Raw genomic sequence first — 72,089 nt, 5'->3', positions numbered from 1 at the left:
CTTCCTGTACCAAAAAGGGTCCACAGCTTGGCCACAGTCCCACCTTCATTGGGAAGAATTAAGAGCCTCTCTGCTCCTGAGTTAGAGTAAGCTCACTGTACATTTAGCTCATTTTTTCCTTATTTTGGCAGTTCTAATGAGGGGAAAAAATAGCGAGCATAGATAATGAAAACGGTGTTTTGTGTGGAGAGTTAGTTCAGTATTAGTTTGACTGAGGGATGAAATAGCAGACTGTTGATGGCAGAGTTTTCTGCTTCATCATGTTTTTTTTAAGATTGCAAACAGCTAGCAAAGTGCTCATTAATGGGTAGTGACATGTAGTTTCCTGTGGTCTTAAAACAAACCATCAATTGCAGAAAGTGTTTTCAGTTCTCAAGGCTAAAAAACATTCAGTACCATTCAACTGGTTGCATGTTTTTCAAATGATGAGAAATCCAAGTGAAAAACATCCGCAAAAGAGAAGAGAGAAACTGTTGTATTTTCTCCAGACCAGAATGTTTCAAAATAGCTTTCAGGTGAGGACAGGATACACAGTGTCCCTGCAAAACAAACGGCTCTCTGAAAAGCTACAACCTGATCTTCATTTGACAAGATCATCTTTGTTCATGATTCAGCAAGTGCTCAGGCCCTATAAAGACTACATATGTATTATATACATATATATATGTATGTGTGTGTGTATAAAATATGTGGGTTTTTTGTTTGTTTGTTTGTTTTTGCATAAAAATTAAAATGCAGTGGGTAAAGGAAAAAACTGTATTTTTAATAGCTATTACCAAAAAGGTTGTTTCTTGTTACTTTTTCTGTCCATTTTAGCCCTCATGGACGGGCAGGCCAAGAAGGAGCAGATTTCAAACCAGTTACAAAACATTCACTTATGAATGGCAGGAACAACTTTTGCCTCTAGAGCGTCAGGGAACCCCATGCTCCTAAACCAACTCATTTTTTGTCCATTTGTGTCTAGCTTGAAATGATTCCTAGTGAGAAAACACAAACCACATTGGCAAATCACACAGATCACACAGAAAAGGAAAACAGTTGCACCTCTAGAAACAAGAAATAGCAGCAAACTAAAGCTGTATGGAACGAAACAGAGCATTGGACTTTATGGGCTATTTATACCATCTAAAACAAAATTATCTTAGATCTCCTTGCTGGAAATGTATCAGAAAAAAAATGTATATAGCTTCTGTATAGAAAGTGGTGACAAAAATATGCTTCTGAGCTGTTGACAGAAACTGCCCAGATGATTAAATAAGCCTCTACACCTTCTTACGCAATAGACATGATTGTTTGGAAAAACTGGCTCAAAAAGGCACTAAATGTACCCAAGCAAGGAGTGAAACTACAAGCACCATAGAAAACAAGATCCTAGTTTTCTCTCTTCAACAGTTTGCAGTATGTTATACAGCTGGTCTGAGAGCCTTCTGCATTAGGGAGTTTTACCATTCAGATAAAAAAAAAGTAATAGCATGAGTATTCCTGTGTATACAACCTGTAGCCGAGTGTTAGAGTTGTCCATTAGCCATGAGCCAATATGAGACTCAGATTTTTTCAAAGTACCCTCTCATCCTCTCATCCTGTAGAGCTATATCAGGGACTTATTTAGTCTTTGCATGCATATGTGTGTGGAATCTACAGAAAAAGTAGAAACATCTGTAATGTATGGCTTTCTGCAAAAGGAGAGCTCTCTCCAGACATTCAGGTTCTCATGACTGAGGTGATTCCTTGTGCTATTTTGCACCCACTGCATGCTAAAATGATCCCTCTCGATCCTACTTGCGTGCTTACGCCATGAGCAATAAAGGAAGGCCTGTCAAGCCGTTTCAGATTCAGATCGTTCTCATTATTCATCCCAGCGGATATTGTTTCAGTCAGATAGGCCAGTGGTTTCACAGGAACTGCATGGGTATCTTGCTATAATATAACCACAGCTCTAACCACAAAGAAAATACTTCCACCCATATTTAATACAAGCAATATCTTCATGTAGAAGAAAGGATAGCGGGGATCCCTTTGTGAGTATCCTGAAGCAGGCTAACTACAACAGTACCAACTCACTTCATTAGAGATTGTTCATACTTGTCATTCCTCAGAGTTGAGACTTACCTGTACAAATTTTATAGCCTTACTCAGGGATGGTTTACCAAAGTCAGAGAAGAAATACAAGGACCCCCATTAGCATGACCTAGCTACATCTTGGGTCAGATATGAGGAAATTTTTTTTCCCTTGTATCTATTTTTTTTTCCACCTGTCTTCCCTTTTCAGCCATAAATTATGTACTTAATTATCCAAATGTCAGGCTGTGCTTGCAAATAACTTGGAAGGTCAGATCAGAGTAAGTTAGGCCTTTAAAAGCCAGTTGCAGGGACCAGCCTTTTCCACAGCAGACACACAAGTACGTTATGGTTAGAACTCATTGACACTTTTCAAGTTTCTTCTAGAATAGTTGAAACAAGGAATGAACGGCTCTTCCCCGGTTAGGGAGTCTGTGATGGCAGGTACCATGCTATGCATTTGCAGGAAGAGAAGTTTTCAGTTCCAAGATTTCCCTGTGGGAAAGTTTAAATATATTAAGTCATCGATGTCAGATTCTATAATTATAGAGAAGCATTCAGACTCCATAGGACAAACCATTTACACATAAGACAATCTCTACCCACAATAAACTCAACAGTATGAGATGAAGGACACAAACGGGCCCAGTTTTATTCCTGTGAACCATTAGCCATAGTAAGATATTACTGCAAGAAAGTCACATTGGAATGCAAAGGCTTCATGGAGGGACTGTGGGCCAAACGATCGTTGCTGTAAGCAGAGATGCTCTGAATGGGCCTGGAGCATCTCCTATATGAGGAAAGGTTGAGTAACTTGGGTCTGTTCAGCCTGGGGAAAAGAAGACTGAGAAAGGGATCTGATAAATGCTAAGAAATATCTAAAGAGAGGTGGGGGGCAAATAGATGAGGCCAGGCTCTTCTCGGTGGTGCACAGTGATAGGACAAGGAGTAATGGCATGAAACTTGAACGTAGGAATTTCCATACTAATATGTGGAAGAACATCTTTACTTTATAGGGGACAGAGCAATGGAACAAGCTGCCCAGAGAGGCTGTTGAGTCTCCTTCTATGGAGATATTCAAGACCTGTCTGAATGCCTACCTGTGTGACCTATTACAGGGTATCTGCTTTGGCAGGGGGATTGGACCTGATGACGTCTTGAGGTGTTTTATAAAAGACGTTAACCAACAACAGGCAACAAACAGGTATCCTAGCTTCTTATCCTGTTTGCACAATGGGCATGGAAGCAATTCAGAGGGAAACTACTGGCCAAATGCACTGGTTTTGGCAGTGAGCAGTCAGCTTTGAAGTAAGCCTGGGGAAATCAGGACTGCTCTGTACCTACCGCCCCAGCACAGCTGAGCTGGGGTAAAGATCAGGGCTTGTCCCCAGGTCTTCCACACACAAAGGATACACATTTGTTTGCCAGTCATATCAGACTTAAACAAACACCCAAAGCCCATCATATAATAACACACAGGCTAAAATAAGCTTTCAAACCCAGCTGCCTCAGCCCAAACGCTGTCTGATCTAGCATCTCTGTGCTCCTCAAGTAAGCATTCAGCTCCATATGCCATCACACAAAGCTGTATGGTTTTGGCATCCTACTCAGGAACCATGTTGAGGCCAACTTCCCTCCAGTATCAGCTCCTCTGACCCCACCAAGAAAGTGGAAATGTTGTGAGGTCTCAGCAAGTCTAAGTCAAACATCCAATTTCCAAGAAGGTTTAAAGGACCATATGATTGACTGAAGGGATTTCCTTCTGACTAAAGGTAAGAATGGAATGTTTCCACTGAGGAATAGGCACAACTTTCTAGCATTTCATGTGTAAATACAACATAGTTGCTTCCTTTGACTCTACCAACCCTCAAAGCTCACTACAGCCTAAATAGTAGCCCATGAGAAAAACCTCAGACTCCAAAAGATGGCGTAGAAACATTACAGCTCTAATCCTTTATAGCATTAGTTTGTTTAAACTTGAGGAGATGGAAGAGAAAACAAAGGATACACATCAAAAGATACCTGGTTACGTCACCTCAGCAGTTCCGTGAGTGTGTTTCCTTGTACTTTTTTCTTCCACATTTTTTTAACATGTCTAGGGATCTCAAACGAGCCAGTGTCCTTTACTCTCTCACGCACAAAAGAAGCTGCAAAACATGTCACATAAGTTACATCTTTGAAGAGCCAGACATGAAAAAAGATTCTGCTGCTGCATTAAACATAAATTACACAGCATAAACACTGAGCTTTCCCTAGAGCTGGAACCTTGTTTTCCTTTATCCAAACATGCAAGCATTACTTGGATTGGTTTTGTACACCCTGTCATTCATCTTCTGGGTCAAAAAAAATTTAAAAAGAAACACTGGGAGAAAGTATTCATTTAACAAATGAATAACAAGGAGAAGGAACCTAGCAAGAAACATCTCTGTCAGATATGGGAAAATGAGAAACCAAAAAAGGAAGTATTGTGCACAGTGCTTGGAGCAGTTAGGAGCAGCAAAGGAAGGTTGTGCAAGGCAGCTCAAAAAGCAGGAAGAAACATGTAGTCTTTACATGTGCATTAAGAGGAAAGGAAACAGATGACTGCAAAAGACATATGCAAAATTGTGTCAAGAAAAGACCTGAACTACAGATTATTTTTTTCTTTTTTTGTCACTTCTCACTTTCCTCCCCTCCACAACTCCTGTTTGTGTTTGACTAGGTCACACAGATCAGAAAAGCATCACATCTCTGTGCAAGTGACCTCCTTCTCACAGAGAGTGAATACAACTTTTCCCAAACGTAGGCAGAGATGAAGATGTTCACTGTCTGTAAAAACATTGCTTTTCCACAGTTATACTGAATGTAGGTGCTCATTTTTGGAAACTTTACCAAAGGGCCTTCATTTCACCTCCCAGCCTTGCCAATAAAATGGATACAAAGAAAAGTTGATTCAGGAAAGAGTGTAACAGTGAGGGGGAAATAAAAGCTGAATTTATCACATCCTTCTTCGCTTTTTAATTAGGGGAAATATTGAAGAAAGACACAGGAAGCAAAATCAATTTGCTGCCCTTCATTTGGGTTCTTGTTCAGTGACAATTTGACTCCTAAGACCAAATTCTCTCTAGGGAAATAATTCCACTCACTTCCAAGCAATTGCTCCAATAGGTTAGTTGCTTAACTTTCTCAGGTCTGTGTGCTTCTCTGTGTTGTTCTCTGCACCTGAAAATACCTTAAATTTCAAGGCATTTACGCATCAGCTCTCAAAGTGAAATACATTTTCTCTATACGACTCAGCCTTTCTTCATATCTACAAGTCTTCAAGCAGACTAGAAATTATTTTAACTGTGAAATACCAAAGGGAAGAAATTTTGGAATATTCATCATTGTGATTAGAAGAAAAAGCACATGAAACACTCTGATGGACATAAAGTCTACATGGTAGGGGAAAAAAAGACCTTTTATTAGTCCCATATCTAATAAATGCAGGTTCTCCACTTCCCATCTGGAAGAAAGACATATTGCTGGATATATTGTGCATCAGCACAATTATTTAATCACTTTAAATTCAAATTCTGCTATAAAAATTGTCATTTACTTCTGCTACCTTTTCTTTTCCAGTGCTTTAACTTTATTTGGGACTTATAATCAAAATAAATGTTGAGGAACCTGACTGTGAGTTTAGTTGAATCTAAGCCCCTTGGAATTTATGTTCTACTTCTCATTTCCAGCCCTCATATTTCTTTGTAAGATATCCCACTGGGAAGTAACCAGAAAATCATTTCCTTTTTTTTTTCTGAGGATCTTAAAAGTCACATAAGAAAGATGAAATGACCATCAATACTTCCCAGGGGAAAGACTGGAAATAGAGGAGATTCATGAGTAGTTCTTAATGCATTAGTGTCTCCCACACATTCTAAACCCACATGAAAATCAGAACCCACACGGTAAAAGCCCTTATGATCTTCTGCACCACTTAAAAATTTAAACAGTTCTCTAATGGAAAAAGATAACCTATTAAAGGCAGCAGTGCCCATCCACCAACATAATGTTCACGCTGCTCAGACTGCAGGGGCTCTCTATTTTACTGCTAAGTTTCTTCCTGCTTTTTTCCTTTTGTGTGTAGCACCAACCAAGATGGAAATCTAACAAAGGTGCTGTTTCACGGGAGGCATATCCACTTCATTTTCCTGTGTGGATTTGTTTCTTTGCTTGCTTGTACTGAGGGAATTCAGAGACACCTGGATATAACAGCTAGGCAATGGGGATGAAATGCTGATAGCAGGGCAAGATTACTGTGATCTTATCCACTAGTGCTACCTTTCACATCTGTGCAGACCTCTACCATTTGAATTAGTAAATGCAGCCTTCCTCTTTCATTGTAGGTAGTTCTTTTCATGTTTTCTCTAAATATTGTTACCTCAAAGCTAAGCATGAAGCAATCATTATCAAAAATCTCAAAGTCTGGGAGACAGACAAAATGATTTTTTTCTGAACGATAGCTTGAGGGATAAATGCACATTCCTGTTTTCATGCAGAAATCCCCCGAAGGCATACTCCCATCCACACCAAGCAGATACACCACTGCAAGAGAGCAATTACTGTTAGAGCATCCCTCATCCTGGTGAAATACAGCTTAAGAGACAGCAAGACCATTTGTCTTGGCCGAGCCTTCAGTAAAGTGTTTCTATGCGAGCACACCTACTTTTCTGAGAGTTCACATGTGGTGAGTTACTATGGCTCAAGTGATGGGTGACTCAGCCCCAATGGAGAAACAGCATGGGTCAGCTGAGTCCATCCAACATCTCACTGCCACTGCTGTATCCTACACCCCCTGTACCACTCTTGCACATGTGCTCTTGCTTACACTGCACCAGCTCCACTGCTTGTTGGGAGCTTCTCAGAATTGATACAAACCAGTAATTCAGCAGCAGATTATCTCTGAAAGTGAAACTGAATTTTCTGCCAGGATAGAACCAAAGTTCATGCAGTAAAAAGTTTTACAAGCCACAGAGCCAGCACAAGACTGCCCAGCTGAGAGCAAAGGAAGGGGTAGGGAGGACAAGCTGCAGGGGAATCACTCTCCTTTGGCACCTGTAATACTCAGATACAATGCACAACTTCACCTTTGGAATCATGGATATGGTGCCTCTTGTCACTACAAAGGCATCAAGTGGAGTGGCGAGGCAGGAAGGGTGAAAATTCATAGGAGTAAACCCTGGGAGAAATGAGAAGAACGTGGATGAAATTGTCCAAAAACATTTTTCTGGAGGAAAATTGCAGTATGAGTACTTCAGTAGAGAAGATACTTTACTCTTTTTAACAGTTCATTAACATCAATCATTAACAAACATTCAGCATGAAGGATATCTATGTTAATGAGTTAGTGCCTTGGTTCTCCTACTGAAAGGCTAAGCACTTAAATCCAACATTTAGAAGCTGGATAGCAAGACATTAAACAATAACTGGGAAAACTCAAAGCCCTTCTAGGAAAGAATGAAAAGGAGAAAGGAAAAGAGGGGAGGTAAAGGGGAAGGAACAGAAAATTATAAAACACAAACACAGTACACAGTTTTCATTTCATTCTTTGCAAGTTACTTTTGAAGTAAGTACATTACATTTTAAAAGCCTTTAACAACAATGCTTTGCACTTTTAATAAAGAGTTTTTAAAACCATTAACTTTCACACAGTCTACAGTCTTCCTGAATGGGAGAGACATGGAATGGCTGTTCTGGCAGCAATCATTGCTCTCACAGCCAGCCATCCCTCCTGTAAGCACACATAGCTGGGTGCTTACCACAGAGCAATGTCCTCACCATAGGACTGTTCCTTTTGCCAGGGAGATCAGTGAGGCATTGACAAACAACAGCTACTACCACCACATCAGCAAAGCCCTCAAGTAAGCCCCTAAGCTGGGAAGCAGACCCGTAAGGGTAGAAATTGAGTTGTCCAAGAGTGAACACCTACATGTAATCACAAAATAGCCAGCATGGTAGCAGCTCAGAGTTAGAGAAACAGGTAGCCAGCAGTTTCCCTATGAAAAAAAAAAAAAAACCAACCTAACAGCCTACCTCATAGGCTTATATCATTAAAGGGCCTCCTTCCCTCATGGACCAAAGATGTGTTCTGCAACACTGCATCAAACGCCCAGACTGGCCTGTAGGTATCTATTATTTACTGCAATCTCAGGAGGTCCATGCTAAAAGCAACACAGGGAAGCGTGCTATGTTTTATCCACCACATGACCTAGTTTTCGGTAGCTCTGTCGAGCACTTCTGTCACTACTGACAGGGCTGAATAATGTTCAGTGAAGTAGGTGAAGAGTTACGTGAAACTAGCTTCCAGAGGAAATTAATTTCCGCAGAGAGGCTCTGGCTACTTGGACTATGTTTTAAAAAGCTGTGTTTTATTGCAGTCTAAGTTAATGAAGAAAGGTAACTGACAGGCTGCTGTGCCATCTGTGTTATCCTTCAGCCACCTCTCTTCCAGTAGCAGCAGCAGAATAGGAGCAATTCACTGAGCTTCTATTTGCATTCATCTTATTTTTCCTTACCACTCTATTGACACAATAAATAATGAAACCTACTTTTAATATAATGCTGTACGTACGGCATCTCTACCATGACCATTCTCGAGCAGAACTGATTGCAAGTGCTGCACACTCAAGTCCTTTGTCTAGGAACCCCTGGTGGAACAATATCTGTTTAGCTCCCCACCTCACGCCTTAGGAGCATCTGATTTAAAAAAAAAATAAAAAATAAAAAAATTCTGTTCTTATTCTGTCAGACTTACCACAGTGGAGATCCCTCCAGGGTCTCTATATCTTATCAGCATTGTGCTTGATTTAGTCTTTGTATGTTGGCAGATTCTTGGGGCCCTCAGCCAACATCCTGTTCCAAATAGTAGGAAAATGGGAGTATTAAGTCCATCAGTCAGAAGAATGAATTTTCCACAAATTGCTTAGTACAGTGTGTCTACACTACAAAATTTACTCTAAAATTAAGGATAAACTTGTCTGTGTAACTTGTAATATACAGTACATACCCCATTGACACCCCAGTACTTACTGCTTCAAACAACACTTATCACGAACATCTCAGTACAGTATCTGTCGGGACTCAATTTTTTCAGAAGCATGGCTTTCTTCATTTCAAAGAAATGTAGGAAAACGTGGGAAAAATGCAAAAGAGACTTTTATTGTGAAAAGGCTGATACTCCACACTGTTAATCTTAGCACAAAAATCAGGCACGTTTCTTTCTGTGCAGAATTTTTTGCATGAATATTGCTGGAAAACACACTTTGATGTGATCAGATGCTTCGTAGTAGTTCTTCACCAACTATATCAGGAAACAGCAAATGGGTTGAAGTAAAGACTTCACACGATGGAATTTCCTTGTGGTTTTTTCTACTGCTATTTTGAAGAAAAATGATGAAAAATAAGGAAAACTTGAAGAAGTTTTAGCTTACATGTGTTTGAGGCTCCATGTGCTTGCAAGGTATAAAGTAAAAGCATGTGCAAACTATAAAAAGAATTTTAAAAAGCAGTGCTCAAAGACAGCAGAAACTGATCTGTATAAGTACATGCCTTGGACTAAACACAGTCACAGGCAAGGAGATGTCTCATGATTTAGCTGCCCTTAGAAATGTAGGTACAAGACTAACTCCTTCTCCATCTTTACCTCTGTTGCATAGTATTTTACAACTTTGTTTAAACATTATGAGGATGCCCCACATTCTTTGCTAGCTGAAGAGCTTCTCAGTGGCCTAAAAGCAGCATTTCCTACAATAAAACCCAAATCCACAGCAGTTTTCCTTAGCATCTCTAAATGTATTCTGATAGTATTAAACATCTACATCATATACAAATATATACATAAAAATATAGGTATAATATATGTCAAATAAGTATGCAAGTATATAAATATCATTTGATCTCTATTAAACTCAGCCATGTCTGATTCATTGCAGTGTACACCCAGCTTTTCAACAGTATTTGCCAGCCATTAGCATTCAAAATTAATGAATCATTTCCTTGTCAGACTGCTTTAGAAATAAAACTGTTTGTTTTCTTTTTTCTTTTTTTTAAACAATTATGAATTCCAAGGAAATTTGTCTTCAATTTTTTTTTATGTTAATGAGTTTTAGTTCTCAAATACTTCTTTGTAGCCACCAGCATTAGAATGTTGCTTTTTAAAAACAGATGTGTGACATGAAACAGTGTGACTCCAGAAATCAAAGATCAATCAGTCAAAATAAATGTATGAAGTTTAATGGCCTTGTTTATTATGTCTATATATTTGTTTATATTCACAAATTTTGTGGCCAATATAGAGCAAAATGTCAGGACCAGATGTGGGAAGTCCTTGGCTTTTGGAATGACATGAAGCACCAGTGGGGTGCAGGATCCCTACCTTCAGGGGATGGGAAAGCAACATGTAATGATGGAACCAAGGCTCTTCACATGAGCACCTCACAGAGGAGCAGGGGACAGCCTGCAATTCTTGAGGCTATGGCTTGAAGTCAATAAGCAATATGATGCCTAAACTTCAGTCACAATAGAATCACAGAATGGCCCAGGTTGGAAGAGACCTCAAGGATCATGAATCTCCAACCCCCCTGCAACACGCAGGGCCACCAACCTCCACATTTAATACTAGACCAGGTTGCCCAGGGCCCCATCCAATCTGGCCTTGAACACCTCCAGGGACAGGAGGATCTTCTTCTTTTCTAATTCAGAATTATTTATTTTTACAAATTAACCTGGGTCCCAGCAATTTTGCACAATCATTTTTTGTTGTTCTGTGCAGATGCAGCACCACATGAATAATTGCATCTACTAAACAAGCTCAGAAATGCCTGTTCAGACCCGAGCACAGCTGCTGGTTCAACTGCTGTAGCTAGAAGTATTTCTCTAAATGATAGCCAAGATTTCCACGGAGTCATAGAATGGCTTGAGTTGGAAGGGACCTTAAGGACCATCAAGTTCCAAATTCCCTGTTGCCACCCGCTAAATTAGGCTGCCCAGGTCCCCATCCAATCTGGCCTGTGGAGCTTCCAGTTTTGATTGTTCCCTTTAAGCTGGTACTAGAATCACATGGGCCTAAACCTTGATATCCCACAAAATATTCTAAACGTACAAGTAATAAAATTCTACTACGTACAATTTATCTTCAGATCTTAGAAAACCTCAGAACACTGTTCTTCTAAGAATATACCCACACCAAATAATTTGAGAGGATGTGCCATTCTACAGCTGCAATGGGAACCAGGCTGAACTCCTGCTGCTTGCCTTGTAATCTACAGAATGGTGGCAAGACAGCTTGCAAGATGCAAAGCAATCACCACCAGGGAGTGTAATCAGGTGGGTGCCAAGACAAAAATATTGAAGTAGTAGCCCAAAGCAGAGGAGTGAATGAAAACCCTGCTGCTACAATGGATAGGGGTTGTGCCTGTCACAAGGAGCTGAAAGCCCGCTGTCAGCAGGCATGTGTAATAGTCAGCAGAAATCAGCATACGTCCTGAAAAATAAATTTCCTCTTGTAACTAAACCTAAGGAAAGTGCTTGCATGTGTCTGTATGCTGATTTGCATCATCTCACCTGCATTTCTGTACCACACATTGAGTCTGATCTGCACAGCAGGGACAGGTCACACAAACAAAATCCCTGACATCTTTCCTCTCCTTACAGAAGTCAGTATGCCGTGCAGAGGCGTGACAGCTGCTGGGCCCCTGTACCAGCCTGGTGCAAAGGGACCTCAGTGGGGAGTGGAGAGAGAGCTGAATGCGCAGTTGGTGCCTTTTTGGCTTCTCTGCGGCAAGGTGCCAAGTTCAATTAATTTTATGCAGGGTCTCCTCAGCAGGCAGGGTCTCCCCACTCCTTTATGTCAACAGCTGGTAAGAAGGCACCATGAATTTGTATGAACAATCAGAAAGTTAAAAGGCAGATTGTCCTCTCCCTATGCAAGTAGAAGAGACCTGTGTTTGATCTGGATGCTCTCCAGCTAGCAGCTGCAGCCTGTCCCCTCCCATTCAGGCTGCTCAGAGCCCTTCCCAGGGCTCAGACATTTTATTTGCATTTTCCTTCCTTACCACATGTAATGGAACATACTGCTGAACACAGTCAACAAGGCTATGCATGACATGCCACTTCAGTGACCTCCCTTTTTGCAGCTCACTCCTCCAATAATAAAAATACTGTGAAAATCTGTAGTAGTACAGGTCATCTTTCAAGTCATAGTTCTTGCTAAACAACAAGAAACATGCAAGGCCTCGTGTTAAACCCTGTACAGCCCTGACTGCAAGGTGGAAGCTTCCTTAGCACAGTAATTAGTAATGCTCAAGGCTTTTAGAAAGTGTTTAAACTGCAGTGTAAGCAAAACAGATCCTCTGACAGAGTTATAATTCATTTTTAAAATAGAGTATACATCGCAGAACTGGACTGTACCACCATTTTCCCACCGTCCCTCTTTGAAAAGCGAGTGAAGAAAAGGGCAACCTTCCTGCTCCAGCAAGTCAGCTGCACAGCAAAATCTCCATGTATTACACACCAGCCTCTGACTGCTCATTGCCTTCCCCACTCAGGACCTCATCCCCAAATACCTCTGGGTTACAGAATCACAGAATATCCTGAGTTGGAAGGGACTCACAACGATCACCCAGTACAACTCCTGGCTCCACATAGAACTATCCAAAATCCAAACTCTATGTCTGACAGTATTGCCAAGTGCTTCTTGAACTCTGGTAGCTTGGGGCCATGACCACTGACCTGGGGTGTGTGTTCCAGGGGCCTGATGCACTCCAGGATATGTTTGGCCATTTGGGCTGCCAGGGTCACATCCAACTTGCTGTCAGCCAGAACCCTCAGATTCCTTCTGTAGGGCTGTTTTCAGCCTCTCATCCCCTAGCCTATACATATAGCCAGAGTTGCTCTGTCCCAGCGCAAAATCCAGTGCGTGCTCTTGTTCACCTTCATGCCGTTGGCGATTATCTCACATTCCGTTTGTGTATTCAAGGCCTCTGTAAACTCAAAGGAGTCAACAGCTTCTCCAAATTTAGTATCATATGCAAGCTTCTAGTTTTGTACTCCAAATCATTTATGAAAACATTAAAGAGAACTGGCCAGAAAATGGAGCCCTGCAGAACTCCACTAGTGACTAGCTGCCAGCCTGACATAACCCCAATTAATATAGGCCTTTGAGCCCAGCTCATCAGCCAACTGTTCACCCACTGCATCGTGGATGTTCCCAAACCTCCATGCACCTGCAGGCATGGAGAACCCCAGCCCTGTTTTCACCTGGGGGACTTCCATTCCCTCCAAAAGCAGGCAGATGAGCCATACTTTGCTCCCACACACAGAAGAAAGCTCCTGTACTATGCAGAACAGCTGTACTTCAGTGCCTTACCATCTCCAGGAAACCCAGAAACAGCTTCATGACCGCCTCAGCATCAGATGCAATAAAAAAAATTATGGGTCATGGCCCCTCCTTCTTTGCTCATGCACATCTTCATCAATTATATTGACAGCACCCACCAGGGGGGATGCAATACTGGACCTGTTGCTCACCAATGCAAATGAATTGATTGGTGACATTAGCATTAGAGGCTGCCTGGGCTGTCGTGACCATGCTATGGTTGAGTTCAGGCAAAGAGTAAAATTAGGTTGGTGCTAAATTTCAGGAAAGCTAAATTCCAGCTCTTCAGGGAGTTAGTCAACAAAATACTCTGGGAAACTACCCTCAGGGCAAGAGTGCAGAGTTGAGCTGGCAGATTTCAGGTGTAGCAAGTTAGAAAAGGAAGGCAAGAGACTGATGTGGCTAAACTGGGACCTGCTGGTCAAACTGATGAGCAAGAAGAAAATGTATAGGCAGTGAAAACTGGAGCAGGTACTGTGGAAAGACTATAAGGAAGCTGCTAGGCTGTGTAGGGATGGGGTCAGGAAAGTCAAGGCTCAGCCTGAATTGAACTTGGCTAGGGATGCCAAGAAGAACAAGAAAGGCTTCTACGGGTACCTCAACCAGAAAAGGAAAGTCTGGAGAGAGCGTACCCCACCTAATGAGTGACACAGGCAGGCTGGTAAAAACAGACAAGGAGAAGGCTGAGATACTTAACAACCTTTTTTGCCTCGGTCTCAACAAGAGTACTGTGTCCAGATGTGGAGTCCTCAGCACAGGAGAGATGCTGTTGAAATGTATCTAGATACATTTCTGTTGAAATATATCTAGAAGAGAGCCACAAAAATGATCTAAGGGATGGAACACCTCTCCTATCAGGACAGGTTGAGAGAGCTGGGGCTGTCCAGCCTGAAGAAGAGAAGGTGAACTGCTAGTGTCCTTTCAATATCTGAGGAGGAGCTACAGGAAAGAAGGGGACAGACTCTTCAGCAGGGTCTTTGGTGATAGAACAAGGGGAAACGGCTTCAAGATTAAAGAGGGCAGATTTAGGTTGGATATAAGAAAAAAGTCTTTTATACCTTTTATAGTGAGGGTGGTGAGACTCTGGAACAGGTTGATTAGAGATGTGGTTGATGCCCCGTACCTGGAGATCTTCAAGGCAAAGCTGGATCAAGCCCTGGGCATCCTGATCTAGCAGTACGTGTCCCTGTTCATTCAGGGGAGTTGGACTAGACAACCTTTAAAGGTCCCTTCCTTTACTCTAAGGATTCTATGATTCTATGACAGTGGGATTAAGTGCGCTGCCTCATATAGGCCTAGACAGGCTCAAGCTGTGAACCCAGGAGAACCTCATGGGGTTCAACAAATCCAAGTGCAAGGTCCTGCAACTGGGTTGTAGCAACTCCCACTATCAGTGCAGGCTGGAGGATGAAAGGATAGAGCACAGACCTGCTGAAAAGGACTTGTGGGTACTGATAGATGGCAAGCTGGACATGAGCCAGAAATGTACTCTCACAACCCAGAAAGTGAACTGTATCCTGGGCTGCATCAAAATAAGTGTGGCCAGCAGGTCAAGGGAGGTGATCCTGCCCCCTCTGCTCTATGATAGTGAGGACTCACCTGGAGTACTGCATCCACATGTGGTATCCTCAGTACAGGAGAGATGTGGACCTGTCAGAAGACATCAAGAGGAGAGCCACAGAAATCATCTGAGGGATAGAACACCTCCCCTGAGAGGACAGGCTGAGAGAGCTGGGGCTGTTCAGCCCAGAGAAGAGAAGTCTCTAGGGAGACTTTTCAAGGAGGGCTACAAGAATGAAGGGGACAGAATCTTTAGCAGAGTCTGTTGTGATAGCACAAGGGGAAATAGTTTCAAACTAAAAAAGGGGAGATTTAAATTGGAATAAGGAAGAAAGGTGGTCAGGCACTAGAACAGGCTACCCAAGTATGTGGTGGAAACCCCATCCTCGGAGACATTCAAGGTCAGGCTGGATGGGGCTCTGAGCAACCTGATGTAGCTGTAGGTGTCCCTGTTCATAGCTGAACTAGATAGCCATTAAGGGCCCCTTACAACTCATACAATTCTATGATTCTACGATCTCTTGATTTCCCTGCAACTCAGAAATCATCCCATCATTTTGCAACCTAATGGAGAAACTGTGTGAGAGCACAAATGTCATTTATCTCATACCATCTGCTAGTTAGAAAAGAATCAGAGTAAATGAGATCTCCTGGGCCCAGGAACCTGAGTTTGGTGAACAAACCAAGAAAGGTGCTTCCCAAAGGGCCCTCTGCTTGTAACATGTAAAGGATGTGTTAGAAAATCAGCATAAGCAAAATAAACTTTTTTTTTTTTTTTTCCAGAATAGTTCTTCACAAATTAAGATACACTTTCAGAAGTACTATTGTGGCTTAATCTTGCTAAATATAATTTTGCTGGAGGCCAGGCATCCTGTTTTTTTAAAGAGATTTTATGGACAGTTTGTCTTAATATAATCTCCACAAACTTTTATAGGAGCATTTTATTTAAAGCAGTCTGTGATCTGTATAAACATTACCATGGTATTAGGCTAACCAAGCTCTGAGTTGAACTCGAAGTCGTGTGGGAGCTTTATTTGGGATATTAAAGTAGCACAGTTCAATATATGATTTTATTTGCAGTAGACTGCTGGGAATTAGAGATTAGTCATATGGGGATTTTAACAGTCGTGAAGTTACGAGAGGCTGACTCAATGGTTTTCATCTTGTAAAATGTCAGCCAACTGTCTAGTTACTTCAGATTATGAGATTAAGAAGTTAAAGACTAAAATTCCCAGAGAAAGGCTGGAATTTGCGGGTGGGAGGGTGGAAGAAAAGCACAGAAGAAGGAGGATAGAGGTAAAGAGGTACCTGCCAGCACTCCACAGTTCTCACAAGTGACTAGAAAAATGGCACCAGTTCCTCCAAATTTAATTTTCTCTCCATGACCCCGTGTCAGATTCATTCAGTTTAAAGCCGATTTCATATTATTAATTGTCAGCCTTGAAAACTCCACTTGGGATCAACAAATCAAGCTGTGTATCTTTGTGCCTCCTAAATCACCAGTAATGAAGATGCTGCCCTTTGTAATTTACCTGTCAGTGCTTTGGAGGTCCAAACCCAAATCCATGTCGTTCAGCTCTGCAGTGCCTGCACATGCGCACTCTGGATCATTTCTGAAGAGTTGTTGTTTTAGTGTAGAGGAGGCTACACACACACTCCCCAGGCCTCCTCACTTTTTTATTCCCTCTACAAGCACACTTAGTTTGTTGTACACATACTGCTGGAATGCTCAGAGGATCTCTGAAAGATGAATCTCAAGATAATGGGAAAAAAATTCTCTAAGTGAAGGATCAGTAGGATTACCCTGCTCTGCCCTGCTCTGTATGTCGCCCATCTCAGAAGCAGGACAGGCAGAGGATGAACTCAGACAAGGATGGGGACAACCTGCCTTTCATAAAGCAAGGAGTTTCAATATACCCTTCCTTCACTAGGTTTTATTTTGCACGCACGCTGGAATCCAGGCTTATCTGACATCTAAATTCTTGGCCTTTTGCTACTAATATCAATAATTATCATTTGTTATACTAGAGAACACTTGTCCTATTAGAAGTCCATCCTTCTTCACATTCTAGACTTGCTATTGGTTTCATTTACACAATCATACAGTCTATTTAAGCTTGTACTTTTAGGAAAGTGATAGTACTTTACATTAGGAAGTGTCACTTGCTAGATTCACATATGGCAATTGCATGGTGAGTTGAAAAAGAAGCAATCAAGGGCTGTGTGTGGGTGTTTCTGATTTGTGTCTGAGAGTTACTGCCTCGCTGCCAGGTATAAAGACAGAGCTAGAACAAACTCTTCTAGCAAAAATAACACTATTCTTGACTGTTCGCACATAACTAAGATCAGGGATCAGATTTATTATGTCAGTCATCTTTTTAGCCAACTACAAGCCCTGTGTATTGCAATAGCCCATCTAATTTTCACTGTCTGCAGTCCAATTCCCGATAATTGTTCTGTCCCAGAATGACCATTCAGATGAGCAGAAGTTATTTGATCCCAGAACCTTTGTATCTACTCTCCCAAATATGCATCAACTCCAAAACCCATATATCAATCATAAGCTTAAAACTTCATCTCACACCACTTCACTGGGAAATGCTGACTACACAGGATTTTTGCTCAACGCATTCATCAAATTCTTGGGATGGTGCAGCCAGGAAGAAAAAATTCACCACATAACCATCAAATGTCACAGCAAACTACCTGTAAAGAAAAGGCAGCTACATATGACTTCAACAGGCACTGAGTGTAGTCCATTTTGTACTGAACTCAGAACCTCCTTGCAAAAACACCTTCTCCTTAGCAAGTGGCTCGAACAAGAACTTTATGCAGGATGTTTAAACAGCTGCGGAACTGAAGCCTTAAATTCATTCCTATGATCTTCGCTGTCTGTCATTTTTTCCCTGCCCTTACAAAGGTCTAAAATAACAACTGTAGTACATTAGACAAAGCAACCCTGACGTAACTTTCTTCTCAGGAGTTTCCTGAGCACCTGACAGTGGGATGCAGGGGAGGGATGTCAGGATAGGGATCAGTCTCTGACACACTGTAGTAGTTCACATTTTCCTACAGGCTTCCCAAAATTGGAACAGTTATGTTCCTCTTCCTCTGGGAGACTGAGAGAATACAGCTCTGACAGTCATGTTTTACATCTTTCTCCCTTGCTCTTCAACATTTTAACTTAAGAATCTACGCTGCATAAAATACTACATTTGCCATCACAGCTAGAGTCATTTTAGTACATAGAATGGCAAAGGGGAATGATTTATTTTCACTTTGAGGACAAGGCGGCATCCTTGCCCTCCTGTCTTTCACCCGCTAAACTCCTTAATCATTGCTGAACTACCGCCAAGGCAATTTTCTTAATCCATGCCATCTAATTTCATTCTGATACCTTTTAAGTATTTGGTCTTACCCACATGCTGCAATAATTTTCACTCGTTATCAATCACTGCAAGGAAGGTTCTTCCTTGAAGACCTGTAAATTTGCTTCCCAGTGAACTTCATTGGATATTCCTGGATTGTGGCGGCCCATAGCAGTTCTTTACTTACTTTCTCCATGCAGTTCACACCAGACCTTTATGGTACCTCTCAAGTGTCCCTCCAGTTACTTTTCTTCCCCCAAAACTGAAGAATGCTACTTATTCTCCTGCCATAAAAACTACAGCATCTAACATATTTCTTGCCATTTTTTCTGAGCATTTTCCAGTCCTACTACTTTCTGGATTAGATGGTGTAATCAGAATTGCATAGATTTATATAGAGACAATGTTTGATCTCCATTTCTTCCCCGACTGTGTCTACTCTTTCATCATGAGGGAACTGAAACAATTTATATAAATCTAGAGGTGCATTTTCTATGCCCCAGTGGAAACAGTTCGGTTACCAAGGTTCCAGGCTCAGATGAATGGGAAGATACCTCCAATAAAAAAAAGTAGAATGAAATAATCTGAGGCAGTCAGCATCGTATTTATTTGAAAAGAGAAGATAGTGAGATAATATAAAAGAAAAATGTATGCAAGCTTTTCTAGCACAGTGTTATGGAGGAGCAAAAAAAAAAAAAAATTCATAGTTTTGTTGTCAAGCTGTGGTTTGAAAAAGTGTCACTGAGGAAACCACGCTAGAAATTTAAGGTATGTCTATGCTGCACAATGCTAATTTACCCAGCTGAGCTGTGTGCTAATGCAGCTACATTGCTTATAATACTCACAGCTAAGTAGTTTACACCTCTCTCTGAAATCTCTTCAACAAATTGCACTATGCAGTAGAGAAATACATAATTTTTTTTTTCAGTCTTCAGCAGTGCAGAACACCTTGAAAAGGCAAGTAACACCAATATCTCCCTTATACCATTGGAACAGCAGCTGTGGTGTTGTTACAGGCACAGTGTGTTGAACAAACTTTGCAGAAAGCCCCAGCCGGGGGACCAACCTATGCAACCTGATTCTGTATAGCTGAAGATGCCTACTGATTTCAAGTAGGACTAATCGCAACAAAAGTACTCCCAGGCACAAAATTAAACCTGGTCATATGGGTCCTCTGCAGCAGTAAGGCCTAAAATTGGTAACCCCCCCAATGCATATAAAGCTATCTCTGTGATAAGCCCATGCAAGACATTACCCTATGAGGGTGGCAGAGCTAGACACATAGGGGCATCGTATCAACGACTTGAGAGCATTGACTGCATCTTAGAAAATAAATATAGTTGGAAATGGGAGAGGCCTTAATGAGTTAACTCTGGTCTACACAGAAAGGTTATTTCACCCATAACACCCATAACACCAGTTTGTGCACAGAAGGTGGGTGATGAGGTCCCAAATCTTTCTCCAGAAAGGAGTCCCACACAGCTACAGCATCCTTTCTGCTCTTACCTGAAGCTCTTAGCTCCAAGCAAGCCCCACGTGTCTTGAACAGGCAGGCTGATGTGTCCCCATATTCACAAGGAACAGATCAACCCTACGTTGCTGAGCACCCTCTGAGAGTGTGCAGGGATGCTCAGAGCTGAGGGGTGCTTTGAGTGCTTTTAAGGAGCTCGTCACTGAAACAGGTACAGAGTAATCACACCTCCCGGACACCAGCATGGCTATCTCCACAGGCCAGCCTGGGAAAAACATGGTATTAAATTAACAGCCACCCATGACACCCAGAGCTGACATGATGGCTGATATATTTTTGGCCTGATTTCCTGTCTGTCAGCTCCCTTTAGTGAAATTTCTCTCTAGCTAATTTTAACCAATTTTGAAAGAAGGGCTGAAGTCTCACAGATAATTATATTTTTATAAGTTTCAGGGATCTGGCAGCTGGAGAGAGAAGAAAGACCAAAATTAGAGCTTTCCATTAAGGAAAAGGCAGGCAAAACTCAGCTGCTATATATACGCCAGTGAGCCTGAGACAGTCAACGAACCCGTACACATACAGCTGCAGATTGGCATCACAACTGTTCTTTCCTGTCCAATAGAGCTGTTAAGAAGGACACAGAGATGAACCAGCAGTTTTGCACTGGTGTATAGGTTGAGACACATACTCACAGATGCCCAGGCTTAATAAGTTCTGTTGTTCCCATAACAGTTTTGATGAGGTAGTAGTAGTAGAGCATCTACTCCAATTAGGATGATTTGTGAAGGTACAGTAAAAAATATCTATTCTATTATAGAAAGAAGCAATGATGGCATCTCAATGATGACTTTTATTCTTGAGCATTCTGTTTTTCAACACTGAATCCTACAATTATTAGAAAGAAAAGTTGGACAGTGAATTTGGTAATCATTAAACAGGAATTCAAAGAATCTCAGGCCAATTTTCTGTTATGTGTCAAAATGAGGGAAAATGTGTTTTGCCTTTAAATTAAGAGAAAAATAATGCTTTAGAAATAAAAATGTCATTGCTCAAGGAAGAGTAACAAAGCACGAATACTTCTCCTTCAGCAGACTGTCTTACAGATGAGCAAGAAAACTGAAGTCAATAAATTACTATTACCCAAACTTCATAAATTCTCAGTGGTTGGGTTTTGCCAAGCAGTTTATATTGAAAGACCTCAGAAGAGGCTAAGAAAGATTCATTTGATGAGTATATAGGCAGAAGCGAGATCTACAAACTTTTTCAGCTTTTGCTTGCAGTATCAGTGTAGAAAAAAATGCCACTTCCAGAAAGAAGCAGTTCTAGAAGACAGTTCTCTGGAAGTGAACTCATAAATTAAGGCGTATGGTTACTAAGCAGAATGTGTAAGTTTTATCTGCTCATTATCGAGTACAACCTTGTTAACAGGTTATCTGGAATAGGTAATTAAAAAATAAAATTGAACAGTATCCAATATCCCTGAAACTTGGAGCACATTTTAGAAAGTAAAAAGTAGATCAGATGGTGATAAAACAAGTGACACAATATGACAATGTATGCACTAGGTTGCATGAATTTTACAGGGAGTTACCCAAGGAAAAGTGACAGGGTCTACAGAGGAGTTCCTTTCATAATGATTTGACCCCTAGCTGGAATAACATCCAGAACCATAAAGAATATATAACATCGCAGTTCGAAAGTTTTTCTTGAAAAACAGTAAAAATAAATGGAAAGTCTAGTTTACAATAAGAAGTTAAACTGCTGCTGAAAAGGGCTTTGTGCTTCGTGGAAGGCAAGTCCAATCCTGATTGCACTGTCCTATGAAAAGAGTGTGGGAGAAAGATCTACACTTGAGTACTACATCCCAAAAAAGTCTGGGAGCTGAAGCAACGTTAACATGTCAGTGAAATCTGGGCTTCTAGGTAGCCCAGTTACCTTAAATTTGGAGCCTGCATCATATATATGCTTCAGATGATTTTTACTTCTGAGTAAAACTGTGAATTCAGCAGGCTGGGGACTGTCTTACATTTTTATTTCCTTAAGTGATCCCAAAATACAAATAGTAGCTCACCATCCATTTCTAAAAGAACAAAAAGACAGATATCTATAGCAATAGACAAATGAGACAAAACCACCATGTCTGAGCTCAGAGTCCGACCGGAGGTGACTGGGGCTGTAGGAAAACTGTTAATTAAACTTTGCCTCTACTATTAATAGGCTGATGGAGGGTAACATTATCAGAAGGAAACATGTGCTTCAGTTAGAAAGTTGCTTATTTTACTCACTTGGTTAACAGAGAATCCATCTGAGTACATCAGATTAAAATTACTATTATATGCTGTCATGAGGTGTCCTTGAAAGTAACCTACGAGCTTAACAACATACAGTATATGATAGCATTCAGAGCACAGCTTTTACTGTTCCCATGACTTGGAATAGCACCTGGTGACCTTGAATATTCTGAACAGGGACAGAGGAGGGCTGTATTAAGAAGGAATTATTAAATATTGATTTCTTTTCTCTCCTGGCATTGAGCATCAAGATAAATGCCAGAAATTCATCTATCCTGTTGAAGCTCACCCGGAAAAGGTGCTCCATCATGTTCTAGTGAATAGAAAAGGAGACAGGGACAAAGAAGCAAAAAACTTCCAATGTCTCAATAAAATAAAATAAAATAAAATAAAATAAAATAAAAATAATAAAAACAAACAAATTCAAAGCCAACCAAGTCTTTGTCAGAGATCAGAGCAGATGCTTCAAAAATCTTTCTGCAACCAGCAATAGGTCAGTTACCACACAACTTTCCTGTTACATCACAGATTTGTTCATTTATTTGTGAACGCGGTCCTAACATTGAGACCACAAAAATTTTGACTCACAAAAGGAACTTTACAAGTGCTTTGTGCAGTGCTTGGGAGCTTTGCTGACCCTGGCAGCTATCATGCTTGTTGCTGAGCACAGGCCGTGAACCTTTGACCAGGGTCTCCTGGGTCAAAGAATAAAACTCGTAGCACCTTGATGCTAAGATGGCATATTTTGTAGTTCTTACAATTAATTTTACAATTAGCACATCTTTTCAACAGTTGTCAAGCAGAAATCTTGAACTTTCAGATTTTACTGACTGCTAACCAGAGAGTGCCCTTCAATTATTCTATTATTCACTCCAAATTACCAAACAAACAATGCACTGCCTCAGTGTTCAGCTGTGGATTTTAACACCAGCATGACTTTGTCCATAACTGGATGAGTTCCAGGGCTGAAGGAAAGGAGAGAGCCAGAACTTGTGACTGCATTGGAGCTGAGCTGCAATTTGAACTAGGGTACAGTCTTTCTGGCACCTTCAAGGCTACTGGATCCACATTGCAAAGGGAAAGCTGCAGGACATTTTAATGATTTATTCAAACCATAATCAGGTTGCACACAGTTCTCTGCTGACAATGCAACATGTTCCTTTGAACCAGGGCTTCATCTTACTGACATTTTTCTAGAAAAATGGGAACAAATGACCTCTTTGGAATAGTCACAGCCCAAAGAGATTGCACAGTTTTCATCCCTGAGAGCTCTAAGAACCCAACTGGACGAAGTTCTGAACAATGTGGTCTAAAATCATTGCTTGCCCTACTCTAAGCAAGAAGTGGGGTTAGAGATGTCCCAAGCTCACTTCCAAACTGACAGATACTACGACCATCCAAAAATATAGAAGAGTTGCAGAAATCTAAAGTACTCTAGTTTTTTCCTATTATGGGATAAGAGATTAGATCTTTTTCAAAAATGAAATTCAAGAAAAAATTGTCTTTATATACTATTCAGATAAGCTGGTATGGACTAAATGGCATTTGGTTGATCCCAAAGCATGGATGCTCATTTCAGCCTCTTGAGACCCAAGTCAAGTTCTCTGTTTCATTTTAAATGTTGACATAGTGGTTATTACTTAACCACTGCTTAAGCCTAGGAGGTTCTGTGGGGGAGAAAAGCAAAAAAAAGAAAAGCAGGGAGTTAATCAATAACATCTGCTGATGAAGAGAGAAGAACCCTCCCTCAAGTCCCCCAGTGAGGCTTGGCCAGAGCTTTCCATTAGAATTTGTCAAGGACCACAGGCAGACACCTGGAAAGCCCTGGGCTGATGTATGCTTGATCTCCAAGTGTGGTTTGTACTGTTCCAGGCTCTTTATTAAAGCAGATGTTTTCAGCTAGAGACAGATCTAATGGCCATTGTCACACATCAAAAAATAGCAGGCAAAGGCAAAGCTGAGAGTGCATGAGGTGGGGAGTGCCAGTTTGAAAATTTTGGGCAGTTTTTCATCATATAAAGTCCTAAGGGAGTTTTGTTTCTGAAAGTAACGGAAGTCTCTTGTCTGGAAGTCATTCTGGGGCATTATGAAGGCAGCACAGATTACTTAAAACACTCCTCAAACTCTCACACAATACCATGGAACTATGAACTGATATAAGTACAAAGGGACCTCTAGTCCAACTTTCAAAGCTGAATACCTCCAACCATGGAGATCCACAGCCTTTCTGGGAAACCCCTTCCAATGCTCGACTGCCATACCTGCAAAGATCCTCATGACATCTGAGTGGACATTTTCATGCTGCAACTTGTGGGTGCTGTCTCTCATCCCTGTGCTGTGGACATTTGGCTGCTCCTCTTCAATAATTTCCTGTTATTCAGTTGCAGGCATCATTAAAGCCTTCATTCCACAACTACTCTGGGATGAACAAAATACCACCTCCTGCTTCTGCTTGTATGTCATATGACCCACACACCTACCTGTATAGAGGACTCCTTCCAATTAGCCAATATGCTTTCTTTCTGTGCTAGGGACTCAGAACTGGGCACAACGTAGCAGATAAAGCCTAATAGAAGTGCAATACAGAGGGGAAAAAAACACTGCACGGCCAACGACCTGCTAACAACTTGGTCTGCAGCTGGACTTCAGTATTACCAAGTGCAGGGTTGCCAGACACAGAAGTAATCAAGTACCTCCATGTGGAACCACCAAGTGCTTCCAATAGGAAGAGAAAGAGGGATTTTTTTCCCCTTTCTCTACTTGTTTCTCTGGGCTTCCTATCAGCATCCCTGCCTGCCCAGCAAAAGCCCTGGAAACAACTGTGAAAAACTGGAGAGCTCAAAATAGTTTACACCAAGGCCCAAAATATATTTTATGACTCTCACAGTCCCAGCTTACTTAAGAGCTGGGCAAGCAAAGACATCAGCCAACAGATGGGCTGACATAGCATGCAGCATCCATGTCTGGTGAGAACTGTGACTAATGGAGTACAGTAAGAAAATAAATGTTGCTGTATTTACTCTTCTGTGCAGTATCTGAACTTGCTTAATTCATGGCTGGAGTGCTGTAAAGTTGTAGTGTGAAAAACTTGGAAATGTCAGCTACGCAGTTTAGAAAACCTACGCTGAATCAAAATGTGGACACTGCTTCAAATAGCAATTTTCATCGAAACTGTGCAGCCTTCACCAAGTTTCTCTAGACTGGTAATAATCTTTCTTTCTTCTCAGAGAGTGTAATGCATTTGTTCACTCACTCTTTTCTTTGAAAACTAACCAAGTGTTATCAAAAATTACTACTTTTGTTCCTTCTTCAGGTGCAGTTTCTATCACCTATATTCATAGAAAGTCACGTTCTGCCCTATGACTAGCCTCGTTTATTTCTGGTTTGACAAAAGTGGCAAATTTTGGCCCATAATATCTGCATGTATCAGAAGGAGTGAAAGAAGGACAGCAAGAAGTGGTTAGATTGCCATGTATTCTCAGTAGCCACCCACATATGCCTGCACCCCCACAGAAGTCTCATTGTACACAAAGTTATTAATTATATTTTAAAGATCTAGAGATTTACTGAGCTGTTTTGGAAGACCTAGTTATAGAATCAGTTTGATTCTCTCACTGGAACTGGTTAAATAAAAATTGAATTATATATATTTTAAAAAAAAAGAAAGATATACTAAGAAGCCAAACAAAGACTATGATGGTGTCTAAAGTGCCTTTACATTTTCTTCCACACTGCTTGCTTTTACTAATTTTCATATATATTGGCATAAAGTTCCCAGTGACCTAACTTCCAGGCTGTTAGTATCCTCCTTTTGCAAGATAACCTATCCCTTAGTATTTTTCAATTTGCACTTTGCATCACAGGACAGCAGTCCAAAAAGCTCTGAAGACATTATTTGAATTAAAAAAGTGAGCAAACAAAACCCCCTCCAAACTTACAAAAGTAGAGAGAAAGCACACAGGTGATAAAACAAGTCAGAAAGGTTAGATTTCCAAAAGAAATATGTAGAAATCCCACAGAGCATACGGATTACAGCTCCTTCAAAGCAGTTGTGTGCTGAGGGTCAGTTCTGGTACCACAAGTACAAGACCAGATCCTTTTCACCAGGGATGAGTAGACAACATCACCAGCATAAAACTCTTGTTCAGTGCTAACAGAGCTAGTAGGTTGGGGAACTAGATCTAGTTCCATATCTGCCCATTTTCCAGATCCAGTTTGTTCTACACAGTGCACAGCACGAGTTCACCATAAATAGGTTGCCAATTGGGTGTGCCGACTTGGGACATTATCTATCAGGGCAGCATGCGTAGCCTTTTGTGTAACAGCAAGTTGTGCCAGACAAACTGCAATACTGAGAGCTGCAATCTGTATAGCATACACCAAGCTACAATAAAAAAAGCCTACCAACCTTTTTTTCTGTACTCAGTTAAGACCTGTAACTCTTCTGCCTTTGAAACTACCAAGCTTTCTCCTCTGATTTGATAAGATGACCCCCTGCTTCCCACAAAACTACCAAATTCAGTACATTCACAGCTTCCCTTTCTCTAGCTCTGAAGCACCAGATGACCAGCTAGCAGCAAAAAGCCAGCACATTTTGCAGACTATTCCTCCAATCTGGACAGCAGAAGAAGCTTCTGAACATACAGGGAACTAGGAGCCTTCCAGGTACACATGGCTTCATCTCCCTCTCCTGTCCTTGAGTCTTCATTCACATTTACGCTAACCTTTGTTACTGGCAGATCCCAATCGCTCAACTTCAGCAGCGCCAAGGAGAGAGCTGGAGAAGCTCAGACAACTACAGAAGCTGTTTGGCTGGATTATTTTTATTTTATTTTATTTTATTTTTTGCTGGCAAAACACAGTGTGTCCTATTGCTCCCCATAGCACTAGTTATCAGAGTGAGACATCTCTCATCATGAAATCCATGCATGCCAGAAAATCCAGAAGAACATTTTATAGTGGCATGCAACACAGTAACATGAAAACACCTTCATCTGCTTTCCCTGCCAGTATGTGAGGCACAGCCATCAGCACATCTGCACAAACCCATTGTGACTTTCTGCTGCCATTTCTCTGTCATGGGACAACATCATCTTCCTTTAGAAAACTACCTTTAAAGCCCCTGCTTTCAACCTCAGTACTCTATATAAGTCTATTTTCTTCAGCTGGCTCAGCAATAAAATACCTAATGATGTTGATGCCTGAATCATCACTGGACTCAGATAAATGGTCTGGATCTTCCTCTGCAGAACTATTGCTCGAGGCTCTTTGCAATCTCAAGCAGGCATTAGAACCAGCACGTGTTCCCTGCACACAGTGCCCCGCTTCCTCTAAGATGTTTTGCAGTAAGATAAATTAGTCTCCCCACCTACTCCGCTGCAAGTATTCACTCTTCCTGGCACTTAAGAGGAGCTCTCTGAGTGCAGCAGAGCCTCTCTCCTGGAGGTGTGGCACTGTGGGAAGGAAACCAGCCTGGTATTGCTCTTAGAGCAAATAGGAAGGGATGTCTGCTCCTGATTCTCATTAGAAGAGTCTCTTTCTCAAGCAGCACTGATTCCATCGATATTTAAGGAGAATCAAGAGGCAATCAAGAGTATTATTATATTAATATATATTCCTACTCCCATCTTTTTTCCCTCTTCAACATCAGCAGTTAGCACGTCTGATGAAAGATGCAGCAAGGAAACAATTTCAGGTTAAGCACATCACGTACTGAGTCATTGCCACGAAGCTCCAGCCTTCGACAGAATTCCTGGTGAACAGCGATGAAATATTCATCAGCTCATATTTGTAAATGGCCCAGCAACACACTGAGTAAATGACCTCCGATTAAGCACCTCACATTAAAATGGAACAGCAGCCAGCTGAAGCGAGGGAGCTACAAACTACGCATGTTTTGTCAGCACAGACGAGCAGCAAACACAAACAGAAAGAAATCTAGTTGGGCTCATCATCCTGACAGGGAGAAACAAATGAGGAGCCAGCCTGTTTGCTTCAGAGAGACTCACTGGCAGTGCTTCTCATAGAATCATAAAGGCTGAAAGATCACTAAGATCACATAGTCCAGCCACAGCAACCCATGCCTGTGACTGCTCTAAACCGCATCCCTCAGTGCCACATTTGTCCTTTTTGCGAACACCTCCAGGAATGGTGACTCTGCCACCTCCCTGAGCAGCCTGCTCCAGTAACGTGCTTGCTGAGGCAGGAGGCACACTAGGGCCACCTAGGCTGAACATTACCCCCCGTGCATTGGTCTCAGCTGGCCATCAGCCATCTCATTTCATGGCACCTGCACCACGCTGCCAGTCTTTGGCCAAGGGATGCAAGCCCTTGCCCTCAGAGCACACGGGGTGCCCAGCGCTGGGCAGAAGCCCCACAGTTTGCATTTCCCACCTTGCATTCTGACATCCCCCTATGGATAGAGGACAGAGCAGGGGATGGGGCCGTACCTATGGCTGCTCTCAGTCTGTAGGTACGGCACAGCTATGCTTTTGGGAGCACAGCGGTGGATTTTCTGCCCTGCTTTCCGCTCCCATCGTTATTCAGGCTGCGTGACTTCTAGGGAGGTTGCCAGCGTTGCACTGCACCGCTTGTGGTGGTTAATCCTCGTACGGGAAAGCTCCACAATGGAAGTTGTGACGAGAATGCTAAATAAATTAGGAAAACCTAGCACGCTGCCATCATCTTCTGCAAAACGCGGAGGCACCCGGGGTTCGCCTCCTCCACACCTTTTCCAGAGCGCTTTCTTGAAATCGAATGAAACCCCCTCATGCGTTGCCCCGGGGCCTCGCAGCAAGGTGCTCTTCCACCGCCAGAGCCGGGCGAGAGCTGCGGCCCCGCCCGCGGCATTTAGTTATTAATTAACCGCGCTGCGCTGAGGCAGCGCTCCCTCAGCAGAGTCCTGCGGGCACAGGAGGCCGCAACTCGGGTGAACAGCGCCACCCGGCGGCCATCTGGGGAGCGACGGGAGCGGAGCGCCCCGCCCTCCTCTCGGCCACTCTGCGCTTTAACCGCGATGTCTCACTAACGCGGCCACAGCCTGCTCGAACGCTCGCCTCCACCCTTCCCCTCAGCCTACTGAAACGTTGAGGACGCTGGCTAATCAATGGTTTCACCTTGAGAAGTATCCCCGGGGGTGCATCCACCTCCCCCTGCCTCAGGAGGGCACGGAAGTCGAGGGCGTGCAGCATTACAGACAGATTCATTATGGTTGAAAAAGATCTCCAGGATCATGTCGTCCCACCACCAGACCATCACCACCATGCTCACTAACCGTGTCATTCATTGCCACATCTACATGTTTTTCCTACTATCCAACTGGAATCTCCTTGACACAAAGCAACTCCCTCTAGTCCTATCACTGTTATCTGGGAGAGGAGGCTGACCCCCACCTCGCCACAGCCTTCTCTCAGGGAGCTGTAAAGAGCAATAAAAATCCACTGCTGTGCTCCCAAAAGCATAGCTGTGCCGTACCTACAGACTGAGAGCAGCCATAGGTACAGCCTGAGCCTCCGGACTAAACAATCCCAGTTCCCTCAATTGCTCCCCATAAGACTTGTGCTCCAGACCCCCCACCAGCTTTGCTGCCTTTCTTGAAACATACTCCAGGGCCTCAATGTCTTTCTTGTCGTGGGGGGCCTAAAAGTGAGCACAGCACTCAATATATGGCCTCACCAGTGTCAAGTACAGGGGGACAGTCACCTCCCTGCTCCTGCTGACCACACTATTTCTGATACAAGCCAGGATGCCATTGGCCTTCTTGACCACCTGGGCTCGTGTTCTGCCAGCTATCAACTGATACCCCCAAATCCTTTTCCTCCATGCAGCTTTCCAGCCACTCTACCCCATGTCTGTAGCAGTGCATAGGGTTGCTGTGACCAAAGTAAAGGACCTGGCACTTGATCTTGTTCAAGCTCATAGAATTGGCTTCAGCCCCATCGATACATCCTATCCAGATCCCTCTGTAGTGTCTTCCTACCCTCACACAAATCAACACTTCCTCTTAACTTGGTCTCATCGGCAAACTTACTGAGGGAACACTCAATCCCCTTGTCTATATAATTAATAGAGATATTAAACAAGGCCAGCCCCAACACTGACTCCTGGGAAACGCAACTCATGACCATTTGCCAGTCAGATTTAAGTCACCACTCTCTGGGCCTGGCCATCCAGCCAGTTCTTTACACAGCAAAGACTGTATATGTCCAAGTTACTGGCCTTCAGCTTTACTGTGGGAGACAAAAGTCAAAGGCTTTACTAAAGTCTGAGTAGATTACATCCACAGATAGGTTACCTATTCCCAAAATGACATGAGAGAACTGTGTGAAAGAACCCAGGAAAAAACAACAAACAAACAAACAAACAATCAAAAAACACTGATTTGCCCACTCTTGTGTAGTGACCATGTCCATATCTGCATTGTTTGCATCACTACCAAGGGACGAACCCATCCATTCTCAGATTTTAGAAGATCTTTCTTCTAAAGAGATATCTTATTTAGAAATATGCATAAATAAATATACATATTTACTGAAGAATTTTGTTGTTGAAGTTGGAAGGCTTCTTTAAAGATCACCTAGTCCAACTCCCCCGCACTGAACAGGGACACCTGCAGCTATATCAGGTTGCTCAGAGCACCGTCCAGCCTGACCTTGGGTGTCTCCAGGGCATCCACCACCTCTCTGGGCAACCTGCTCCAGTGCTTCACTACTCTCATACTATATACTTGATATATTTGTTTACACATGCGTATATTTTTATAACATAAATATTAGGTTCTACATTCATATAAGTTATATAAATAAATATACAAATAAACACACCAACAGTCACATACACACATTTAAAGGAAAACTATTCAGATGTGTGGTTACTCAGTTCCTGCAGGAAACACCACAATTCAGATTTGAACCCTGAGTGCACACAGATCTTACACCAGCAGCCCTGAAAATCAGGGCTTTTCATAGTTACATTTGTGCTGATGCACACAGAAGGGTTGTTTTACATATCTAATTTCAGGCCTCTAATTTTTAAAACTTTGCAGTCTGAACAGGAACTGTTCCCAGTTGAGTGCCCCAAGGGGCACTTCTGTAAGAAATGCATCATCCAGTCACCTTGAAGGGATACTAAAGCACTGAAAGCTGTTGACAGCACAGGTAAAAAACTGCCTTTAGTAATAGAAACCTCCCAATTCCCAGATATGCTCATGCTACAAAATTTCTGAAAATCTCACATGAAGATGATAACAGAGCACCTAATAGAAAAGATGAATGAAAAAAAAAAAAAAGAAAAAAGGAAATGAGATTTTATTTCCCATCTGCATTAAGCTTAATAGCAGCTTATTTCTACTATAATTGTGCCAGAGTCATTTTGAATTTCGTTTTCTTTATGCACCTTTCTCTAAAGCTGATATACTTGGGGAAAAAGAATGCACAAAACAGCACTTAAATGCATATGGCAACGTCTCACTAGTTGCTGCTAATGATGTCAGAGGAGGTCAGGTGGGCACAGAAGTATGAATTATCCCTACATCTGTACATTTTTTGTATGACTAGACAATACCTAGGAGAACTGTAGCCTTCCTAGGACATTAGGGACACAGAAAGTTAAGGAGGAAGAATGCCTTTTTTTATTCCCACCTTAATTCTCTTTGCTTGGAAGCCCCTCCTCAGCCCTTGCCTTTGATGTTTCTGTAAAAAGAGAATGTGGCACTAAGGAAAGTCAGCTTGCAGCAGCATTGGTTCATGGGAAAGCCTGCAGAAGCCACCTCCAGGCACTTCTGCAGTACATTTCTATGCTGGGCTGTCAGTTGTGCTGCTCTATTCTGAGCACAGAGACATAGAGCAAGATGCTTGGGGTGGATTTGCTGGCAGATCAGTAGGGACTCATAATATTCCTGCCAAATTCATTTTCTCATGTGACCTGATCTTGACTTGGAGCATGGATTTCCTACAGAGACAAGTTTGAGCAGTGCCAGGAATTTGAAGGCCAGGTGGTCTGCAAAGCTTCTCCCCAGGCTCTGCGATCCTGTTTCCTCACGTCATTCTTTCCAGCCAGCACAGAGCTTGGGCTGAGGTGCTCCCATCAAACTGAGTCCTAAAAACCAATGCAAATGTTTCTTCTCACCACCACCTATCCTCTGGAAGAGATTGCAACAGAAGTGGGTGGAAAGACAAGCACGTTTCTGCTAGGAAACGGATTCAAACAGGCTTTGACCAAGACTGCTAGTGAAACTTTTCTCTGCCAGAGGAAACTAAAGAAATCCCACTTTTCCATCTCAGCAACATCCAAATTTGGCTTAGCTAGTGCAAACTGTCATGTCCTTGCTAACTCAAAGGCTGTATTTACCTCTTACCCAGGAAGGAAAGCCACCAGGATTTTCTAAAGAAAGCTATCCACAGCTACACTCATCTCTTGGGACAAGAAGATCCATGTATTAATTTTAGATCTCTGGCAATCCATACACTGGAAATAACTTGTGGCTCTGATCCACAGTGACTTCTATAAAGGAAAGAAGCTAAAATGAGCTGGAAGCTCTCCCAGGTGATGCTCTCAATATCCATTGAGAAAAAAGCAATCTACCCTAATACACTACTCTTTTGCATCCCTAAGAAATTCATATTAAAGACAGAAAGTTTAGCTTCCTGAATAGGCCCAGTGACATTGCCAGCACTGTAAGGTAGTATTAGGTGAGGATCTGGACCAGAGATAGCTGCTTTTCTCACTTTTTTTTTTTTTTCCTCAGCAGCAACCGGGGGTAATGTACAGATTCTTAATCTTCTTGTACTTCTAAAGAAAGATCCCAGTAGTCCAACCCGTAACACAGAGCAGGGACTAGCTTTCTCATCCTAAAATGGCTTCTGTCATTCCCTCTGGAAACGTTAGAGAAGTGGAAATGGCCCTTCACATGTATAATCCCATATCTATAATTGCTGCCTTGTTGGCAAAGCCCTGTCACAGATTGCACTCAGCTCTATCCCACCCTCACATCAGATGCAATCCACACCAACCTGTGCCTGTCAGAGTGCCTGCCTGAGGTAGTTGGGTGGAGAAGAGCTCACTGCACTTGCACACCCAAGAGACTGAGCAGAGAAAAGATCTCAGCAAGCCTGTAAAATTCCCCTTGACTGAAGCCATCTCTGCACCAATTCTTTGCCATGCTCGCCTGAGAAGGGGATGCAGTACATCCTTCCCCACAGCTAGGAGCAAGAAGATGATACTAGGCTGTGCTCCCTCCTGTCAGATCTAGATTTGGCTGCAGCAGCTGAGCTCCCCCTGCACAATTACAGCAATGTTTGATACGGAGGGAGGTTTATCTTCCACTGAAGTAGTATTTGAAACAGCACAAGCCACCAAGAAACTGACCTCCACACATTCTCTATAATTGGCATCAGCTGAAGACAAGTTTCAAAACCCCCATGTTTCTACAGTCTGAGAATGGTTGAATTAACTCAGGAATAGTACTGTGGGGAGCATCTGCAAACTCCCTTCCAGACAACGCTTCGGCTGGAAGAACGTAGCTGGAAGAACGTCAGCAGCAGCTATCAAATTCATTTGCATCAAAACCGCAGCTTTTTGGCAGTAGGCTGACCAATCTGAAATTCAGTCTCAAAATCCATTAGAATCCGGTTTAAACTTAATCTTCCTTCAGCTCTCATTCCTTTGCCCTTGTTTTCCATGCATTCAAACAAATCCCATCTCATTATCCGTCAATCAGATCAGGAGCACTTGAGTATCAAAATGGAGACTCTGAAAGCAGCAAAGTAGGTTGATGAAATCCAGAATTCTTGCCTAATTTAAGTCATCGTTTCTTGCCTGAAAGAGTTGAGATGGTTGTTCTCAATATCTCTTGCTGGCAAGAGACCTCTACCTTTCAGTTGCTCCCTTTTGCACACACTTCTTTCCATATCTACCAGCATTTGATTGCAGGAACATTTTTTAAGGCTTCATGTCAGGCCTGAATGGAAGTTCAATTTGATCTTTTTAGGAGAGAGAGGTTGTCCATGAGAGGTGACCCAGAAGAACAAAGGCTGCTTGCTTGTTCATTCTTCCCTGCTTGTGGACCATTATACAAGCCAAAAGCAAGCTGAGTTTCCAAGTTCCCTAATACAGGTCTTGTGTGTCTACAAAATTTCATATTCTTCTACTGTATGCATTTTTTCTATAGGTGTATATGGTATCTAGGGATATAACTTTCCTGTGCCTGTATTTCACAGAATCACCTACAAACAGAATTTGTCTGTAAATCCAGAAACCCAAACTTCAACTATTAACCAGTGCTCTGCCGAGTCTGCTTTGTCAGAAGTCCCTAGGTTGTACTGCTGAACATTTCCCAGGCACTGAACAGAGCTTATTCCACAGAGCCACTTCGCCGTGAACACAGAGGAAACTCTATTAGCCAACATGGAAAAATGCTCATTTCCAGCAGACTTACGACAGCCAGCACCACACCCCAGTCCATCTGTCCCAGGCACGGGTAGCTGCTCTTCCTTATTGCCTAACCAGCACCAATCTGCATCGATCCAAAGTAGTACATTGGCACTGCAGTGCTGGCTATCAAACTCGCTCCATCCAGGAGGCTGCAGGGCTTTAGTACAGAGCATTGATCCACTGTGATCCTGATTGCAACACCAGTGTAAACACATTGCCTGGCTGAAGAGCTGCTCACAAGTGCAGCTGTGAAGCAGAACAGAAGAGTGACTCCTGACCCAAGCTCACGCTAAACCATAGGCTGTTTTCTCAGTTAAATAAGGTTGCCCATCAAAGCAGTTCCTCATCACATTACTGTTGCTGCCATGCACCGAGAGGCAGTCCACAGAGTTTACAGCACAGTAGCACAAAACACCCTCTTTCATTCCTTTGAAATCTGATGTTTCAAAGCTTCTCCCATTCTGGACTTCATCTGAACAAATGGTAGTTCAGAGTCTGCTAGCGCAGGTGAATCATAGAATCGCTGAGGTTGAAAATGATCTCTGAGATCTTCTCATCTAGTCCAACCATCAAACTCCCCATCATGCCTAATAAACCATGTTCATCAGTGCCACGTTTATACACTTCTTGAACACCTCCAGGGATGGTGACTCTACCACTCCCCTGGGCAGCCTGTTCCAAAGCATTACCGCTCTTTCTGCGAAGAAATTTTTCCTAAATAACCAACCTGAATCTCCCCTGGAGCAACTTAAGGCCATTATCTCCTGGATATCAGTCCCTGCTTTGAACTCTAGCCTCACAAAATGTAAAAAAGTTCATCAATTAGAAATGCTATACTGGAAGGGAAGTTTTTCCCCAACCGCAGTGGTTTTTCCTGTTGCTGGAAAAATTCTCCTTCTAGCATGCACATTGCCAAACTGTACTAGCATTTTCACCAGACTCAGTAAAGCGGTATTTTTTGAACAGAAAAACATTCACTATGAAATCCCCACCCATCACAAAACCTGTCTGCCACAGTAACAACTCCAGGCAGCCCCTAATAGGGGTTGGTGGAATTGAGGAGGGGAGATGCAGAAGCAGATGAATGCTTTTCTCTTTGCATCAAAGCTGTTTTCGTTGCTTCCACCCCTGCTACATTTCGTGAGACCACATGACTCAAAGGCCAGAATTTCTTTTTAGTCTTAGGCTCATATGCGTTTGCATCAGAAAAATGCAAAGCAAACCACCAGTAAATGTATAGATGTACCACTGCTTCTGCTCTGAGTGCTAATAAGTTTTTTCTCTCCTTCCTGTTCCTTTTTTCCAAAGCATGCCCAGCAGCACTCATCCAAGATTCATTCTCAGGCACTAACTCTACATTTGGATATGCGTCACCATAGCCAAATGACAAGTATAGCTCTCCAGAGAGCACCAGAATGAGTTTGTCTTACGTTTCCTTCCTGAATGCAAACAAAAGGATAACATACAAGTACCACCTTCCTGCCCCAATTCTACCACGACCAAGTGTTTTTTACTTTTCACATACTCCTACCTCTGGAAGGAAAGTAACAACGAGAAGGGTCCATGCAGGAGACAACTTAGCTCTTTCCTTGGGGCTGAGCACAAAGTTTTCACCACTAGAGAAAGGACACTGCTACAGCAGCACAAAAACAAGGGCAATAAAAGAATATAATGATATATGAAAGCTGAAAACCAGACAACTGCTCACAACTAAGTACCACCCATTGGCTTCATACCTAATTTTCAAATGCCTCTTGTACTGCCAGAAGTCTATAAGCTGGAAAAACCCCAAATTTATTCATCTTCCAGCATTATAAAAAAGGGGTTAAATAGAGGTTTAGCAAATATTCTGTGTTCTTATATGAAGACACTGAATAATCACAACACCAAAATTGCATGCATCTTTGATATACTGGACACTGTAAATATAGCGATTAAAATATCCAAAAATCCAAAAGCATTCAGCATGCTTGCTTCATGATACCAGATACATTTTGCCCTTTCTTCATGACTGGCTAACAATTTCCCCCTGGAAAAGCTTAAGTTTTAACCAGAAGGAAGCTGTGTAAGGCTTTGCTTTTGCACATATCCATTACAGATGCATGGCTTTTAGTGTAGGTTGATGCAAATACACACCTTCTCACTTTGTAGCAGACAAACCTGGAAACCTTAATGTATCTCACAGAGACTCTGGGTGGACCCTGAAAAGTCACAAGAATGTACAGACTTAAACATTTTTCCTGAACTTTTAATATAAACGACAAAAAAAGTATGTTCTTTCCTTTTCTCCACACCACTAAGCATTCCCTTTTCCTGAAAGCTCGAATCAAATAAATAAATAAATAAATAAATAAAAATTTAAAAAAGAGCAACTAAAGTTAGCAAGGTGCCTGACATAGTAGTTCACTACTCTTTAAAAGTATATCAAAATAACTGAAACCCGACTGGTACAAAACCATATGGGCTCACATCATACACCAACAGTGTTGAACAAGGAGCAGATACTGCTGAGAAGCAGCTCAATCCCAAACAACTGCAAAGGGCCTGTACTGAGAGCCTGCCAGGGCTGGGCAAGGCTCAGCTTTATGATACCCAGAGAAAGCACAGAACAGCAGCCCCACCTGCAAGCTGACTTCTACAAAGAGGGAATTTATCTCCTCTGAAAAATTTAATCTCTCTTTCTGTCTTTCACTAACAGGAGACTTTCTTTTGTTCAGAGGGAATCACAAGAAAAAAGAAAAGAGTGAAGCTTTTAGTGCAAAGTTTTCTCTGTGGAAATGTTTCACTGCAAAATTCAGAAGTATACGAAGATGCAAAAGCAAGAAATATTTTGGTTTGAAAAATCTAACTGAAACTTTGTTTCAGACTCAACTTACACTGAAGTTGCATAATACAGGAAAAATTATAAAATAATTTCCCACTGATTGGAAAAAGGGGAAACATAACCCCCATCCTCAAGAAGGGAAGAAAACATCTGGGGAACTACAGGCCAGTCACTCTCACTTCCGCGTCTGGTGGAGCAGATCCTCCTGAAGGTCCTACTAAGGCACATGGAAAATAGAGATGAGGTGATTGGTGGTAACCAATATGGCTTCACCAAGGGCAAGCCATGCCTGACAAATTTGGTGGCCATTTATGATGAAGTTACAGGGCCAGTGGATAAAGGAAGAGAAACTGACATCATCTACCTGGACTCATGCAAAGCACTGTCTCACATGACATCCCGGTTGCAAAATTGGAGAAAAATGGATTTGATGGATGGACCACTCGCTGGTTAAGGAATTGGCTGGAATTTGCACTGAGAGAGTTACAGTCAGTGGTTCAGTGTCCAAGTGGAGACCAATGACAAGTGGTGTTCCTCAGGGATCAGTGCTGGAACAAGTGCTATTTAACATCTTTGTAGGTGACATGGACAGTGGGATCAAGTGCACTCTCAGCAAGTTTGCAAATGACACCAAGCTGAATGCTGCAGTTGACACACTAGAGGGAAAGGGTGCTATCCAGAGGGAGCTGGACAGGCTTGAGAAATGAGTCCATGACAACCTCATGAATTTCAACAAGACCAAGTGCAAGGTCCTGCATCTGGATTGGGGCAATCCCAAGCACAGATACAGGTTGGGCAGAGAATGTCTTGAGAGCAGCTCTGAGGAGGAAGAGTTGGGGATATCAATTGATAAAAGACTCAACATGAGCTGGCAATGTGTACTTGTAGCCCAAAAGGTCAATCGTATCCCAAGTTGCATCAAGAGAAGTGTGACAGCAGGTCAAGGCCCCTCTACTCTGCTCTTGTGAGACCCCAGCTGGAGTACTGCATACAGTTCTGGGCCCCCAGCATAAGAAAAACATCAAGCTGTTGAAGCGAGTCCAGAGGAGGGTCATGAAGATGATCAGAGGGCTGGAGAACGTCCCCTGTGAGGACAGGCTGAGAGAGCTGGAGCTCTTCAGCTTAGAGAAGAAAAGGTTACAGGGGGGACCTTATAGCAGCCTTTCTGAATCTGAAGGGGGCCTACAGGAAAGTTGGGGAGAGTCTTTTTATACATGCATGTAGCGACAGGACAAGAGAAAATGGTTTTTAAGGGGAAGAGGGTAGGTTTAGACTAGATATTAGAAATAAATTCTTTACTGTGAGGGTGTTGAGACACTGGAACAGGTTGCCTAGAGAGGTTGTAGATGCCCCTTCCCTGCAGGCAGTCAAGGCCAGGCTGGAGGAGGCTCTCTCTGAGCAACCTGGTCCAGTGGGAGGTGGCTCTGCCTGTAGCAAGGGAGATCAAAACAGATGATCTTAAAGGTCCCTTCCAACCCAAACCATTCTATGATTCTATGAAAGAAACTCAAGAGAAAATCCTATTGCAAAAATGAGGTGAAGTGCTGTACAGGTCTACATTGGAAAAGTTTTGCAAATGCAACTACTTGGCCAGAAGCATAGAAAAAACCATACCCATAAACATTTTGGCAAAAGTCACAGCTGTATGAATGCCAGTAAGAAGCCCCACCAGTCTCATGACTAGCTAAAGCCTCTGCAGGGAGCCCAGAGAGTAATTAGAACAATTTGAGGGAAGGATGCTGTATAACACAGAACATGAAAAATATGTAGCTTTGTTGCTCTGGTATGCAGGCTGTGCTTCAGATATGAAACTACTTGCACTAATTGGAGGCAAGTAGAGGAATCAAGGTTAGCATTGCCAGTATTAATCAGGTAATCATAGGGGAGTTTAGGGATGCAGTCTTAGGATCTTAGGAGACTACTTTTACGTTGCAGATGGTGAAATGATCACAGAGTAGCTGGGTGCAATTTATGAGATTTGAGAATGATAATTAGTGGTTTTGTAGTTCTAACTGTACAAAATAATACAATTATAAACGAATGGTAGCAGTTTCTCTATTAATAGTATCTATCATTAGGCTACTTAATAGTATGTTGATTAATCAGTAAACATTGATGTCTGTTTAAACAGTTATGACTTGCAATTTAAAAGGGAAGAGATGGGCCCTGAAGTAAGAAGGAATAAACCAAACCCTCTTTATTGCTATGCTTCCTCCATGGAGCTGGTACTGACTGCTGTTAAGAAAAGCTACAGAGAGGAGAGGCTGGTGGTATAAGCTAGTGGTTGGGGAGGATTTGCTCATATAGATACATTAGCAGTCTTGTATTGGCAAATCCAAAAAGAAGTTACAGATGTTGATGGAGCATTTATCTGCTTACTAGTTTATATCTTTTACTCTTGCCATGCATATTACAAATATAATAATCTTGATAAGTAGAAAATGGCATTTTCACCCTTTAATACAAAAGAAGCATCAAAACAAGGTGAAGAGTGATATAGATACATGAAGCCACTTCTCCAAGTAAAGAACTTTCTTTGCAGGCATTTTGAGCTGATTATCTCCATGGTCAGAGCCTTCAATCCGATAAAGAAACATGCTTGTTGGCCAGCTAAGCAACTTGCTAAGCAGAATTCCCACTGCCAGCACTGATACCACTTCGTTTAAATGCAGTTTCTCATCCCACAGGCTTCGGCTGTTTGAAGGGAAAGCAGTTCTCAGAACAGATGGAGTTGGTAATAACGCACTTTCTAGGAGATACAAGGATTATACAAGGAATAAAATGGCGAAACAGCGTCTGGAGTACACGTTGTAAACTTAAACCTTCTGAATTTCCTTCCCACTGAGAACAACATGGTGGGGCAAACTGGAACTTCACAGCTTTCCAAAACATTAACCATCATGGCTGTTTCTCCTCAGAACACTGGCTACTGAAACTATTGAGACACGTTCCAATCTCGCACCCACAAAGAAATCTTGTGACTTGTCATTTTGAGTCAGTGTCAGGAGCACTGCCAAAAAAAGAATGAAGTAGCTGTCTCAAAAGAGCAAGAGAGAGTCTATGCAACAGACAGGGAAATGGTGCAGGCACTTGCCTATGTATAACAGTGCTTCTGAGCTCAGCTACAAAATCACACTGGATTTCTGCTAGGACATCTACACCAGCCATCATCCTGCTTCCAGTTAAGTAGGAAGGCCCATATTCAGACAGCCCAGTGTTGTTCTACTTTCAGGCTTCTACTTTTTCCCCCCTCTACTCAGCTCTTGTGAGGCCCCATCTGGAGTGCTGCATCCATGTCTGGAATCCCCATACAGGAAGGATGTGGAGCTCCTGGAGCAGGTCCAGAGGAGGGCCACTAAGGTGATCAGAGGGCTGGAGCACCTCTCCTGTGAGGAAAGGTTGAGGGAACTGGGCTTGTTTAGCCTGGAGAAGAGAAGGCTCCAGGGAGACCTCATTGTGGCCTTCCAGTACTTGAAGGGAACGTATAAACAGGAGGGGGAACGGCTGTTTACGAGGGTGGGCAGTGACAGGACAAGGGGGAATGGTTTTGAACTGAGACAGGGAAGGATTAGGTTAGATATTAAGAAGAAGTTTTTCACACGGAGGGTGGTGAAGCACTGGAACAGGTTGCCCAAGGAGGCTGTGGATGCCCCATTCCTGGAGGCATTCAAGGCCTGGTTGGATGTGGCTCTGGGCAGCCTGGTCTGGTGGTTGGCGACCCTGCATGCAGCAGGGGAGTTGAAACTAGGTGATTGTTACAGTCCTTTTCAACCCAGGCCATTCTATGATTCTGTGATTTCCCAGGCTGCTTATACTTAGACTGAATTCTCTGCAAGATATGGCCCAGGCTTCTGGATATCCAGAGAGCAGCTACCACAGGGCTTCTGTGAAGATGAAAGGCTGCTTTGCTCAAGTACTTCAAGCAGTCACTGTCATGGAAAATAGTGCCAACTGGATAAGGTGGAGAGAGGCAAGGTGGGATAAAAAGAAGACCAGTGTCCAGGTAAACCACTCCTATCCAGACTTGGGCTCCATTTTACCCAGTAACCTGCCTCAGCATTATCTATGAACAGGCAGGAAGAGAAGAGTAAGAACAGGGTAAATATACAATACTATTCACATGTATTTTCCCAGCTTACAATTATTTTCATCTCTAGACTGGTCCTGAGCATAATTTAGCTTATTAGTCATACCCTCAGTTCCACTGGATATCTTTCAAACATTTGCCCTGTATTTTGTTTTGCTTCGTTCACTGAGCATTAAACTGACATTTTAAAGAAAGCATCATTGTATCATTGCTTAAGGAAAAAATAAAATGTGAAGGTTATGTTCTCACAGCTCTGACCCACAGTACTGTGCATTTTGTAAGAAATCATATCCAGTTTTGATCCCCTTCACAGACTTCAGGGGGAAGGGACTTTTACTTTGCACCATTCAAGTTTAAGTTCATTACAGATATCCCAGACATGGCCTCTGTTTAATTTTCTCTATGCAGTTGCATTGTTCTCATCAGCTGTCAGCTGGGTATCACCAGAAGTCTAGTCAAGTCAGAAAGATCCTAACCCAAATCCCTTTATGTGACTATTCACATGCGCTGTGCCTAGGGACAGTTGCCTGAATTCTCACCCTGGCCCTGGACATGCAATTTACCGTTATCCAAATATACCAGTATCCAAAACATGAAATAGGCCTGAATTTCATTATTTAAAGCATGGTCTCTTGGATTGTAGTGAATTAGCTTTCAGATGTACTATATCATGGCTGAAATCTTGGCCTCATCTCAAATCTATGGGATTACTTTTATTGTCTTTATTCAGGTCAGGAGTTTGCCTCAGGAACAACTCTACTGTTTAGCATTATTTTATAATTATCCTGTTAGATGCCTTCCTGCTTGCTAAAGTACATTGGCTTTTTCTTCTCCAACTTCACTCAGTGATGGAGCAAATGATACTTGCCGCTTTCAGAGCAAGAAAGACTGAGATGACCAAAGAAATCTTTTATCCAACTCAGTCACTTTACAGAGCCAATTTCTGCTCTCTGCAGCTCGGAGAAGAACACTACTGCATACATTGGCTTTAGGGTTGAGTTTAGCCTGTAAGTTTTTTCCATTTAATACTTTGTCCAGAAAAGTCCTTTTTGGCAACTGCCTTTTGAAATCCTATTCCAAACCCTGGATCTTAAAGTAAATAAGAGAATTTTAGTGGGGATGAGGCAGTCCTCCCTATTTTCCTTACCGATCATTCTTTGCCATCTGCATCAGCCACCAATTGGTGCATGAAGCACTGCTTTAAAAAAAAAAAAAAGCATGAGTGACAAATGCAGTGTCACTACTGGGCAGTTGAATAACCAGGAAAACAGAAGGAAAAAAAGGTTTACTTGACTGGGTTTACTTGACTGGGTTACTTAGGAATTGTACATTCCTAAAAACCACTGACCAAAATGAATGAAAATGCAGCCTCTAGCAGAGTCAAGCAGAAGGGATTCATTCCTGAAAGTTTTGAGAGGTGGTTTTCCAGTGTGCCAGCTTTTTTCAGACAAATCTCCCTTTCCTACAGCACACAGATTTTTCACCAAGAAAAACAAAGAAACCAAATTGGCCATCTTGCAACATTTGGTCCAACTTTGCATGATTAAAATGGGATGATTTGGATTGCATTTTGCAGCCAGCAGGGCTTCATAAGCCTGTCTGAAGTCCTGACCCAAATGCTTTGACTTCAAGAGAAAAAACTGGCAGTGAGAGAAAAAATAAACAGTTTGCTGTATCGTTCCAGCAGGCACCAAGACAGGGCTATGCAGCGTGGCGAGTAGGTGTTATTATCTCATTTGTCATTAGTTTAAACTAACACGAAGCAGAAAGCAGAAGTCTGAGCACACGGAAACAGCACCCTCCAATTCTGATTAGCCTCTTGTTTACACCACGTTGTGGCAATCTGGAGGCTGCATTGGCTCACTTAACCATTCTTCAGGCATGAGTGTAGTAACTCCTGTTTCTCTCTTGGAGGAAGGAAGGAGCAGCTAACGCACAGAAGAGTAGCAAAAGACAGAAGGATCAATTCTGCAAACTGCCACTGCAACCATGAAGACATTGAATGTTCTTGCCCTCATCTTAGTCCTGCTTTGCACCAATGCCAGCACAGAATGGCCTACACACACAGTCTGCAAGGAGGAAAACTTGGAGATATATTACAAAAGCTGTGGTGAGACTCTTAAAATTTCCATTTTCCGTTTCCTTTTAGCTAGGCATCAGAATTGTTCTTATCCAGCAAGAGGTGCTTTTATAAACCAAGCAATGAATGGACGGGTTACATTCCCAAGCTGGCACTGGGTTTTGCAGCTAGAATGTTTTGTCTTTCACATATAGCTGGTTTGGTTGACATGCACGCATCCAAATGTATTTAGATGGAATATAATAGAGAGGAAATAATGTAACCTAATTCAGATTATTAAACAGCTGTCAAAAATCTGTTCAGTATAAGAGATGTTTAGGATTTTTATCTCGAAACTCAGTTATTAAAAAAAGAACAACAAAAAAAAACACAGCAGAAAGAGCTTCAATCTTTCTCCTGCTTGCCTCTTGGACAACAGACTCTTCAATGCCCTGATCTACTGGTTTCCTTCTGCACAGTTGGGCTTTGGTGATGTGCTTTCTGTCCTCCCACTTGGAGTGACAAGGGACCCGGCATGACAGCAGGAAGGAATCGTGTTCTCAGCTGCTGCTGCCATGCTCAGCGAGGCTTCAGCAGCAGCACTTAACAGAGGCATTTCCCAGGAACCATAGGGTTTGTTTGTTCTTTAAATCTGTAGAGAAGAAAAGGAGCAAACAGCACTGGGATGACTGAAAATGAATTCACTGAATGGTGCCTGCTTTCCACCTCTTGCTTTGCTGGCCTTGTGCCTCTCCTATTGTGCTGATCTGCTTTACAACTGGGACAAAGGGAATTAGATTCACAGACGCTTCATTCATTTTCTGCACGTGATGTGAAAAGCGATTCGTGGCAAATGAGCACCCTAGAGTTTGTTTTTCCAATTCATCCAGATACAAAGGCTTTCCCGGGGGGCTTTTTCTCCCTTGTAGCTTTCATGCAGTTTTGCACACCCATTAAAATAAAGCCAGTGAGGGACAAGAGAGGTAAATAAATATTTGCAATGCAATTCTTTCCAGGCCTGCTCCAAGGAGAACAAAGTCAGGCTTTACATATTATAAATGGGTATACCACTTTAGGAAAATATTTAATTAGCTATTGAGTGTGACCTTTGGTATTACCTTTATTTTAGTAAGAATTTATTGTATAAACCAATTCCGTTCCCTCTACAGGTCTCAGCATGAGATGCCTTAACATAGGGGCATAGGCTACAATTTGTGTCATTTCAAATGATGATGAAATTTGTCTTCAGGGCATGTGTCAGTCAAGCATTGCTTCTTACTATGCTAACAAAATGCATTTGTTTAGAGCTTACACATCACTCATTTGGTTTGCCATGCACACCAAGCTAACAGATTCAGGAGGGGATCACAGCTTGAGAAGCACAAGTCAGAGATCTTAAGACAGGTCCCAACACAAGAGTGATTTCTTTTCTCTTAGTTACAGGTATGGGAGATGAGAGGATTACAGAGACACGGAAACAATGCCCAAATTAAATCAGATTCCTTGTTTGAAGCCTGATTCCTCTTCCCCTTGCAGCTCTGGCAGATATAGTTGAAGGAACACTCAGAGCTGCTATTATGGTGTTCTGCCCTGCCTTTTCCTGAGGTTACCTGTAGCTTCAGAAAAGGAAGCACCATCTGCATCTCAGCTGATCCAGCTCATAGTGTTTTAGCTTGCATAAAACAAAAAATATATAAGGCTTTGTGAAGAGGCTGGGCCCAAAGTGCCTCCTAGATGGGGGAATACACAGAGCTCACTGGCCAGTTCACAATTGTGACAAAGACACTGATCACGCTTTCAAGGGGAGTTTCTCCCCTCATTTCATTCTCAACCATAATTAGATGTGAAGAATATAGCCTTTTTTTTCTTTAGCTATGTCCCATTGGCTACTCTTACCCAGGAGGGAAAAATCATAGGCCTAGTTTTGACAAGACTCTTTCCTAACAAACCTCATGAAAACTCTGCAATAGCAGCAAGCACAACATAAATGCTGGGCAGGTGCCCACACACTTCAGATATTCCAAAGGGAAGACTGTCTCAAAAACACGTTGTTGCTCATTCTTCAAGGTGTTGGTATGGAATTAAAAAAAGCTGGAGCACCTTCCTGGCTCACAGACCAGAGGTGAGGAAAAGGGACTGTGATAACAAATCCCAGCAGCCCCAGACATCATCCTGACAAACTACTGAAGAACAATAATGCTAAGCTGCAAAACTAAACCTCACTGAATGCAACCAATCCCAAAATAAATGACATTCTGTCTCGGTGAAACTATTCAACCTGCATACCCTTGGGGATAAAATATCTACAATGAGGTTGCCAGTACAAAAAAAAAAAAAGGTAAAAAATTCCCCGATGGCCTAAAGAAGATCAGAATTTCACCCTTATTGTTGTTACTATAAATTCTTGGTGTTATCAGTGCACCAGGGTTGAATCAAGTAAAATGTAAGAAGGTTGGGGGAATCTTAGCCAAGTACTTCACAACTTTATTTCTGGAACTGGACGCCCTCTATCAGCAGATTAATAACAGAGTTTGGTCTAAGTATTTAAAATGGAGCTGTGTGTTCATTTTTGCTTAGCAGTTTATCAGATTCTCTTCTATAAGGCAGTAAAAATCTGACTGAAGCTAAAAATATGAGTTAATATAACTGTGATAAATGTAGCAGAGAGGCCTAGATGAATAAATGACAATAGATACAGAAAGAATAGCACTCTTCTGTTCTCAAAAGCAAGTCCCAGTTCCTGTTGAAAGCTCTTGCTCTAGCTGCAACCTGCCTCTATAATGGGGTATGTTACAGGCATGCATTAAGCACTTAGGCTCACTCCAAATTCTGGATCCTATGGAAAGGGTCCTCAGTATTACCCAGGCATATCAGACCAAGCCTTCAAGGACCAGGCCCTTAAGGCATGCATCAAAAAAGAGCTGGACAAGACCACAGCGATCAAAGTCACACACTTTGGGAGGAAGGGAAGGGAGGGGATGGGAATGTAATCTAAAAGAAAACAGATGAAAATTCTCAGCAGCAAGTCCATAGCAAGAAATATAGGCTAGGAGATGGATGGTCTGTAAGTAAATAGACACTATGCTGCCTCCTCTACATAACCACAGGAGACATAACACCGAGACAGTCTATAAATAGCAAGACATTTCCCATCAGTGCCATTCTTCCTCCCAGGAACAAGTGACAAAAACGAAGGAAGACCTCAGATGGTCAGAAATCACTTTAGAAACCTGAACAGGGATCCTAAGATAAAAGCAATGCATGTTAACATCTCTGACTGAGAAAAGAGAACTGTAATTGGCAAGTCTATGTGGAGACATGGAAAGAATCTACTACACAAATGGCTTATTGCTATCCTTTTTAATTTCACCTTGATTTTAACAATAAAAATACTTTTGACCTTTCCTGCTACATTTTAAAAGGCAATTCTGTGGGAAGGGAAAGATAGGAAGGCAACGACAGCAAGTGCCCTGAGCAGATTCTAATGGTTTCTGATTGTCAGGCTTCCACCTGAAATTGCAAGGTGCAGTGCAGTCAGAGACTACAAAATGTAACTCCTCAGTGCAGCTGCTGGCACCTGCCTCTGGACCATTCATCTGAGCTTGCATTAATTCACCATGAAAACATTCCTTCAGGGTAGTGTTCAAATGGGGCCCTCTTCATTGCATAAATAAAGCAGGTGATTGCTGCTACAGGTGCATCAAAATGTTTTACAAGTGTTTTTACAGCTCTATCTTACAATTTTAGCTAGGTCAGGATATCTGTTTGTGTTTCAGGCAGGATAAACTGACCAGTACTCTTAGCGAATAATAAAGCTCTATGCTCAGATTAGGACCTCAAGGGTTTCAGAGCTGCCTGCTGCCTGAAAAAGGAGATTTCTTGACAAAACAGAAAAGACCACTGGTCAGGTATAAGGTTCTTAGGAAGAGTCTGGAGAGCATCCACCATTAAGGACTTTGCGTTCTATGCTTCAGGACCTTCAAAGTTAAATCTTGAAGTATATTCTTCAGGCTTTATAGAGTATGTTCAGGCTTTAGAAAATGTGTTCAGGGCACATGGGATTTTTGACTATCAGGCAGAGACAAGCAGATTTCCCAAATAACATTTGACCTTGGGCTTTTTTTTTCTATTCGAAGCTCAGCTAACAGCCACTAGCTGAAATTTCAGGAAGAGGAAGAATCAATCAGCATTCATTTCATACTGCAGAACCTTCACAGGAAACCAACTGTACTCTTCTTTACAATTTTATCTACCAACAGGTTTAAAACCAAACAAATAACAACATTTAGTGATATGGGTAACTATTTGCTTTAATTAATGTCTTCTGCTAGACACAGCAGCAGGCCCCTCTGCACCCGAGAGAATTATTTTTCTCCTATAGAGAACAAAGTTAGACTGCATATGTTCACTAAGAAGATTTTCCCTACCCTACAAGTAGGAGAGAGCAGCACCGTCCACTTCCGTATGATCTTGCACTGGATTGCATTTACTAACAGAGAGAATCTAATTTTCATTGCTTTTTATACTCGAGCTCAGATCTGGACCTTGGACCAAAAAAAAAAAACCAAAAACAAACAAACAAACAAAAAAAAAACCTTGAATTGAACAGGGTTATTCTGGTTTATAATCTGCTCTGTCTGGATAGCACAATGTAGCTGTTAACCTTCCTGTTAAGCTCCACATTGAGGAAACTTCTCAGTGCTTAAAAATGAAAAAGTGGAGACTGATAGACTTGTTAGTACTGTTTCCTGACTGTTTGTCTGTCCCTGCTGAATAGTTTCAGTCTTACTGTTGTTCCCCTCACACATTCAGCCCATCACATCCTTTCTCCTATACACCAAGAGGCCAAATGCACTATTTCTCTTAAAACCCTTTTCCTTTTTTTTTTTGTTTGTTTTAAATAGACATGTCGCCCCCATCCCTGATAAATCAGGGATAGCAACTTGCTAACAGTCCTGCTAATTTGTCATTGTTGCAGCAGTAATTTCACAGCACATCTCTTTCTGCTTTCTTCATCAACCGAAGTTGCTGGTCTCTTTTCTTTGCTAGCCACATACATGCATATCCTCTAGATGAAGGACACAAGTAATCTGATAGCTTCAGCTGGCACAGAAAAGTGCAAAAAATTCTCAGCTCACGCATCTTCAGGGCAAATGTTCTGCTAGACACTTCATAAAAGAAGGTTATTTTTCTATTATTCTTCGTTTTTTTGGCAGACAGATTGAGCCAGATGCTTCTCTCTGATTTATTTATTTATTTCCCTCAAGCAGTCTCCAGCAACTGCTTCTACTTCTAAATTATTTAAAGCCACATGACACCAGCTCCCCTCTGATCTTTTGTTGCATAAATTGCTAATGGGCAAACAATCAAAGAACTTAGAATTTGACTTGAAAACATTTTTTATTTGCTCTGTCCAAGCAATCTTAGTGTCATAGCCTGGCTGCTGTACTCATCTGGTGTAGCTTACTTACTCCAGGGGGAAGGCCAGATGTTGACAGATACACTTCTAGCTCCAGCTCCTAATAAAGTGAAGCTATCATCAGAACCAAGGTAGCATGGATGTGAGTGCATATGTAAATTCGCTTTAATTCTGCACATGTAAAACTTGTAAAAAGTTTGGTCCCTTCATGAACTAAAATTCATGAATCTGTTTCACTCTCCACTCCATGAGAGTGGGCTAAAACTTTCTTCCTCTGTGTGAACTCTTAGGTTGTTCTTGCTTAGTTTTGCCTCATTTCAGAGAGTGGAGAGTATTTAGTAAAACGTAAATGGCGAGGAAGAACACAAGACAATTTCACACCTCTATGGTACTTTAGCAAAAAACATTATGTTCCGCATCTAGACTTTGAACCACTTAGAAAAAAATCAATATTAATGCTTTCAGTGAAGTTGTGGAGAGAATTAACCTCAGCTGAACTTCTGACTCCTTGCTTATTCATATGTGATATCACTAGGTTTTCCTAATCATCTCACCTAGAGCTGTAATGAAGGTCCCCAAAAAACTTCTGGACCCTACAATGCTTACAGCTTACCAGAGAAAATGGGAGGTAGGTGATTGGGTTCTTTCAGCAATTTAACATCCAGCAAATACAATCCAAGAAAAATGAAAACACAGCCCACAAATACCAAAATGACTTCTGCTATATGATTGCAGCAACATCAAGAAGGTGACCTAAAACTTGAGAATAGCAGTAGCCACCGAGGAGGAGATGTCCAAATACTTTGCAGAGAGCCACTACATGCTGAACCCCAAATCTCTGTTCCATCCCAGATGCTGATTTTAGACTCAGGAGAGCTGCTGTTTGCCAAGAACTAAGATCTTGAAAGCTATCAGAAAATAATTCAATGCACCGGTTTCCTCTTCACCTGAAGATGGATGGCTGCTGTCAAATGATCCAGCAGTGATTGGGCAGGCAGGAACCCAGCTACTTTCCTTAGCAGAGGGAGCATGCCATTCCAATTATAGCTTACTGCCACACTCCTGTGGTGGATTTCAACCCATTCTGGGAAAATGGGAACATTTAGTCCATTTATATTCTGCTGATTACTGTTCTGTATAACCAGCAGTAGAGCCTGCTATTCCAGAGCATGGCATGTGTCTAACAGCAGGGCAACTTCTAGTAATGTTTGGTTCTATTTCTGATATAAGTCTGTTGTGAATCTCCAGTCCTAGTGGCAAGCTCTGATGCTCAGAGATCTGTCTCAAGTAGAACAATATAAAGAATGATAAAGAAACACATGAAGAAGGGAGAGACAGATCTGATTAGGACACAGGCAGTTATTGTATGCATCTTACTCATGCAGCGCATGGTATTTTCTTACCAGCAGAACAGAAGAACAAAGACTTTCTCTCTAATACATTCCCTGCTGGGCCTAAATTAATGCAGTATTTTCTTGTTAGACGCTGTAGCTGAAGCCTGTCCTGCCTCCCTCCCTCTCTCAAGCTAACTAGGACAAATCAGGATTATCAAATACAAATGCAGATCTGTATGTGCTATCTCTCAAAGCCAGTATCTTTCAGTTTTGTCTTTTTAAACAAGCTTAGGCAAAGCTTTGTCATACCACACAAAGCACAGCAATGCACGCAGTCTCTCCAAATATAACCAGAAGCAAAAGTAAGAAAAGTCCCCATGAATCCTCAGACACTGGATATCCCCTTGAGCCCTTACAAACAGCTCTCACAAGCCTGCTATCAGTAAAGGTGGTTTGGGCAGGAAAAAGCAGGGAGACTCAAGTCAGGTTTTTAGAAGGGCTACTTTACACAAGACACTGACAACCCTACCCCAAACACAGCCCCTCGCCTCTGATGCCTTCACAGAGCCTTCCCTCCAGCTCACTGCCAGCTACTTGATGTGGGGCCAGGCAAATCTCTTCCTTTGTCTCAGTCTGTCACATATCTTTGCACGTGGGTTCAGCTCCCCATCCCACATCTGGTCCTCACACCCCAAACAAATGCTGTTACTTTTAGAGTCACTGCCCCAGTAACAAGACTGGAGGAGCTACCAGCCTTCTGGCTTACCATTTCTGAATACTTGCAGTTTTTGGTACACTCAGCAATGACCTTTATTTGAAACAGTATGAGACAGAGACTTAGTCCTTGACTTAAATTGTTTCATAAGATGCTGGAATCACTCAGCTCCAAAGCTACAGCCTTCATGGTTAGTAACACCTGTATGTAATTGCATGTAATTGCTATTTGTATTACTGATGTTCAGTGTTCTTGAGAGAGAATGATTTAAAAATTGCAAGAACTTTTTTTTAAAACTATAACTTAAATTTCTCTTGCTAGTGTTCGAGGGGTTTTTAGCTTATAGATTATACTGAGATTAAATCTTCAGGCTTCTCTCTAAAGCCATGCAAGTTTTTTCAGAAAGGAAGCAGAGCTATTAACTCACAGTTTGTAGACCCCAGGATGTTAAGGATACATTAACAATGACTTTCCTGTTTCTTAACCTCCACGTTGCCTAAGCAAGAAAGGAAGTTATCAGAAAGATACAGGAGATACAGAAGATAAAGCAAGTCATAGCTCTTACAAAGGAAGCCAGCGTGCCTCTCCAAGGATAGGCCAAGATTGGTCCTGTCTCTGAAGTGAGTGCCTTGGGATGAAGCATCCTTATCTTGATTAACTAGCTCCAGCTGACTTGAGTCACACTTTATTCCACTCCCTACTGAAAAGAGGGTCTCTATTCTTCATTCTTCCCATATCTGAATATGGCTGTGGCATACACGGAAGGCAAGACCCAAAGGGAAGTTCATTAAACTGAAGATACACAGGGAAATCTATATGTGAAACTGGAAACTTGTTAATTCAGCTGGACTTTCTTCCTCAGTACCTTGTAAATAAATTCCACAGTGTCAAATATAACGCTAAGCATTCAAGTTAGTTTATTTAAATAAGCATTAAAGGAAAAATGTCAAATGAATACAGAATCTGAGATCTGAAATAGTTCCTCATTCTTTCCTTCCCTTTGATATTGAATATTGTAAGGATGTAAGGACTAAAGATTTAATTTTATTAACAGCTTTGAAGATGAAGACTGTTGGGTAATTACTAAATAGGTTTCTTCCTTGTATTTGTATACATCTCTTCTAGCACCAGTCTGTTCGACCCTAACCAAGCCCAGCTACATAACTCCACCTAACTCCACAACTTTCACCCAATTTCTAACTGTGAATTTGAAAGACACGACGCTTACCAACTTAGAGAGTTTTCTTGCCACTGCAAGACTTATAGATGTGGTCTTTTGCAAGCAAAGCTCTCCTACTTGCTCTTAGTTCAATTATAACCACCGATTTTCATACTCATATGGAAGCAGTGGGATTTAAGAGCAGATTCAGATGACAGTAAAGCCAGTAGAGGAGTAGTTTACAAGATAAGGAAGAGGGAAAGAGAAGAAAAGACAAATTGTTCCAGAGTAGCCCAGCAAAATTACTATACTAAGTGCTTCATATTCAGCCATGCAGATTCCATAATGCTGTTAATGGTCTGGTAGCTCTGGCTCTGAGGGACATAGCAGCAGTAGAGAGAATTTGCAGTCAAAATCCTGCTCCTGCCCACCTTTATGAAACTGCAAATGTTACAACCCAAGCTTTTCTTACGCGAATATAAAGAGACACTGTAAATGCCCTTTTTCCCCTCTCAGTAAGCAGATTTTCATTAATAAACCTCAACATGTTTGCAAAATTTCCATCAACGTTTTAAGTGTTGGTAATATATCAAAGCTGAACTGGAAAAGCAAAACTCTGCAACCAGTTGAAGAGTTTCTACTTTAATTATGGAAGAGAGAGCAGATTGAAGGGAGTGGGTGGAGGGAAGTCTGGGAACATACAGTACTGTGCACTATGAAATGTTGCAGGGAAGTGGAAGGCTGAAGGGCAGCCCCACGTGTTTGAGAGATTTAATGGTAAATGTTATTGCTCCACACATGTGAAAGACATAACATGCATTTTTTTCAGTCTAACCAGCTCGCTTCAGATTGAAGCAAGAAGGAAGAGTAAGTATTAAACCTCCATAAGAGAGAAACAGTGACTCACAGTTGTGCAACAGAAAAAATGGCAAGTTGCTTTTGTCACACGAGGCACTCCCCAGTATTTAAGGAAAGAGGAATGAGGCACACTACCTTTGGTCCCAGTGCACAACTGAATCTACAAGCATCTTCGCATATTAAATGGTTAAGAAAATTAATACTATCTCCTTTAATTTCCTTTTAGCAGTACCCTTTCTGCCTACATTTTTTGAAATCCAGACTCCCTGGCACCATAGATTTAGCAAAACAGCCTTCCTTTCAATTGATTTCAGCAGGAGTCTTCAATGTACACAACAGTATCTAGGATGCTGGATAGCCTGAATTTCCACAGGAAGATGGTCATAAAATTAATCGTTGGTTATTTTGCTGGATATTTTTTTTTTCCTAGTAGAAAAGTTGGTTTCACAGCAACAGAGCAACAACATAAAATCCAAGTGCTCTAATTCATAAATATATCTGGAATATTTCATGTTGGTGCTTTCACACACGTTTCCTCTTCTCTGTGGAACGGTAACACTCGTCTGGATACATCAGTGTCCCTCTGTACTGCATCTCTGACGATGGAGGAGGAGACATCATGGTTATATTATACAATCAAACTGGTCACCTGGCAAAAGAGCTCAACCCGTAAGAAAAAAAAGACAGATAGGAGACATCCAAACTAAAGCAATCCTGAGGTCAGGTTCTTGATAAGAAATCCATTCTTTCCAGCAAAGCTTGTTTTCATGAAAAACCCCTTTCCATCAAACAGTTTTGGAAGAAAAAAAATCATGCTGAAACAACAACAGTGCTTTTAGCCCTAATACCACAGATCAATTTGTTGATTAAAGCACAACCTAGTCTCTTTGAAAAGAAACAGATCACGATCTATGTTGCAGTGCCATCTTTGACCATTGTTCCGTTCTGGATGTTACAGAACTGACAACTGTTGTCATTTGACAACCAGTGCTGTATGTAGGCACCAATATCCAACTTGCTCAGGATTTGAGCAGCTGTTTCCTGAACCTTATCCTCGCACCACACACCAAAAACAGACATGAACAGAAATGAAAATCTTGCAGAAGTCCAGAGCAAAGGGGAAGCCAAGCCTTGAGAGGTGGAAGAGACCAGAGAGGAAGCAGGTATAACGGCCCTGGTAAAAAAAGGGAAGTTTGCTTTTCTTTCCAGCTAGAGCAGGAAACTCGATTATGGGAACTTCTGAAGCTGCAATAACAAAGCAAGAACTGATAGGATCATGGAAGGGGAGGACAGACACTCCTCCTGCCACATTTGAGCAGCTCATGGAGAACTCCAGGCACCAGCTTCTTGTCCCAAGCAGTTCATGTAACTTTAGTGGTGTGGAAGAAGAAATACAGCCCAGGTACAGAGCGACAAGAAATGCTAGAGGTTTTTACCTCTCTCTTCTGAGCAGTTACTTGAAGTTGTCAGGAGTTAGGACTTCGGAGCTCCTCTTGGACCATGCTGACAACTCACACGCTGCAAAGTCTAGCTAACATTGCCAGGTCCTCCTGGTGCTTTCATTCCCTTGGTGCTCCCCTCTAGACAAATAGGCCTTGGTCACCCAGGCTTGGTCCCTGGTAGCTGCTACAGCTGTAGAGCACTGCTGCAAAAACAGGGCCAGGCAAGGAGCTGAAGCACTGCAGACACGCTAACAGCCACACAGAAAACACTGACTTGAGTTACACCACAGCAGCAAAGCAAAATTCTCCCAAGCCATTATTTTCCATTCAGTAAGATAATCACCTCAAAGCACAAGCCATAATAACTTAGAAACAGAATTCATTTTCCAAGTCTATAATTTGTCACCAACAGCTCTCTTTAAAGCATGGAGCCTACGGCTGCTTCTGTGCATGCCACAGTTGCGCTTGGGCCCATCATCCTCACAGCTTCTTCAGTTTCCACTGAGAGACAGATGCACAGGCAGGCAGTGAAGATGCATCAGGGCCAAACGTGTCTAAAACAGGCCTTAAGGCTCTGCTGCAGCATATATCCATAGGTTAGGTGACAAGCAGCCAAACTAGCCACATCTTCCACCTCTAGCCACGGCTCTGGAAATCTCTTTCTTGTGTCGTTGGTTGTAGCAGTGCCAACAGCAATGGAGCTGTCAGTTGTTGCTGCTTGCTGTCACCAGAAAGAGACATGTTGGCAAGCCTTCAGGCATAGCACAGAACCGAGGGAAGGTACAAGCAGGGGGAAAGCATTTGTGTTTGTTCCAGTTTTGGAGCTTCATGCTGAGAAAAGGGCACCACAAAAAGCAGTAACAGCCACATCTGCGTCAGTCAGCAGCTGTAGGGCTCCCCTTGTCCCCAGCTCTGCTGAAGTCTCCCAGAGAAGAAATGTGGAATATTTCCCAGGTTACAAATATCACATGGTGGTGGGCCCAGCACGAAGCACTGCAGGATTTCAGCTACACTATCTGTTTTTCCTTTTTGGACTTTCCAAACTTCAGGATTTAGATTCCCAGACAATCACCAAGTCAACTTCAGACTTACAAAATACACAGAATATACAGAAATAACTATTAAACACAGAGTGTAAGAGCTTTGAGTCTATCGTGGAAAATATCTAGGAAATATCTGTTTTTTATAACACTTCCGTACTTCTACTGTTGTTTTCTATACAGTCAGTATCTCATTATAAGAAAAAAACCAACTTGTTACTCACTGCTTTCTTTTTCCTGATAGATCCCCAGCAAGACTTCGCTTTCAGCATTGACCGTTGTTCAGATGTCACAACCCACACCTTTGATATTAGAGCTGCAATGGTCCTAAGTAAGTGAGTTCCTATTTCCTTGTGCTGTAAGCAGGTCTGTTTAAGCACTGGTATTAAGCAAGCAAGAGTAGCAACCTCCTATAAAGTAAAAACAATACTTCATTTCTGAGAAATTTCAAAACTGGTATGAGGCTAGAAGAGTGTCAGGTATGTTACCAGTCCTGCCTCAAACTGTGTATGTAACTCAGAGCAAGTCACAGAGTTGTCAGTCCTCATTCCTCTCCTACCCTTCATCTCTAAGTGGGGATAGCCAAGGTGGGGGCTGCTCTAGGGCTTGTCTTCACAGCTAAGTTATCTGGGGAGAGTCTCTTTGAATGAGATGGCTTCAGGCCCCATACCCTTGTGTCAGCACCACAGAATTATATTCCCCAGCACTTGCCTGAGCTGCAACTGAAGGTCAAAATCAGCAATGCATTTGAGCTAAGGGTCTGGGTGCACAAGTTAATATTAGTTACAGCTTGACTTTTGACCATTCCATGGATAAGCCAACTTCTTACCACCCTTTTGGCCCCAAGCTCACCTTCTGCTGCTACAACAAATGAGAGTGCACTGCTGCATACTCCTGGTACTAAACATGAGTTTGTAAGCCGAGCATCTTTTAGCACTTTGGAATGCCCTCTTACATGCAAAGGTCATCCTCTCAATGGATATGCTGCCCTTTTGCCTGGGGAGCATCTGTTATCAGGTGGCTGCAAAGTTAAACAAGCCCACACACCACGGTACAGGCATTTGCAAATACCTTTCCAACAACTCAGATTACAGGACCTACCTCTAGATCTGGCAGCCTCACTAGCTTATCTATATGGTAGCCAGCTAAAAAGGCCCAAACAAGCAACCTCGCAGCACTACTTAGATGCTTTGCTGGTTCGTAGCGTAAGTCTGGCTTGGGACATTTTTCCAGGCAGCAGGTACAGGCCAGGGGCTGCTCCCAAGAGCTCACTAGGTTTGATCACACTGCTAGAAACAGGAAGAAAGTTTTGGTTTACGCACACAACCTTTCCTAAGCCAGAGAATGGTCATGACCACATTTTAAAATACAAATGTAAGCTACTGTGTCCCTTGTCAAGGTATATGAGGGGCTTGGAGAACTGTTCCTGAAGCACAGATTTCTATGTTTCAGGAGTTCTCGGTGAAGAAAAAAATGTATAATTGCTTAAACGAGCGGCAGGGGGGAAGTAAATAGAAAGTTTCATAAAACATAAATTTATAAGCGTGCTTAGCCTTGCATTTTCTCTGAGCACTCCTTCTACTTTCTGTACAGGACACAGCATCAAGGAACTGTATGTCAAGATTGATCTGATCATAAACAGGAAGACTGTCTTAAGCTACACAGAGACACTTTGTGGACCAGGCGTTTCTAAGCTAATTTTCTGTGGAAAGAAGAAAGGAGGTAATTTAGGTAGCACTCTAAAATGTTTGATGGCTACTGAGTACTGCAAGCAGGATGCACCTGCTGTGCTACTGAACGCACCAATATATTGTAATGTTATGTTTATTTCAACAGCATGTTAACGGGTGGCAGAAACACAGTAGGGTAGCATGCTTCTCCTCTAACCTGCTTGCTCGCTTTTCTTTTAATCACAGAATATTGCACACATATGGGATTTCAAGTCCATAAAAAATAACTTTGGTAATGTGACCACATCCAGCAGCAGAGGGGTTCATAAGCCCTATTTATAGCCACGTGGTTGTCATGTGAGCAAAAAGTATTTCAGAACTGGCTTTTATTTTTGTCTGAGGAAGGGCTGAACAAACAAACAAGGCGTTCTGAACGCATTCTTTACTACTAAGCAAATAACACTTCCTGTTCTTAAAGGCAGTTCCTAACACAAATTAACAAGAACTATGCTTGAAAAGGATATTTGGATCAGTATAGAATGTGGTACCATCTATGCTTTGCATCTTGTTTCTGCTCACCACGTGTCTAATGCTGCTGTCAGATGATTTATAGTTCATGTCAGTCAAACTGCCAACCAGTGCTGTAGTTGGTTTTCAGCGGCATTAGCTGTGCACAGACCACTCTTTGGTCTCAAGTGAGCCTGGGCACTTCAGGGACTCTTCTGCCATGACTTAGGCCAGATGGGGCACAGACAGCCACAGCAGGTCCAGAAGAGCTATTGTCATTATTTTGAAATCACTTCTATGTCACAATCATTTTTGTTGGCTGATTTTAAAATAAAGAAGTAGAATTGCAGAGAAGTTTGCCACAGAGTTGTTAGAGAAAGTTTCAGGAACTCTGCTTTTCTTCTATTCACCTTCATCTCCATCACGATAACATTGTACTAATTCACATGTGCATGGGCTATGAGTTTCACAGCCACACACAATACTAATGCTAAGACAACCCCTGGAAAATTACTAAAACATTTCACACCCCATGGAAATACCACAAAGAATATTAGAGAAATGCTGCATGAGCAACCAATTATGTAAATCCTGTAAGCCAGACAGAAAAAAAATGTACAGCTTTCTTCAGTTGAGTGTTGAATTATAAGAAAAAAAAATAAATGCCATATACCTAGTAAAAAATCTTACTCTATGAGATACTTAATAACATCCTTTAGGGAACACATTGAGAAGTGGAGCCAGTCCTGAGCAAAGCACAAACTGCTCTTCACACATTAAACTACAAAGCCAAAATCTCCTGGGGTTTCCAAGTCCCTTAATCTTGGACTGACAGGTGATTGTTTCTACTAGTTGAAGTGCACTATGATATAATACCATCGTTGGTTGTTTGAATATTATCTTCATTTAGAAGCATCCCTAAGTTTGGGCCAGGACATACATCTCACATTCTTTAAAACACATCACCTGTTTGATGCAATTCAGCATAGCTGTATTTTGACCATATTAGTACAGTTATAAGCCTGACCTAATACTTACACAGAAAGACAACATTGTGAAAGGATAGATAGCCCTTTTGGAGCCCTATTTTCACTGTTGTCTACAGACAGTATTTCCAACATCTGTTTAGATGTGACCTGAGTTTAAAGATGCTCTACACTGAATGCATGTACCCACCACAAGGAGGACTTGTGCTTCCCTTTCCCACAGTGACATAGAACATAGTTCTGCCGATAAAGTTAAAATTAAAAGAGATTGATATAAGATGGAATTGGCAAAATTTAGGGTTCTCCCTTACCACCACCTTTTTTTGTCCTATAATGCTACCGCTTTGCCATGACTTTAAGAAATACTTTAAGACACCTGGTACAGCTGGAGGTTTCATCTTCGTCATAATCATAGTATTTAGTATTTATGTTAAGCAAACGTCACATCTGGCACAGCTCACTGGGACTCCTAAGTAAGGCCCTGAAGTATTTTTTGGAGCTATATTTCTCTTGTGAAGTTGCAAAAACTCAAAGGTTTCAAGGAAATAAGTCATTGTTCACTTAAGAACAACAATAACAACCCAACCTGCTAAATTCTTTGTTTTAAAACATGAGCTCAGCTCTTCCTCTTTTTCAGTAGAAGTGCTGGTTATTCTCTATTTCCTCCAAAGAAAACAGTTATGTAATATTTAACAGATTTCCTAATGCAATCACTAAAATCAGAGAAAAAAGACTTAAAATAATAATATTTTGTAGAGTGCCAACCACAACCTGCAGGCTTAAACATAACTCTGCAAGTTCACACTCGCAGACAATACAGCCCTGACATTAAAACTCCACTCTATATTTCATTGACTTTTTCAGTAGGTTTTACAGTGAGCATGTTCTAAAATAGTATTTGGGAATAAAAATAGAGAATAATGCATGAGATGAGATTCAGAGCTGAGTATCACTTGGAGTTTAGGTACATGTTTCTGACAAAGCTAGGTCTATTGATATACAATGCCATCTTGCTTGGCCCCTTCATCTCACATTCTCCTCCCCAGTAAAGAAAGTGGATGTTTCTCACCAAGCTATGTATTTATATACATTTTTCTCACTCAAATGTATATCTATAGCTGGCAGTTATTCAGTTCATTCCTGTATCCCTAAAATTCACAAAAGTTTTGTGTCAATTGCACGGGTGCAAGATCGTGTCCTAGAAGAGCTCCAACGTGGAGCATTTAAGCTCTAAAAAGATTTAAGATATAGAAAAAGAAGAGGTGGGTGCAGATGTACAGGGCCTTTATATAGTACAAGAGTGTGAGAACGTTTAAGATTTTCAGCGCAAGGAAGATTTGAGAAAGAGGAGTGAGAAATTCATTATAGGTGTTTTGTCGGGAATGAGAGGCATCTTCATGATAAATGATAACTGGTAACTTGAAGTAGTTCTCAGGAAGTTCTTACGCATTTGAAAGCTCTGCATCAGACTGGAAAATACTAAAGGCCTGTTTGCTTACAGGGAAAAGGACTAAGTTACTTTTGGTGGAAGTAACAGTGAAAAGCTCCTGCAAATACAATAATATCACCTTGAATCAGTGGTACATTAGAAATGTTTTTCAGGATCCTCTACAGAAATCACCTGCATTTAAGTCTCTAGGAAAAAGAACTGAACATGGAGTAAAAGCATATCACTAATGACAGCATACTTGACATGCTATAATATATCAGACTAATAAAAAAACTGGGGGAAATTTTAATGAGAAAAATGTAGCCATAGTTTATACTTCTCCCAATTATATAAATAGCAAACAGTCATGTGTTTATGGAAATATAAAAGCATCTGGGCTTTCTCTATAAAGACCACAGAATTTTGTCAATGAGCTAAGCTCAGTGTTTGTGACAGTTACAGTTACTGCAACAGATGTGTGCATCTTCTTTCAACGGAGGAACGCAGAAGTGTGTATGACTATATGAAGGATGCTGTGATAAACTACAGTCCTTAAAGCCTCTGAGGATGTTTACATTTCTGGAATTACAACAAATCTTCATGCAAGAGAAACACTGAATGGACTTGGAGAAGCCTGATTCAGCCAGCGTAGGCACTAAGAAGGTTGCCATAGTCAGGAATGAGTATGAACAAGAAAATTCAGTTCTGTATTATTTTCTGGCAGGTCACAAAACTGCTTTTGCTTTCCAGTCAGAATATACTTTCAAAAAGCACAGTCCTTTTACATAATCCTAGGAATAAGGAGGGTCACAAGAGTCACACATAGTAGTTGAGTTGGGAAGGGACCTCACATCTGGTCCAGCCTTCCTGTTCAAGCAGCACCTCACAGAGCAGGTTGTCCAGGACTACACACACACTGCCTTTGACTGTCCCCCAGGATGGAAACTCTGGGCAGCCTGTGCTAGTGCTTGATCACTCTCAAAGAAAAACTTTGAGAGTTTCCTGATGTTCAGATAGCATCTCCTCTGTTCCAGTTTGTGTCCATTGCCTCTTAGCTTGTCACTGGGCACCACCAAAAAGAGCCAAGTGTTGCCATCCTTTCAGAAACAAATGGCCTGATGCCTCTTGTTTCATGTTAAAATATAGGTTTTGCAGAACTTGGATGCTGTTTCTCTACATTTTGATTTTGGACAGTTTTCCAGCAGTCTAAGTAGGACTCTAATGAGCTACATGATCCAAGAGGAATTTCCATATCCCAGAGAAAAAGGATTTCAGAGAAAGATTATGATTCCTAGCCCAGTTTCTTTTCTACCCTCCTCTGCTGCCATCTAAGATTTGTTAAGCTCAGAACTAATTGAAGAAGAGAAAGACAAGGCTTATTTTAGGCTACATACTGAAAGTAAGTGTATACAAAGCACAAAACGAACCACGGCAGAGTCTACATCATTCCAAGGTGCAACTCACAGTAAGCCTTAGCTCATCTCCACACACGTGGCCCAAGTCCCAGGCAAGTCACTTGTCACATACATCATGCAGTATGCAGTGTCTTTAAACTCCTATTTAGGTTCTAGTAAGTTGTGAACTAAGTGGGCTGTGTTGTATTTTTAAGATTCTTGAGTCACCACTCTCTGCAGCAGAGATGTGTCAGACTCCAGGGCTCTTTCTTCATGCACAGCAGCAACCAGTGATGGCAATTGCTCTTTGAAAAGAAAAAAGACTCCTTGGGGCTCAGGTGAAGTGGCCAGGGAAGCAGAGGAAAAGGAGTGCTGTAATATAGTTAAACAGTTTGAGAGTGAGAAGTCAGCACACTGTGAGTGTATTCTTAGTTTTGGTATTAGGTTATTCAGAGACACACTTAGAAGTCCTGCAACTTCTCTACCTCCCACGATCACCAAGGCATCACCTTTAACAAACTTCTTATTAATACAAAAGTGTAGGACATTGATGATGTCTCATGTTTCTCCTCTTTTTCTGGTGCATACTATAATCGTGATTCTTTTAAGTTTGTTAAATGAAGGCATTGACTTGTATTTCATGATCTATAGGGAAGATGTTCTGAGGACTGATTTCCATTTCAGACACCAATTGTATGGTGGGATGGACCATGTGACAAATACATGACAAACCTCTTGTCCATTCCTTAACAAGAAACATTTTAAAGAAACACAGCGATGCTGGACTAAAACAACTCTCTAGAAGTGACGAGCATCAAGATGCCAGCACATACTTAAATATGACGAAACACTTATTCCTCTGTCACTCTCAAAGTAAAGAATATTTCATGACACCTACGAAAGAGAATCTTTAAACAGTTCTTCATTCTCCATGATTGGTATAGGGCAAGTTGTGTAAGAAATTCTGTACCGAAACATCTATGAATTTTATTTTCAGTCAAGTCTACACAGTTTGGCCCAGTAAGCTATGAAAAAGTAGGAGGAATTGCAGAACAGTTTGCAAAGTCTGTCTATTAATGCTAAAGTTGTTCCTTCTTCCACAGCGAAAAGCAAGTGTGTCTCACATTTAGGGAGATAAAGATCAGAAGGTGCAACTCCTGGGCTCTATTCCAGTCACCAACACAATTTGTGATGGCTTTAGCACACCAAGTAACTTGGTGAATGCTCCCTCAATAGCAAGATAAATGTTATTATTTTAAGGTCATGTTCAGCAAGCAGTCAGAACTCTACACCTACAGAAACACTCAGCTCAGATCATCGTTTTGACAATTTTAAGAAAAAAGCATAGTTCAACTATTACATCTCCAGGTGTTGAACAGATCATGCTAAAGGACTCATGTCTAGCAACTTTCAGCTCCCCTTTCATTTCCCCATTTGCAGGGGCATGCTGACACAAGAACAACCACCTGGTTGTGCAATGCCAATGCTCCCTCCTCCATCTCCTTGAGCTCAGGCACTGCCTTCCCCGTAAGGCACTACATGTCTTGACATTTGTCTGGGGATAGCTGTTGCAAGACTACATATTGAGCACTTTGCAGTTCTGTAACACTTGTCACTGGAGCACATTTAAGTGCTATTACAAAAAAGCATCTACTCTCAGCTGCTTGTTTCTGAAATGTGCTGCATGATATCTAATCATCCATCATCATTTTTGCTTCCAGAACATCTCTACTATGAGGGACCAGTCACACTGGGAATCAAAGAAATCCCACAGGTAAGTTGATCACCACTGTGCTCTGAAGCAAAAGGGCTTTCTGGAGGTGGTACAATCAGAAGATTATCAGCAATGATTGCCAGCATATTCCAAGCTCCCCCAGTTGGCACACTGCAGCATGGCTGGTCTTTTCAATACAAAATTAAGAGGCTATGCTTAAAGCATAGAGAGCCACCATTATCCTGACAGGCAGGTTTTCTTCAGATAGCAGATCTCCTCTACCAGTATGCAGCCATACAGTTCTTTAGTTGACTCCCCCTCTATTACTCTGAAACTGACAACAAATGAAGCAGCTCCTCCAAGGGATTTCTGAGAGACCAAGGCTGTGGTTCAGCTCACTCCTTAGTGGGCTGAACAATTTGGAGATGCTCATTCATCTTCACAAGCTGTAAAGGCAATTTAGGTAATTACTGCAACTGTACCTGATCCACCATGCATATACAGTGTTAGATACAGAGACAGATGTCTTCTAAGCTTTAAATGTAAGTAGGAGCTATGAGGGCAAGAATACTTTCTTTGGACTCATGGAATAAAATACATTTGTTAGCAAGGTGAGAAAGCAGGCAGTGCTCTTGGCACTACTCTGATTGAGTTGTCCACTATAGATGTTCTTTACAAGCAGCCTTCTTCACATTCAGCTAAGTCTCCTTCCTAAATCTCAACCCAATTACACTGAAAGCAAAATAGGTCTTAAATGCTGAAAGCACCATGATCCCTTTTAACTGGGCACAACTTCAAGCTGCATTTGACCAGCCTATAAAAAATGATTTCTAGTCACATAAAATGGAAGCACATGGTTCAGTCGGTCAGACACCCTTTAGATTTGCTCACACAGAGAAGTATAGCAAGAATGCCCACTTCTTCAGCACCTGACAAAGAACCTATGTTACAGCCTCAAAGATGAGAGTCTAAGGCCTGAATGTCTGAGAGTCTAAGCACTGGAATGATCCAAGCACAAGAAAAGGAAAAGATAGGATCATAATAGGGATACAGAGCAAGAACGTAAGTCCTGAAGAGTTGAGTCTTGCACAGGCAAGAATGAAGATAGTTGAGTTTTGGGAGGATCAAGCCTCTGTAATGACAGTTACTATCGCATACATCTCAGTCTTCCCTTGTTGATAGCAGCAACCATAACCTTCACTTTCCAGGCACTCCCACGGGGAGTCCCTTATGCAGGCTGTTGTCCCATCCTCACAAATGTCCTTAATGTCATGCTTAGAGACGCCATGTCAAGTAACACCTTCTCTCCTCCAGCTCCTCACATAGGAACGTCCAAGCTTGTACCAGCCAGCATCCTGTTCCAGGAGCAGCTTTGCTAAATACTGATGGCACTTCTGTAGTAAAGACTCTATAGAAACATAGGCATAGGTCATCATATCAAACGAAACTTTGAGAACATGTACACAGTGTAACAGAACTCCAATTCTTGGAAAATTAGCTGAATTTGGAGTCAGAAATTCTAAGACTATTCACTATCTTCTTTTAATAACGATCGTTACCTATGAGGAAAATATTATTCTGAAGGATGAGAAAACTTAGTCACTAATGAGCTATGAAAATGAGTTACTAAAAACTCACTTCTATGAATTAAACGATAAACTTCTGGAGAATTAACATGCTTGTGAGGAAAGGAGTAGGAAGCCTTCACTGTTAATCAATCAATCAGGCAAATAACACTATCCTTCCATGCAGCAATCAGCTTCTGCTCATTCCAAAGTAGTCTCATCTGACCAGCCTAGGGGACATTTACACAATCTTCACAGCAATTATAACAAGGCTATATTCTCGTGAGTGTGTTGCCATTGGGCCTCTTTCTAAATTTGGATGTTACGCTTAGCTTGAACCTCTTTGTGAGGAAACAGGCCAGTTACTGCCTTAGAAATCCACGACAAAAGGCAAATGGAGAAAAGCCCAACTCATTCTAGCTGTGCTTTCCTCTGCTTCACAACCAGAAACACCCTGAGCAGGGTAAGAGCTTTCTATAATTCAAGGCCAGGAGGCCACTTCTGCCAAGCTCTTCCCTGCTGCTGGCATGCCTACCCCTACTTGTTCTCTTCCAAACTGCAGAGAACACTGAAAAATACCACAATGCCAGCAATCCAAAGAGCATGAAATCTAGTTCACCTCTTTCTCTCACTGTTAGATGAGGCTTGTCATCTCCCTGCCATGCTTCTCCTCCACTGGAGAGGGTGGTTTTGACCAATACAAAAAAGCCACAATACCTTTAAAGTTAAGATTTTTGCACTGTAATTACACAAATTCAACCTCCCTTCTAAAAAAGAAAAAAATTATACGTATTTTTAACTGCACAATTTGCTGCTAAACTACCTCTTGTTTTTCCTACATAAGAATTAATTACATTGACTCATTTACATACACACATCTCCAAGATGCCATCTTTTATAAAAACATACACGCTGAACAACAAGATCCAAGAAAGAAGTGCCAGACAACTGAGCACCTCTTCCCATTCCTGTTCCTGAACTGTGCTTGCTCACAAGAAACATGACAAGCTACATAGATTTGAAAGGAATTTTTATGCATCAAAACATTTTGTTCCCCATGCACTGTTTTAATTTTAAACTTGTGCTGTCAGCATTGATATTTCTGATGAGAACATTTTGGCAGAAAATATAGGCAACTCTTTCACCAGTTCTGAAACATTCGGACAGAAAATATTTTGGAGGAACATAACAGGAAAAGTGTTATTTTGTTTCTAGGAAGAGGAGACACTCCTAAAACCAGAAGCAGTTACTTACTACTCATGGGCTAATCTCTTGCTTTGTTTTTGCCTCATACAGGGAGATTACACTATTGCAGCAAGGCTGACTAACGAAGATCACGTCACTGTTGCTTGTGCTGATTTTACTGTGAAAAATTATTTAGATTATTAACTAAAACAACATACTCAGTCCAACTTCCTTAAAACTACAGATTCCTAAAACTATTCAAGCCCAGCGAGCTGCTTGCATGCTTCACTGATTCTGAAGAATTCTCACATGGTGGTTCTGATGCTGTTCCTCTTTGCAATTCATTTTTTTGGAGAAGTCACTAGACCCTACCCTCTAGTGGTAATTTTATCTCCAAATGCACTCCGTAGCCCACTTTTCGCTTTTAATATATACAGCTGCAAATAGAAAGCATTTGATACCAACATTCTCATCTCAGGATGAAAATAGTACAAGGCAGAAGAGGCGAGAGCCAAAACAGATTTTTGCAGTAAGCTATGGAGGTATCCATTTCTAACACAGGCTAAAGAAGACTGTCATATGTATTATGCTGTTACAGCCCTCAACATTTTCAGTTTTTTGCAAGGCTTGTTTGGAGCCTCCATCGGTATAGATTTTGTTGTAACCACAGAACAAAGACCAAATAGAATGAGCATGACTCTTTTCAGTCCTCCGTGTTCAGTCACTCTATTGATATCACTTAAGTTTTCAGGATTCTTGCATTTTTTTTTATTCTTTAATGCTTATAGCAATATGAGAATCATTTTGTTTTAGCTATATGCTGTTCTCGCTTGTCAATAAATTTGCAAGAAAAAAAAAAGTTTTCTTCACATCTTGTGATTCTTGGACCATTCCAAACCTTAATATGGGGAAAAAAAAAAACACCCACAAGCTGAGGGGAGAGCACCTAGGAGGGCAGGTTGAGGGAATTAAATTAAATGGGCTAGTTGTTTTTTGTTGTTGTTTGTTTGTTTTAAAGAAACATCAGCCACATTGATGCACATCTTATGTTAAGAGAGAACAAACTGTTTTTGCTTTGAGCAAGGAGCTCCATGAGACGTAAACACAACTTAAGCTCCCAGGTGCAGCACATCCCCAAACCTCCCATTCCAGGAACCTCTGCATCTGGTGCAGCTGATGGGTAATAATAGATAACCAAGCACAGAGATACTGGAGGTCAGGATTGTGAGTCCAGAGATCCATTTGGAGAACTGGAACTGCAGGGAAAGGATCAGGAGTGGGTTTGAGTGCTGATTTGGAGAGATAGGAGCATGAATTACAGCAAGGTTCTGGAGCTGAGCACAGCTTCACAAATAAGCAAGCATGGTGTTGCATGCCTCATCTTGGAGAAGCTCAACAAGGGCAGCTGGGGTTGTGGCTCACAGCTGGCCACACAGGAGCTCTGGCATGCAGTCTCTGTCCTACACACCCACATGCTTACGGCACAAATTCCTGAGCAGCAAGAGCATCCCTGCCACACAGATGACCAACAATGCAGTGCAGCCAGCAGTGAGAAGGCAAGGGATAGTCCCTTGCTTCCCTTCTGCACAGTGAAATTCTCGCCTGCCATCCCAAAGGTGAGCATGTCCTTGACGTCTAACTCACAGTAAGCACCACAAAATGGGAAGGGAGCATAATTAACACACTGTGGCACCCATATAGTTTTGATTTTTTTTTTTTTTTTTAAGTTGATTTAGGGGAGGGAAAGGGAAAAGAAGAAAAAAAAAAAAAAGAAATTGCTGAGGATCCCAATCATAGCTTTGGCCAACGCTCTCCAAATCAGGATTCAGTTCTAACATTATGATGCTGCTCTGGAAGCAGATTGCCCAAGTCATCGCAGTTGCTTGCTATGTTCTAGGTCTTCAAAATAAATAATAAAGAATTTATTTCTTTATTATTTAAGATAATAAAGGGGTGTCACAATACAGATACAAGTTCAGTTTTGTGGTTTTTTTTTTTTTTTTTCATCTAGTAAGCTCTCTAGATTCACTTCTCTCCATGACTGCCACATAAACGTATCTTGAGAAGAAACAAACAAAACTTCACTTAGCTCTACCATTTACACAGGATCAAACCTCTGTAATGACAGTTACTATCTCATGCACCTCAGTCTTCCCTTAGTGACAGCAGCAACCATAACCTTCACTTTCCAGGCACTCACACAGGGAGTTGGGCTTTCTCAGCCCTATTCCATTGCAATTGTGGAGCAAAAGCATGACTAAAATCCAAATGCCTATCACCAAGCATCTTGGTCTTTTATCTGACAAAAAATTCATTCAATGAAAAACAAATATTCTGCTTATTGAAATGCTTCTACTTGAAATCAATCCCCTAATATCCAAGTTCCTCTCAGTCAAATCTGTCAGGCTCAATATACAGTGGAGCCTGCCTGGAGGGACTCCCACCACAGCAGCCTTGGCCTCCACATGGTGCTCCCCTGGAACATCTCTAGGAGGAGGTCTCTGCTGCTGAAAAATGTGGGAATTTCAGGCAGAAAGCATTCCCCTCAAGATCTTCCATCTCTGACCCTTTGCTGCCTATCTAACTCAAACACATTACAGAGCCTCACTGTTGGCAGTACTGAAAAATGTTTAACATTTGGCTTTCTATCAAACATGTTGCTTGCCATTTTTCTCTTGGAATTAGGCTGAAGAACTAAGACTAGATTTTAAACCCACATCTAAGGCTTTTGTCAGAGCCGGACAGCTTGCCATGCCACAGAGATTCCTTGTCTTAAACTTCATTCAGGGCTCAGCAGCTCAAGGCCTCAGCTGCTGTCTAAATTAAAAAGTCTCTGACCCTTTGGCCTCAGCTTCTTCCTTGAATTCCTGCTTCTCACCAGGCAACATCCTGCATGGTCAAGCAACAAAAACCTCATCTTCCTCAGTCCCAGAGCAGCTAATGAGTTCTGTGCACTCCCAGAAGTCTTGTGCTGTAGTCTAACTGTCGCACCTGAACTCAAATGCGTTTGACAGTTACTGCAGCTGCCTTTCTGAAATAGCCTCAATAAGGGCACTATAAAAACATTCAGGCTCTGAATATAGCTTAGCCATGCAAGGATGAGAACAATATCCTGCAGGGCTTTGTAGCCTGAGCAAGGAGGTGGCTGCATTTGGCAAAAACAGGGACCTGAGCATTTCTAGTTATCTCTTCTCGAGGACACAGGGAAGTCAAAGCAGGAAGATAACTTTGCCCACAATTCTCACGCAACAGACTATAATGGAGGATCTGCACAGGAGATGGACCTCAGGCTTTTTAGTGGATTCTTCTGAATTAACCTTCCTCTCAGGACTGACAAGTGCCTCAGTGAGATGGATGGAGCAGGATTCTGCTCCCCAGGAGCTCCCACAGGTCTCAGGCAAACACAGTAACAGAATAATAGAATGGCTTACATTGGAAGGAACCTTGTAGCCCGGCCAGTTCCAATCACTTGCTTTGGTAGGGCTGCCACCCAGCAACTCAGGCTGCCCTGGGCCTTATCCAACCTAGCCTTGAACACCTCCAGGCATGGGACAGCCACAGCTTCTCTAGGCAGCCTGTGCCAGTGCCTTACCACCCTCAGAATATAAAATTTCTTCCTAACATCTCATCTAAATTTCCCCTCTTTTAGTTTAAAGCCATTCCCCCTTATCCTATCACTATTTGACTGTGTAAAAAGTCTCTCCCCTTCCTGCTTATAAGCTCCCATTAAGTACCATAAAGCTGCAATGAGAGCTCCTGGGAGCCTTCTCTTTTCTAGGCTAAGCAAGCCCATTTTCCTCAGCTTCCCTGAGCATCTTCATGGCCAATGATCTGCTTGCTACAAATACACTCAATGATCAGTTAAAGTCAAAATGAAACTCTTAGAACAGCATTTCTGCAGTCCAGTCGGAGACTTGAGCCATGGTTAATGTACTTGCCAGAGCATCTCAGCAGGCAAAGTTTGAGGTACCAGGCACAAAAGCCAACAGGTGGACATAAAGGTCTGCCTCCAACTTCTAGCTCTCACCCATCCACCCCTATGATGTGGCTATATGTTGCAGAGATCCACCTTTTCATCCCTAAAAGACAGCCCTCTGCCAGACATGTGGCACTCATCAGTGTTAAACCAGCCTAAAACAGGAAAACCTTCCTGGGCCTCACACACTGGATGCAGCACCTTCCTCATGCAGCATGAGAGAGCTGGTTATGAAAGACAGGAGGACAGAAAGTCACACACTGTCTCCTCAGACAAGGAGAGGGAAATCTTGCTCTGCCTGTGTTCCAGACTGCTGTAGTTTCCCCCTTAGTACCCACACAGGACAATGACAGTATGGCCATTCAGCGCTGCTCCAAACCAGTAAGGAAAGGCACTGTGATAGCAGACGTAATCTGCTCAGCTTGGCCCTAGAACTGGACCTGATCTCAAGCACATCAGTGTCTACAGTAATCTTTTCAACTGCATGCAAGAAGGAATGAAAATTTTGAGAAATTAGAGAGCAGGCAATTAAAAAAAAATATATATATATATCAGAAATAAAGATACTTTTGTTCTGCTTTTAACTTATGCATTGAAATGAGAGATGTTTGCATAGAAAGATCCTGCTCATGGAGCCTTAAAACCTTCTCCTCCCCTCTGCTTTCATACCATTACTGTGTTCCACACCCACATCAGCTGCTCCCAGAAGCATTCCCCCTATGAGTGAGCTAAGAGCCACGTCCACCAAGTGTCTGCACCCCACAGACATAGGACACTGACCAAGGAGCCTGAAAGGATCACAGAGGATCAATTAGTATCAGCCAGGAGACAAACTATCAAGAGTAACTCATGCATTTCCAAATGGGGGAAACCCTGAACAAAGAGATCAGACAGAGAAACAGCTCTCTCTCTCAAAGGGCCCAGCCTGCAGCTCAGGGGGATTTCTGCCAGCGGGGTATTTTGTTGATAAGGGTTGCAGAGCTTCTCAGCCTGCTAGGCATGAGCCTGCAAGAGGGTAAGACATTCCCTGTTGGCTCAGTGATAATGTCTGTACTATCTAGTTATACAATAAGCCTTAGGTTGTTTTCCTAACGCAGGCAGAGTCTGGCAAAGCTAAAATAAGCTACTCTTGTCTCACACTGCAGCATAACAGCCTCACACATAGCTTCTTTCTCCCTACTGATACCTTCTTTCTTCCACTTGGCTGCACAAAAGACACCGATGCCATCAGTGAGGAGCATGGTACTCCCAGACCAAGCAGGGTATGGAAAATTTAAAAGAGGTTCAAACTCCAGCTGCTTTGATCAGGAGAGTAGCTTCACTAGAGCCAAAACAAATGTTTGCTGATAATCCCGTGCCCTTTGTTTGCTTGTGTAGATTCCATTTTAATAGCTTTCTTATGGTAAGTTTTACAGCTGGGGTCAGAGCGATAAAAAGCACAGATTATTCTTACCATGCTCATTTGCTTTCCCCCAGTTTGATGCAGCCTTACCTTGAAAAAAACAGATTCTTTGATTCAGGGTGCTCTGCTGACCCTTGCAAAACTTCACCTCCTTTATCACTTGACAAGCAGTTAGAAAAGCATGGGCTGTTCCAGGGCAGAAGAAGAGTGAGTCATAACCAGGCCTTCCTGGAAGGCTTGAGGTATCCTTCCCTAGAGCACCCAAAATCAAACAACCCTTTTAACCTCTGCATGATGCATTGATGATGATTTGCCTCCCTCCAAGCACTGCTCTGCCTGAGCCCCCACAGGACCCCTGAAACAACTGCAGAGCTGAGACTGTAGCAGATCATAAGATGCCAGTAGTTCTTTGTCACTCCCTCATACGAAGCAGAAACATCACTGTCTGTGCAGTAGCTTCTAATGCAGCCAAAAACACAATGCTACAACTTTCATCTGTTCTTTCTACTTGATTTATTTGAACTATGCCCCAGCTATTTCCCCTTCTGAATGCCAAGAGAAGGAAAATGGGTTTTGTTTTGCCTTCATTATTTTTTCAAGTTCAAGCTGAGCAAGATTAGGAGCTCTACCAGTCTGCATCAGTACCGTGCAGAAACCTTTGTTGTGTCTAGTTAAAAAATCAGAGTTGAACCAATTTACCGATTAACTGTGGCATGGCAAAAGCTAGAAGCTGTCAGTAGCTTTCTGGTCCCAAG

At 42.0% G+C, this 72,089-nt stretch overlaps 2 protein-coding genes across 3 annotated transcripts in view; one reads left to right on the top strand and one right to left on the bottom strand.

The window, feature by feature from the left end:
• Window positions 1-8,927, bottom strand: part of F13A1 (coagulation factor XIII A chain) — a 123,271-nt gene extending 114,344 nt beyond the window's left edge. Inside the window, exons 1-3 of one of the 2 annotated variants that reach the window (XM_010708396.3) lie at window positions 8,831-8,927; window positions 7,164-7,255; window positions 4,081-4,205 (exon numbers count right to left, since the gene is read on the bottom strand). The gene's annotated coding sequence lies outside the window, so the exon portion shown is untranslated. The remainder of the gene's footprint in view (window positions 1-4,080; window positions 4,206-7,163; window positions 7,256-8,830) is intronic. The other variant, XM_031552759.1, reaches the window with a different exon arrangement.
• A 34,383-nt stretch (window positions 8,928-43,310) lies between these two features.
• On the top strand, window positions 43,311-66,824 carry LY86 (lymphocyte antigen 86). The gene is made up of 5 exons (XM_010708394.3): window positions 43,311-43,590; window positions 55,751-55,837; window positions 57,100-57,228; window positions 63,214-63,266; window positions 66,068-66,824. The coding sequence occupies exons 1-5, from the start codon at window positions 43,470-43,472 to the stop codon at window positions 66,158-66,160; spliced, it is 483 nt and encodes a 160-aa protein (XP_010706696.1). The 5' UTR covers window positions 43,311-43,469; the 3' UTR covers window positions 66,161-66,824.
• Window positions 66,825-72,089: the final 5,265 nt, after the last annotated feature.

The sequence above is a fragment of the Meleagris gallopavo genome, chromosome 3 (genome assembly GCF_000146605.3).
Source record: "Meleagris gallopavo isolate NT-WF06-2002-E0010 breed Aviagen turkey brand Nicholas breeding stock chromosome 3, Turkey_5.1, whole genome shotgun sequence".
Lineage (NCBI taxonomy): Eukaryota > Metazoa > Chordata > Aves > Galliformes > Phasianidae > Meleagris > Meleagris gallopavo.
The sequence above is the reverse complement of the archived record's forward strand: the minus strand, read 5'-3'. Positions and strand labels throughout refer to the sequence as shown.

Coding starts and splice junctions, on each gene's coding strand:
- LY86 (XM_010708394.3), top strand. CDS start 43,470: ATGAAGACATTGAATGTTCTTGCCCTCATCTTAGTCCTGCTTTGCACC. Junction 43,591..55,750: donor GATATATTACAAAAGCTGTG/GTGAGACTCTTA, acceptor TTTTCCTGATAG/ATCCCCAGCAAGACTTCGCT. Junction 63,267..66,067: donor GAATCAAAGAAATCCCACAG/GTAAGTTGATCA, acceptor TGCCTCATACAG/GGAGATTACACTATTGCAGC.